Here is a 57,500-nt window from a genome sequence, read left to right as displayed (position 1 = left end):
GAGCCTGAGGCGGCCATGCATAATGTGTGTGTGTGTGTGTGTGTGTGTGTGTGTGTGTGTGTGTGTGTGTGTGTGTGTGTGTGTGTGTGTGTGTGTGTGTGTGTTAACTGTGTTGACTTGGTGATGGTGGCCCTAAATAAAGTGAGGCTGAAAAGCAAAGAGAGACAGAAGAGAGGCCACAACCGGTAAACTCTCCACAACTTAATTGCCTTTTCTTTTTCACATGTTAATGCAGCGCCTTGTGTGTGTGTGTGTGTGTGTGTGTGTGTGTGTGTGTGTGTGCATGTGTGCGTGTGTGTGTGTGATTATTTGTGTCCCTGCCAGGTTCACACAGCAAAGCCTACCAGGCCATGTGTGTGTGGTGTGTCCCCTGTCATACAGACCGACACCCAGAACTTCATTGTACACATTGTACACACACACACACACACACACACACACACACACACACACACACACACACACACACACCTATCCTCACAGGATTTATATAAGTCTGTTATATTTGAACAAACTGTGTTTACGCTCCTGCTGGGTCAGACCTGAGATGCTCTTATTTTGAAAGCGACTGCACCGCAAGCAATGCTTTTTTTAAACAGTTGTACTATTTTTGCAATAAAAAAAAAACCAAACAACAAAAAAACGATTGAGTTGTTTTAAAAATACTTCATACACACATCAAATATTTACGTCTGCGTTGGATCCCTGCGGGTCCTGCGGTTTCCTGCCAGGCTCCAAAAACACACTGCACAGGTGAAACCGGTGACGCTGTGATCCTGACCAGTTAGTCCCGCCCACAATCTAATGCCAGATAGGATAGGCTCCACCCCTTGCATGCCATTAACCATTAACCAATTATGAAACACATGCTTGAAGAGTGGTCACAGAAAAATAGTCAAGAGTCTGAGTTACCATAACACTCCAGGTCCAAATACTGGATCCTACATTTCCCACAATGCAACACTAGTAGACTCTATCTTTAGAATTTTTGTACCTCATGTCCTCAGGTTTCAAATCTGGCTGATAAAACTAATTTCCTGCTAAATATTTGACTCCTTCAGCTACATTTCTCTAACTCCACACGCGTGAACTTCCTGAAAAGGCAAAAAATCAGAAGCACAAAAAATAAAAAAGCAGAGAAAGACAAGCTGATAAATGTGCAAACGGTTGCCGTCACCCCGGTGTGTGTTTGTGAAGCTTTGGCGTAAATGCGGGCCACGTGCGGAGCGGTGCTAAGCCGCCCTGCTGGGAAAAGTTCACGCCCGTGGAGGCCGGGGGTCACGACGCGTCACGGAGGAGATGATGGTGATCAGAGAATAATCTTCTCTCCGGTTGACCCCTGAATACACCGCCCCCTCCCACACACACGAACACACAGACACACTTCATACCCACACATCGGGTGGGTTGACAGCTGCTGCTGTGACCACACGAATACCTGTCGCCCCACCTCAGATTATTTTAACGTCTGACCCCCGGGAGCTGCTGGAGAACCGAGGGAGAGGAAGGGGAGCGCAAACAAACTCTCCCCAGGACCGAGGCTCCGGTTTCAGCCTTCCGTCTGCCCTGGCTGGGGGGCCATGGGAACACGGAGCGCCAGGGGCCCTGTGTCAATAAGGAGCAGCGGTTCAACACAATGAGGGCCTGCCTGCAGACAACACTGCTGACAGACACCCACACAAAAGGGTCTGTGAATGGGAAGGAGGCTCGTGCACTGACACGTGCACGTGCACACACACACACACACACAGAACAGTATACAGCAGTGTGTGGTTGCCCACAAGGCTGATGTTTGACGACTGCCTCTGTGTTTGTACACTCAGACAGGCAGCGGCGCTCTGGCCTGAGGAAATAAACATGCTGCTGTGAACAGAGGCCTGTTTGCAGTTTGGACTCGGTACATCCTGTACCGCCCAGGATCCAGGTTCTGGATCACACACACACACACACACACACACACACACACACACACACACACACACACACACACACACACACACACACACACACACACACAAAAACACACACACACACATCTGTGCTCTCAATGCATTCTTTGCATTTGTTTCAGCCTGTTTTCAATTGGAGAGCGACGCTGCTCAACCTGCTCGGATCCAATCGGGTCAGAGTTAACGGAATCATATTTCAGCAATTAATCGATCCGTGACGTCACTGCTGTAAGCGGGACATGGTAGAAATGCTGTTCTCTGAACGGAATGGAGGAAATGCAGACCAGTGCTGCCACCTAGTGGCAATTAGGATGTACAACCACGAGATACAAGTCTAAACTTTAACAGCAGGGGGCAGCACATTGGGTTTGAGGTGAAGGTGCGTTCACGGTTCTCTTCAGACCCAATCCCGTGATGTAAAATCAGATTTAACACGATGAGTTAGTCAGATGGTGTTGAATTTATAACTAAAAACTAGAGTCACTTTTCCTGGAAGTGAATTTGGAGAAGTATTGATTTTATTTCCTTTGAGGACGATCTGTTAAATAAAAATCCAGAGCTGTAACTCCTGGTAATTTACCTGAACAGAAATTAATGTGATGGCAGCGAAAAAAAAAAAAGACACAATAAGTTTAAAGCAATATCAAATTTTTATTCTTAAAATGTAGTTATAGAGAGGAACAGTAGTACAATTCAGAAAAAAAGGAGAATGTAGTTCCATCTTTGAAAACCTTTGATAAAAACGTAAAAAGAGTAACCTGAATTTGCCTTGTGTTCGGAGGGCACTGAGGTGCGGCCCAAGTTTTGCATCACTGTTAAAGTTCGAGAGAAATTGAAAAATACCTTTTGCAATAGCGTAAAAAAATACAGCTGGGGGAAAAAAAACCTCTGCTTTCCATCTGTAGTGTTTTTGCTTTGTTTTTTCGTGTTGTTTTTTTTATCCATATAACAAATACAGCATAAAATCTAAAATGATACATCATAGTTTTGAGTTTCATTCATTACAGTAAAATCAGTAGAATGGTAAATAGTATCAAAAGAACAAACAAGAAGGTGTGGTGAACAAGCACGCAGCGTGAACAAAGAAAACGGAAGGTTAAAGGTCACGGAAATAAACCTCCACATCTGGAGGTCTGTAGCTGACTGTCAATGTGTTCAATTACACAAATCCACTATTTAAATAATATATTCTTATATATATATATATGTTCATCATATATTCTCATACATATATCTGTAATATAACCCCTTGCACAGTGATTTGAAGGTAAAAGTGACACAAAGAGGCTGATATTTCTATGACTTAAACTATATCTTCTTCCACTGACACTAAAGGGAAGCTACACATCTTTTGTATCACGACCGCTTCAGTAGATACTGAATATTCCACTGCATATTAACAGATACTGCTCCGAGGTCTCAACCCGCAAACAATCCCGTGTTTCTTGAGAAAGTATGTGCTTAATGAAATAAAAAGAGGAAAGAAACATATGCGGAAAAGAGAAACAAAATTAAACAAAATATGTATCTAGAATAAAGTGAATGATTCTGTAGCATTAAAAACATTTTAAAAAAAATCTCAATTACAGACACAAGCAAGGATTTTCTACACTAAGCAAGTTTTCACCTGGCTTTTCTCATACATTATATCTCAACAATAATTAAAACAACAATTTTGGTTGGACAAATAGAAATTAACAGTCTTGATTGCATTTTGGAGTCAATATATATATAATATTAAATAACAAAAATGTCTAATAAAAAAAAAGTTCATTGGAAGAAAAGACACAACAGTTGTTTTTTTTTTTATAGAGTTCCATTCAGACCCGCTTTTGGGGAAGCCAAGAAACATAAAAGCAAAATTATTTAAATGAACAAAAACATAAGTGCATGTCTATGAGGCGCCATAGAGCTTCACTTTCTTATGGAACAAAGTGTTTTTCTACCTGGCAGACCTAGAAAATACAAACCTATATCAAATTAAACTGGTGACATTTTTGGATACCTTTCACAGACAGGAAAAAAATGGAGTTTTTTCAGACTGAAAATATCAGACATCATGACTTTCTGCACGCTTCCTCCCCCTAACAACCAAGGTTCAAGTGATTCAAAATATATATATATACTGTATTTACTATATAACTCAGTACCAAATATAAACAAATGCATACAGGTATTGGTGTCCGCTTAGGTCCGCAAAATGTCAATTTCATGTACTGTAGTTCTACAAAATGGTACGTGTGTGTGTGTGTGCATTAAATAAAAGCTTAAAAACAATGGCAAAGCATACCTGATAGTCGCCATAGCACAACAGTGTTCTATAGTTTGAGCTGATTATATACGTATAACTGAGTCAGTTTAAGCTTTATGATTATAAACATCATAGATAGCCTGTAGGTCCAGTATTCTGCGACAAGCATTACAGCACCAAACGTTTCATCATTTGGCAAAAATTCAAGCTTTAAGTGAAAGTCAAATGCTTTTTTTTTCTTTTAATGAATAATAAAGTGTTACTGTGACGCCATGATTTGTATAAAGCTAGCAATAACATTTCCCCTTGTACTTTCACTTTTTTTAAATTTGTCTATTTTCTCACTTAACAAAAAAAAACACCTCATTGTTGTTTTTTTTCTTTCTTCTTCTTTCTTTTAAAGCGTATTCAGTAGTTTTTGTTTCCCGCTAAACCTTGGTGTGCTGTCTGTTTGGCACAATATCGCAGCCCTCTTAAATTACTCATAAATATGGCTGAGATACATTAGAGTCACAAAACAGATTTTTTGGTTCCAAGATTTGTGCAGGGAAGAAAAAAAAAATTAGAAAAAGAATAAGATAATATTTAGCGCATCTAAAAAGATCTACAGAGCAAGTCAAGAACTTCCTGTGGACAATAATGCTCTTCTTCCGTGCACTTCTACAAGCACCAAGCAATATACTTTCAGATTGTGCAGAAAGCAACAGCTATTACTGCGCCTCTGCCTGCAGACGAAAGCAGAAATAAAAATTATAGCATTTGATAAGACCATAATAACCTCTCTTCATAAATTAAATAATTAACATTTCACTTTTTAGATGATTGGCCTACCCAAACTCTACATCACCACTGAGCCCCTACAATCCCCCAGAAAAACAGGAAATAAAAATACATCACCAAACAAACCTGATTCATCATGTTATTTGTTGTTTTTTAATCTTTCTCCAGGGGGCGCTGGACCCAGAGTTGAACACATCTGAATAATAATAAATCTGTACATCTCGGAGTTCCCATTCTACCAAAGCCTTTTAATTTTAAATCCATCTTTGTCATTTAACTTACACAATTAAGTAACCTCGAGGTTTCATAGCACTTTGGAGTTGATTGTTTACCAGCTAGGTTTTTTTTTTTGTATACATATATATTAAACATCAACTTTTAAGCTTGTTAAAATTCTTAGTCCTCTTTCGGGGCAGCGCCGCCGTTGCCTTCGCCCCAATTTGATTGGTCGTTATCGGTGGGTTCCTCCCCCTCCAGGTCCTCTCCGTCCTCACCTTCGAAGTCTTCATCGCGAGGGAACTCCATGCCCTCCATCACCTCCAGGCCCTCCTGAGTGGCCTGGTGCGAGTCGGCGCAGTCGGCGCATACGCCGTAGCGCCGCGAGCCGTGACGGATGCCCACGCTCGCCGCCAGCATGAAGATCTTCTTGCACACCATGCACTTGTACTTTTTGTCCTTCTTGTGCACCTGTAAGAAGGGGGGGGGGGATGAAGAAGAGAGGAAGGGGAGGCGATTGAGGAGATGAAGTGAGTCATTCGGCTAAATTGTGGTTATGACTGCATATGGTGAGTCTATTTTTATGTGTACCTGTATAATACACATATGAGCATTAGAAGCTAGTTAGTTTAGCATCCAGTCAACTTAGCATAAAGATGGAAAGCAGGAGGTCACATGACACTGTCTTTGTGTCATTTATCTACTAATTTAACTCAGTGGCAGGCTGATGGTGTAATAAGTCAGTGTTGGACCAACAATGTTATCCTCCATGTTTAGCTAAGCTAATTGCTAACTGTTCAAATTTGGCAAAGAGTTAATTTGATTTTCTCTAATTACGCAAAGCAAGAAAGTGAATCACACACACAAATTATTTATATATATATACAAAATCAAAGTTGTGAGTTTCACTACATAATTTGGTCATAAAAAAACAACAACATTACAATAGCTTTAGCTAATAAAGTATTTATTATATTAATTTATCTTCCTGTTTTCCATTGCTGTCAGTACACTCTTGATTTCTAAACACTAGATTCCCTCACAACACACTTCCTTAATTATAACACAGAAATGACCACACATGTTGACACGCGTGTCTTTCTCTCCCGTGTCCATAAAGCTGTCGGGCACACACCAACCAGGAAGTGTGACGGAGAAACGCGAGGACGAACAGGACGCTACACCGTTTAGCAGGTGTGAGTCGCCTGGTGGTGATAGACGGCGGCGGATCCTGAGCGTGGGCGGACTCACCAGGGAATGTCTCTTTACGTGCTCGCGGCGGGTGAACAGCTTGCCACAGATGTCGCAGCTGAAGGAGCGCACGCCTGAGTGGATGATCAGGTGCCTCTTCAGCGTGCGCCGGTGCTTGGCAATGTAGTTACAGTGGGGACACTTGAGCTTATTGATGGCTAGGTGTGAAGACTCGCCTGGATAGAGACAAAAATAGACAAAAAAACAGAAGCATAACTTCAGATTTGATGTCATCTTTTGGTGCAAGATTACATTTACTTTATAAAAAGATTTTTTTAAAAATACAAGTTTTGTTCTCTGAGGCTTTAAAGCTGCCTGGAAAGGAGTAACCGCAATAAAGCCTCCATAGATGCTCTAATGAGAGGGAGGCGAGTCAGGAACCAATATCATGTTCGTTCAATCAATGAGCTGGATGTGGTTACTATTAGAGAGCAGAAGAAACCGCACATCGATGCATCACAAGGAAATATTCATTACTTTAAAAAAATAAAAGTGTATTAATCTAATCGCAGCTTTTGTCCTGTTCCTTCATTATCGCTAAGCAACCGGCGCGTATCCGGCTACGACGTCGAAATTTACAAAAGGATTAGGACGTAAATGCAAAGCGGCAAAAAAAAGATCCGTGAAAAACAGGAAGTAAAACACGGATACCGATTATTTTGATCAATTCATGAACAGGATGAACTAGAAACCCTTCAGAATGACATCGTTTTGGATCATCTGGACGTTATACCGTGTGTTTTCACGTCCTCACCAACCTTTCCTGAGATGTTTATGGTAAACAAGTCATCGAGAACAGCTGCGCTTACAAATAAACACGCCGTCTATTGATCGTGAAGAGGCTGCAAACACACAGCGAGGCGTCGCCGCCGAGAGAGTGGGGTGACGGGGCCGAGCCCTTTGTTTGAGCCAAGCTGCGCACAACAGCGGCGTCGTCAGGGCAGGTTGCTAGGGGGGGTGGGGTGAAGGTGGAGAGTGGGGGAGGGTTGATGAGAAGCAGGTCACCTGTGTATTCTCGGTGTGCGTGTGTGTATGTGTGTGTGTGTGTGTGTCGCAGGAGGTTTAAAGGATGAAATGTTCTCTGTATTTTAAGACCTCCTGGCCTGGGGCTGCAACGTACTGACCTTTGACCCCCTCCCCCCATACGTGACAGTTAAACCGTACCTCAAACCTGAAATACTTTAATTCCCCCAAAGATGATTGGTTAATAGTTTAACTGGCAGCCAAGACACATTTTATTCTTCCAGCTGACTCTGTTTGCACAACGCTTAGTGGGAATGAGCCGTCCGTCAACGGCAGACTTTAAAAGACAATCAAAAAAAAAAAAAAAGACCTGTTTTTTTTTAAATGTCTGCTGATATTTCCAGTTTTTTATTTATTTTTTACTTTTACAAACACTCATGCTTACACTTCTTGCGTAACGACGGATGTGGGACGCAGCCCGATCGACAGACACAGAGTTCTCCTCCGTCCATTTAAGGTCAAATCTGTTAGGCTTACATAAATAAAGCTGGTTTTAGTAATTTATTAATTAAAAAAGTCACATATTTCAATTATATATTTTAATAGTGGTTGAACAGGACGCTGATGTGTAGCGTATCGACTACCCCCCCCACACACACACACGCACGCTCGCGTCAGAAGGTGTATTTTTAAATCCTGTTCTTACCATTCTCCCAGGACTCCCCTTGCTGTATGTCCTGGATGATGCTATACTGGATCTGATTGGCCAGCTCTGGGAAGGGGGTGGGGGGGTGGGGTGGGGGGCGAGAGAGAGAGAGAGAGAGGTGAGAGGGAGAAAGAAGAGATGAGAGGTGGTTGAGAGCCCGGGGGGGAGGTGGGGTGCGCCCACAGAGCATGCACACACACACACCTCACAACACTTCAGTTTGCGCAACTAACCTGCCCAACCCCCACACCTGCACGGAACAATGAGCGTCTCGGTTAACAACGTAGGCAAACACACACACACACACACACGCACACGCACACACCCCCATTATGTAAAGCAGTTAGCTCCCCAAGACACAGCAACAAACTAATGTTGTAACCAGGGCTCCAGCGGGGAGGGGGTTAATTAGAGAGTCAAGCCCTCACAAACACACACACACACACACACACACACACACACACACACACACACACACACACACACACACACACACACACACACACACACACACACACACACACACACACACACACACACACACACACACACACAGGCTCAGCTTACTCTGCTTTTGTAAGCACTTGTGTGTGAGCACCTGTGTGTGTGTGTGTGTGTGTGTGTGTGTGTGTCCGGTTCCTCTGGCATCAGCGCTTAAAGCCCATTAAAGACACACCCCTGTGTGTGTGTGTGTGTGTGTGTGTGTGTGTGTGTGTGTGTGTGTGTGTGTGTGTGTGTGTGTCCATTCTCCCTGGGTCAATATTTGGAATGGTGAGGACAGCCCCAGTGCATTAGAGTGGATTAAGGAGGGAGGGGACGGCCTCTGATGGCTTTGCACCTCACATGGACTGAGGTAGTTGTTGTGTGTAAGAGTGTGTGTGTGTGTGTGTCTGTGTGTGTTGTGCACACTCCCACAAAGACCAGTTTCTATGCAAATGTGTTTCCACCTGCTCTGCGTGCGTTCGATTCGTTCGCACACACACACACACACACACACACACACACACCGTTTAAACAATCCGTCTGGCCCGTCTGGAGCAGCAGCAGGAATTTACTGGCTGTGGGGCTCGAGAGCAGCCAGAACCTTCAACTGGATTTTCCACCAGACCTCAGACTCTGAACTGAACGCAAACAGCCTCCAATTTTAATTTGTCACCACTCGGTCTTAAAGGGAACCCTTAGAAATAATTCTAAAAGTGATTCCCACCGCTTGGAGAAAGCAGAAATGTGCCATTTCAGGTTTTTGCATGTCAATCAAGAAAAAAAACGGCACAAACATCGCTTTGAATTCCCTTCTAGTATTTTAAAACCTGTAATTGTTGAGAAAACTAGACGTTAATGAATCCATCCATAATATTTCACACTTGTAGGTGTTGACATTGTATGAGAAGAAAAACCAAAAGCCTAGAGAAGAACATTCTTTGAAAAAAAGCACATTTGTGCTACTTAAGCTTCACGTATGACATCACAGCTCCACCTGAATGAAACCCAGAGAGTGCCGTTGCCGAGGGAAACGACAATGGGTGAACGACTTGTTCAGAAGTAAACAAAACGTGCGAGGGAACGACCGACGGAGCGAAGGACGTTATCGTGTGACAAACTTATCGAGAGCGCGTCGCGACCAATGAGAGCTGCGTGTGTCACCAGATAAATCGAGCGTGTCCTGTATGACTAAACACTCCGATGTTCACATGTATTAACGCCGTGTCATGACTGAACCTTGCCAGTACATCTAGTTCATGACGCAGCAGTTTTCTACCCACAACGACTTGAATAAATGCAAAAATCTCTCGTACGCGCCGCAGGATTTTCCTGTCACGTTTAAGCTTTTTAGCAAAACTGAAGGCCCTCTTGGCCCCCCCAGACATCAAACGGCATCTGGAGAACATGTTGCACATTTTTGCGGACGGCGCCTCTCACACTTGTTGAATAATAGGGAATCCATCAGTTGCAGGCGTTCACCAAAGCGACGCTTCTTTAGATCTTCACTAAATAATCCCAGATCTATATTTAAACTGTAAATATTCAGTTCACTGTATGAATAAATTCCAGTTTGAAGGTAAAGGAACTGTTTAACATAAAACTATAATTTAAGGGGGTAAACTGTCACCTTGAAACCTTTTTACCGTGATGAACAGCCTACTTTAAAGTCTTCATTTGGAAATTAAAAAAAAAAAAAAAAAAAAAAAGACATGGAGCTAAACGACAGAAATACTAAAGAGACAAGAGGACAAGTCTGCAGCCTCTCCAGCCTCCTGAAACACTCCGGATCACTCTGCACACATTAAAGAGAGCCCAGAGTTGGAGGTACTAAGAGCATTCAAGTGCATTTAGGGAGGCCTGGGGGCAGGGGTATGAGGGGGGGGGTGTGTTTCCCCTGCTTACGCCATTTTCCTGCATTAAGCCTCTCTCTCGCTCTTTCTCCACTCTGTTCTCCTCACATAAGCATCCTTCTCCTCTATAATATGTGATATCATTATGTTTGCAGGGAGCTGGATGCTTAATAGTTGCCAACAGAAGGAGGAGATTACCGCACACACACACACACACACAGAGAGAGATGATGTGTGTGAGGGGAGGATGGACGGAGTGATTGATAGATTAAGAGACAAGAGGAATTTGAGCGTAAAAATAAACCCCGATCGAGAGTTTAAAAGATCTGTTTTTACATAATCTTACATTTTCATCAACAATCAGGCTTTAGAATCCGTTCTGGAAATCAATCAATCGTATTAATAAGTCATGTTGGCATCGTGTCTCTGCTTTGAGGAGTCAGCTATTAGTGACTGTAATGATGCGAGCTGACAAAACTGGTTGCTTGGAGTCAGACGTCCCAACAGCTTTAGGCGAAGTATGCAGACATAATTATTATGGTATGTCAAAACGGTACTATTATGCAAAGTCACACACAAGAGGGCACATTGGGTAAACCGCCTGGTTAAAGTGTCACAAATATAGTGAGAACACTCATCGTTCTTTAAAGGGAGGGTGTGTGTGTGTCTGTGTGTGTGTGAGTGAGTTCAGAGCTACAAATGTGTGTCGTACCTGCGTTCTCGGAGAGCGACGAGAAGTCCTCTCGGGGGTAGGAGGCCGACGGCTGGAGGAACATCCCCTCGTCGAACCCCTCTTCCGGCTCCGGTGGGAAGTTGTACACAAACCGCCGGGTGGTGGTTTGTTTTTTCCGCCTCCCGCTCCCGGCTGCGGGATCTGGTGCCTCTCGCTTGATGGCGGCGGCGGGGGCCGCGGCGGCGCCCCCTGTGGTCGGCTCGTTCCAGACGAACACCTGCACCCGGCCGCTGGCCGCTCGCGTCTCGTTGGTCTCTGTTGAATCGGACGAGTTGTCGTTGTGGTGGGCCCAGCTCCCGGAGGACCCGGGGGTGACGAGGGCACAGCCCTCTCCGCCCCCCGCCGCCACCACCATCACGTCTACGTCGCTGTTCTCCTCCTTCACCTTGCCACCTTCGTCATCGTCGTCGTCTTCCGCGGCGTCCTTGCCCTGGTGGCTGCTGGCCTTGATGGACAGCTTGGAGAGGATGCTCGTGGCCCAGAAGGTGCTGGGCTTCTGGTCGGGTCTCCTCTGGCCGTCTTTGGCCACCATCTGCCTCTTGTTATAGTCCACCACCACCGAATCGGGCGCCTCCTGCTTGATGCTGATATTGAGGGCGTCCTTTATGAAAGCCCGGCACGAGTGGACGACTTCCGTCATCTGGAGGTAACTCGCCACGGACATCACCTCGATGGCGTTTTGGCTTGTGAGCAGCAGATTCCCGGAGTAGAGGAAGTCGAGGATGACCGAGAAGCCCTGCACAGCGGCGACGTCGAGGTGCGTGACGGTGGCCTGGTCCTGGGCTTCGGCCTTGGTCAGACAGTAGAGAGTTTTGAAGTAGCGGCTGCCCGCTACCAGGATGTTCTTGTGTGCGCGGAACACCTGGCCTGAGACGACGATGTTGACGTCGCAGAGGATGCCACTTTTGCGTTGCTTGTCCAGCTCTTGCAGGAGCTGGTAACAGTAGGAGTTCTCATTGGGTTTGTTGCGGTAGTCGTCCCCTGAGCAGTTAGTGGAGGGGCTGGTGTTGTCGGTGGGCCTTGACATCTCCTTTTAAATGTGAAAGAGAGCAAGAAAGAGAAATTATTGACCAGTTTTGAGGGAGTTGCACATAATTCCCGTCTCCCCTTCCGGAAACTTTTTTTTTACACACACACACATCTACACCCTGAGGGTTCGTGGTGTGACGCTGACGCACCTCCCCTAGGGGCAGAACAGGTTTGACTCGCTTCTGGTATGGTGGAGGTGATGCAGATGCAATGAATGGGGCCTTACCTTTAGGCTGGGCGTGATTATCCACTCCCAAAATAGACTGACTTTGCTAGTGAGGCGAACTAATTTATATACAAACTGATCTACATTTCTAAGAAAGCGTTTTTAACAAGCCTCCAGGACAAAAAAACTTTAATGTGTGTTTGCATTTTTAACGGGTTGGAGTCATTTGCGTAACTGCTTGTTCTGACTGAATGGTCTTCGATATTTTTCAGCAAACAAGAACCAAACTAAAAAGGAGCTCTAGCATTGGCTCGCGTACTTAGAGAAAATTATTACCACCAAATGAAAGAAAAACAAATCCCAAATGAGCCGTCCATTTCCATCGATTTTGTGTGACCGCATCAAGATTCCCCCAATTTCACCCAAGTTTTCCAAATTTCCTTGAAAGCAGAAGCAGCGAGGAATCGATTAACAAGGAACACAACACTCTTGTTTGTTTCAATAATTCTACAGAATGGAAATTTTGGTTTTTAATTATCACCTTCAGAGAAGGCAGGCTAACACAGTTTGATGAAAACTGAAATCTTTTTCTTTGCACGCAGGATGTGAAGCAGAACATAATTAAACCTGGAAGCGTGTTTGGAGGAGCGTCCGAAGCCGGACACACACACACACACACACACACACAAACACGCACAAACGTGGCTGCAGAATGGGGAGGGAGCTGGTAGGAGCATAGAACTACCCTGTAACAGCCACCCCCACCTTCCCCCCTCGTAACAGGGCAAAGGGCCAGCCTGGTACGAAGCAGAGGAAAGAAAAAAGGGAGTTACACACGCCTGATTACAAATTACATGGCTGGACTTGCATGCCCACCTGCACATGGAAGAATACATTAAGGCCCATTACAAAAGAAACACGCTTACACACAAACACACACACACACACACACGCATGCACGCAGCAGCATACATCTCTGGCTCATTTTAGAATTGCACAGCAGATGTCCTAATCCAGAATAATTCACATTGCTCCAGCTCTGTATTTTTGCCCCCACATCTTCTGTGCGCACACACACACACACACACACACACACACACAGCTGGGGTTTCAGCTCGAGTAATTCAGATTAAATCCATTTCTCTGGAGGTCCCCACCCGGCCCCCGCCCCCAACTCCACTCCCTCTACACTGCAGCTCTTGTCCAGGGCAGCCTGGGCACACAGGATAGTATAGGGGGCTTATCATCCTCTGCCACAGCTGGAGGGGGGGTTAGGGGGGGGGGTGGGAGATGAAGAGAGATAGGATGGGATAAAATGAGGGCGCGACACACAGTGGGGAAAGTCTGTGGACGTTCCAGTCTGAAAGAAACAAACGGTGGGACAGAAAATGTTTTTTAAAAAAATCTGATGGAATTGAGCATGAAAAAAGAAATGGTACTAGCATAAAATAGAAAAGCGTGATAGCACATGCACATATAAAAAAAGGAGCGCATGAGGCGCAGAGAGAAAGCACAAGACCTTGAGTCGCAACAAAAAGGGCGGAGGAGAAAATGTGGAGCAACGGGAGCCGGAAAGCCGGCGGGATTGTGAGAAGGAGTTGGGTCACCCCATTTTAGCATTCACAATAGCCCGTGTTCTCCCTCAGGCTCATTGTCCACTCACTGTGGGCCTTTGTGAAAGGGCTCGGCACTCACTCTCTTATTACATCGCATCTCCCACTCACCAGTTCAGAAAAGGAGCCGGGGTGTATGTGGGCGAGTGGAAAGAGGATGGAGGAGAGAAATTATGCCGTGATATACACATCAAAGCCTCGGGAGGCTGGTCATCATGTCGAGTGCTGTGGAGGAATACGTCGGTACGATGAAAAGCAGGAGCGCCGCCGCGACGGGAGGAGCTGGATGATGCTTCGGAGTTAGATCGTCTTTTGTTTGCATCTGCTTTTCTCCGTTTGATACGATTTCAACTTGATAAACTAAAAGTGAATCATGTTCTGTCCACTCCTTTTATTAAAAAGTTTGAACAGGAGGGAAAAAAAAAAAAAAAAAAAGGCATACCAGAATGAAACAAACATTCCGAGATCAGTGGTACGTGGGATTTCTCAGATATTTTATCATTTCAACCAGCTAGAAATCAACCCCTGAACTTCACGACTCCCCAAACCTTTAATCCATTAAGCAGAGCAAGGCAAAGGGCCAAAGATGTGTGTGTGTGTGTGTGTGTGTGCTTATTGGACTCAGACTAGCGCAGACTGGTACTGGTAAAGTTGCTCCATACTGGCCTCATCAGCAGCATCATCCTTTCTCCAGATGTGCCACGTGTGAGCTGAAAGGTTGGAGAACCAGCAGACAGACCGACCCTGCGGAGCAGCTGCTGGAGGCCGAGCCGAGCCCGAGTCTGAGCCTCCAGCAAATACGAGTGCGACATCCATGACGTGGCACGGAATTGATTTTACCCAGAGAGGTTTGAGAAATGGCGTGTGTAAGATGGAGAGAGGATATTTGGGTCGCTCTTGTTTGGAGTCAAGCAAATGTGTGGAAATATTTTACAGTTGGGAGAATAGACGGATCAACAGAGATGTGTTAAGTTTGAACAAGGACGCTATGTGAGAAAATAATTTAGAATTCATGAGTAATTTCTGCTCATTATGGAAATTTGTTGGCCCGTCTCCACAAAATGTTCGTTTTGATTGGGTTCAGAACAGACGAGCGCAATATGTTCAGCACGGTTATTCTTGTCTAGGATAAGAAAACTGGTTGGTGGAACAAGTGGAAGTTTGCAGTGAGCACAGGCAGGCGAGGAAAGACAACGGAGAGGGGGGGGGGGCATTGCAATTATTAGCTGAACGGTTGTTTGACATTAAACAAATTATTTTGAATTTATTGGTTTTTAATTTCTTTGCTCCGAGGCCAGGCAAGCACATTAATCATTTAACTTCTTTAATGAAAATAAAAATCTACAAACATTGCTGCTGCTGTAGAAGGGCTGCTTTCCTTTATTGTCAATAACATCCAATATATATGTACATTTAATTAAGATTAGTTCAAGGATTACTTTTTGGTTCTAAGTGCAACAGTCTTTTGTCCATTTAAAAATGAAGGATGTAGAATTTCAATGAAAACAGAATGTAACCTAAAAACAGTTGAATACATTACAAAGACGATGTCTAATGTCTGTAAAGGCATCAGTATCTTTTTTAAAATACACAATCGTTCATATGTTAATTTAAAACCGATCAGCAGTTGTGAGCAAAGCACACTACTAACTGTTGAAGATTTCAAAGAGGGATTCTTACCCATTCTAGCTTGATATACGACTTCAGTTGCTCAACAGTCCGAAGTCCCCGCAGTTGTATATTGTACTTCATATGACTGTACACCTCACATTGTTAGTGGGCGGGGGGGGGGTGTAAGTCTGGACTGCAAACCAGCCATTCTAGTACCTGGACTCTTACTCTTGAAGTCACGCTGCTGAAATAAGGAATGTGGTTTGACACCGATTCAATTGGTTAAGCAAGAACCTCCCTGAAAACGATGGCATATAAATGACAGCATGTTGTTCCAAAACCTGCGTCTACATTTCAGATCCCCTCCTCCAGATGCTGCTTTAGCGTTATGCACAGGTAACAGTTCGGATGGTCATTAGCCTTCCAAATATACTACATATGAACACGTTCAGTCTGATGCTGTTGATATGAGGCTTTTGTTTTATATGTTAGACTTTAAATCGCATTTGCAGACGTGACGACTAACAGTGTTTGGTTTGTGAAGCGCTGCAGCTGCCATCTACAACTACAGATGATAAAGTCAAAGGACCAACACTTAGATTGCTGACTGGCCCTTATGTCCAGACGTGGGTGACAGGTTCAAAAACTGCAAAACACTTCACCGTTTCTGTCTTGATTTATCAAAAACACAGTGAGGATTGGTAAGAAACTGTTAACAGGTTAGCAGCTGGGATGAGCTACATTAACAACTGTAAATGCTCAGTCTGAGTAGTTAGCCTAGTTATCATGGTGACAAGAAGTGGGATGTTTCTGCAATTCAAAAGACACAATTTTGGTATACTTTAGTGCAATCTGCTTCTTTTATATTTGAGAGAAAACAATCCAAATTTACAACAATACAATCTAGATTAAGTAGGATAAGTATTTTTAATTTGCATGTGACAATTTAAATAGACATTCTGCTATACATTTGCTTTGCTATGCCTCTGTCCAGATGTATTTCTGAGGCAAAGACCATCAATTTTGAAGGGAACCGTTCCCTCAAGCAATCACTGCGTTTCACGGCATATTTCACTCTGAATTGGAAGATTTACAATAGATATCATTCTGTATAGAACAGGGTGTGACATGAGTGATTGCGATCGTGAACTCACAAGGACACTGTTTAGAGCCTCGACAAATCCGGTGTGTAATAGGGGCAGTCGCCCCCTCTGGTCAGCTAAAGGCGTGCAGGTTTTAAAACACTTGTGCATTGGCTTCGCTTTCAGACCCAGAGGCAACACCCACACTTCTTTTCCACAGTCCATGAGCCGGTCCCATGACCAACCCAACCCTGAGGCCATCTCCGCCGGTGCCTCACCAACTCCCCTACATCTACTGTATCCTCCCCTCGATCCCCCCCCTCCTCACCCAACCAGTCTGTCCCCAGATGCTAGAACAATACTGCAGTGTGTGTTTGGCCCAAGGTGTGGGAGGGCTGGACTGCGTGTCTTGCAGCCTCCTAACAATGCTCTGACAGAAGACATGGGGGTGGGAAGGGGACGAGGGGAGACTCGAGTCAATGACGAATTCAATGAGAAGAATTCTCCCTCTGGCTCCGGCCCACCCCATTCCCCTGACCTGTGGCCCCCAATAAACATCTCATCTATCTGGCAGACACCGAATTGCAACGGGTGGGTCCCCTTACTCGTTTGTGGGGTCTTACTCTCAACAATGAATGTGGTATTTGTCTTGGCTAGAAAAAAACCTCTGTGTCCCCCATGTCCGGGTTCCACTCAGATCATTCCACTATTGACTTATCTTATCTGATCTTAAGCCCAATTTAAGCCAACAGCGGGATACAGTCAAAAGATTTGTCCTGACATCAAATGCTACGTTAAGTGTGGATCATAATAATTTGAATTAGGCTTCAGAAGTCTCAACCTGGTGTGGTTTTTTTGTTGCAGTTAAGGTTTTGCGAGGGTGTGGCCAACAGGTGTTTGCATTACGGAAAGAAATAAAAATGTGCCATTGAAGTTCAAACAAAGAATGAAATACTGAGACACGAAAAGTCAGACAGAGTCTATAGGGGGAATTAAAGCTAACGCAGTGTAATGACTATGCAACGCACCAACTCGTCTTACAACGTATTGTTGTAGACAACAGATTCAAAACATGGTGACAATGTGTTACTGCTGTAACAATGATTTAGCTTTGATGCATACGTTTTTTATCAACATGTAAACAGAAAAAATGTGGTGCTAGAAAAAAAACTAACATATGGCTACAATATACAATCTCATGATTGATTTAAGGAAACCGATGATGTACTTTTGCCTGGTCGTAACCTTTTTTTTCTCCCAGCGAGCACATGGTACAAACCGAGCACGAGACAGCATCTACAGAATTACGGACAACGGCCCCCTTCTCCAAGGAGACCCACATTCACCACAGCTGCCCTGGTGTGCTAGGGCTAATTGAGTTTGCTATAACGAATGCAGCAGAGGCCTGACTAACGTCAGGAATGAGTGAATAGAACAAGACGTGGCCTCCTAACACTATAATACCCTTTAATGTACTGGGTCACAATTTTTCCTTGCTCAACTTACAATGTCGTAAGCGACGTCATATATATAAAGCTGACATTTATCGACAAAATGCAGGGTTAATCTAATCAGAGATGCATCAAAATATATAAAAAATATACTTTTCATTTACAACAATCAAGAAAATGGTCAACACTCCATGAATAGATGGTGTAGATACCTCTCACCACAGTGTCTGGGGTCCTTGTTGCTAAGGAAAAGCCCCACCAAAGACCCTAATCCAATCCCGCTGCTCTCCTTAACAATTAGAGATGTACACAAGTTGGTGGATCACTTTAAGTCATTCTGATTAGTGTTTGCGTGTGCAGAGGAAGGAACTAAATGTAGTAATGCAATCCTCTTCACTCACAAATTAGAGCCAAATAGCACCCCACTCTTAATTCCCCTGACAGCTCGAACCGCGTACTCAGGATAGGAACATAGGATGCGGTAATGTACAAGCAACATTAAGCAGCAGCAAGGCTTTATTATTTTCAAAAGGAGATTAATGGGAGAAATATCCTTTGACATCATACGGTTTGGAGGAATATGCACTCCCCATTTTTTGTGAGCGCTTTGGAAGAGCATTGAAAAATGACTAAAAAACAAACAAAAACAAAACGCAATAAAGACAGAGTCCACTAAAACGTGGTTTGCCTGTTTTGATGGAAACACATTCGGAACATAGACTCTGTTAGTAACTGTAAACCTTCCTCTAACTCAGGGTAACCACACGGTATTGATATGGCAACAGAAGCCAGAGTAGTAAAGTAATACTCAAAAGCTACCGCGGTTTATTTCTAAGGATCGGTCACAAGACATTCCCCCAAACTCTGACGCGAAAAGGCCATTAACCCAAAAATGTGTGGATGATCCAGTCAGGTGATGCCATGTCATTGTATTTACTTCCCTCTATTTCACTCATTTGTGTATACAAACCACACAAACTCACACTCTGAGCAAAAATGATTTACTCTACTCATCCAGCCCGGCCAGTGACACCATGTATGGATTTTAAGGGGGTGGGGGGGTCATTCTAGCACAATGCCTCTAATTTAGCTCCCCAAAGGGAGAAGGAGGTGGAGGAGGAAGACATTCACCAGAGGTCACCGGGGACTGCGAGCCGGCAGAGCCGCAGGAGAGGTCGAGCGGCTGGGGGTTGGGTAGGGGTGCGGTTCCCCAAAGGCTCATAGGGTCGAAGCCCTTGCCATTGTGTGACCTCTAGCAAGCTAGCGATCAAGAAAGACAGCAGCTGATGCAACGAAATAGACCCCCAATTCAAAAACACATTTTAGATCACTACTAACTTTATACACGTTTCACAAATTCTTCAGTCATTTTTAAAGATAATTACGTCATAATTATAGGTGACGGTAGTTAGCAGGTGTCACACCGGAGCAGGTTTTAGAAAAAGGTAACTTTGAATAACTAGAAAAAAAATTTTTTTTTAAAATACATTATTTTAAATCTGATATAAATGCGTCATTAATGCTTTTAAAAACATGTTTCATGTGTTTTGCTTTTGCGGTAACTCGCTCGACATTAGCCCGGCTGAGAGCTCCCCCTCCGCCGCCTCTTCCTCCGCTACCCGCGGCTAGCATGCTAAGCTAGTCGCTAGCTTAGGTTAGCATAGTGATGCTAGCTAATCAGCCAGGAGGAGGGATTGTGAAGCTTAACTAACGGCCTATTTTAGCCTTCGTTGTGCCTTTAAAACACACCTGAGCTGAATATATTAGCCACAAACGTCACGGATAAGACGTATATATTTTTGTCCAGCGTGTGTCGCGTTATAACGCGACGTAAAACACCTACGACAGCCCGTCAGAGCGGAGCTAACGTTACCTGCTTGGTGGGGTCATTTCTCCCGTGTTCTGAAGACAGGTGATGTCTCAGTAGCAAGGCCCGCTTGTAGTTTCGACTCCCTTTAACCAGCTCGTCGCTGTTTTTAGTGGCAATGTTGTGACACCAGGAGCAGGACATGAGTCCCGTCTCTTGGCAGAATTTCAGCCAAGGGAATTCCTGCAACCACGAACCGTGGAAGAGAGAATGTTTCTGGAGCAACGTCTGTGGTCTCATCTCCACCCCGGACTTCCTACACACCGACTCGCTTCCCGACTCTTGGTTGTCTTCGTTGTTGGGACCATTCCCCGCTATGATTAAGCCGTTCCCCTCCCTGGGACCGTCCTCCCCTTCCACCACTAAGCCGACACGATCGACGCCGTCCCCGGCAGCCCAGCTGCCCCCTTCCGGGTCCTCTTCCTCCTCCGCCTCGGGTTCCGTGCTATCGCTGACAGACCCAGCGCCCTCCACTCGCTTCTGCGATGATCTGTTCGCCCCAAGATCCCTGTCCTCCTCTTGATCCGGCCTGTTCCCGTTAAATTGTCGGTCTTGACAGGCCGGGGCCTCCCAGCTGTTACAGTTCCCCCCACCGATACCGCTGGAACCCGTTAACCCAGCTAATCCACCTCCTCGGAAAGCCAGCGACCTGCGGTTTCTCTCACCGGACATTTTCCTTTTAATATATATTACAATCTTCACTTTCTCAACAGTATTCCTCTCCGATAAAAATAAAAAGTGTTCGTTCAGGATGTCTTTTTCCGAAGAGATGGACCGTCGTCGTTGCTTTTCTCCGCTTTTGGCCCTCCCGGTGAGAGTATGTAGGTTATGCGGAAATAAATAAAGGTTTTAAACGCATAATGAATTTCAGGGTTCTCGCTGCGTCCGCGCAGGCCCCGCAGAGGTCGAATGGCAACGACTTTCCTCCCCACAATGCACCTCGACTAGAGTCGGGGGGGGGGGGTTGGAGAGGGAGGGGGCGGCTTTTAAAGGAAAATGGGGGTGCTGCCGATCAGCTAGGGGTCTTTTTTTTGTTTTTGTTTTAAGGGCTGCACCCATTTTCGGCATGTTTTCAACTTTTTGACTTTGTTCGTCTCCTCAGCTCATAAATGTTGTCATGTTCGTATTTAGCGAAGCGGGGTTAATATTATATTTATAAGATGATATTATTGTTGGAATTATTTTAAAAAAAAAAACATCAGATATTAATTAATATTAATATTTCCATGCCTTAATATTTTTATTTATAAAAGGCAATTATTTAAATGTAAATATAATATTTGTATTGTTCGTATAAAGTGAAGGTAAAGACCTCAGCAGATATGCAATATATGTATGTATTAGTATATATATATACACACCGTATAAGTGTATCTATATATTTATTTTTATTACTTAATTCAATCAATTTAGTATAAACCGTTCTACATCAACATTTTTGTCCAATAGTAAATAGTGGCATGGAAATAGAGGCATGGAAATAGAGATAGACATATATGTATGTAATTATAGGTATAGATACTGACTGAAAAAGCCCAGAGTCGAGTTGTTTTTTTTTACATACTGTACTTTCATTGAGCGTCTCAAGTTTGTTTGTCTGTTTGTTGTCGTAAAGATTACGTCCAGCAGGTGGAACTCTTTCATGACAGCTATCACGGTGACGCCTGCCATACTTCGGGTGTCTGGTTTCGGTTCTGACCAATTAAAGGCTTTACACATAGGTGTGAACATGAGTGGTATTTAACCCAGGTTGTGATTACAACAGGGATGCCAATTTCGTATCTCACTCTGACAGTTAAATTTCCAAGTTTTTAAAGGATGACATTGACAGTGTTACTATTTATTGCTCCAGCTCATGTAGGCACTGGCGAACATCTTGACATAACCTCCACGACGTATTGGACAAATAAAACCTTCAGGCGATTAGAAGAATATATGCCTTCCTATTATGCCATATCGGAAACTAGCAAGAAAGACTTAAGTATGTGGAAGAGTTTGCATTAAATTTTTTAAAATGACCATTGGTTCAAAATCAGTCCCACATATAATAGAGTCTAAACTCTAATAAAAAGTTGTTCTCTTTTGATTACATCATTCGTTTTGATTCAGTCCAGAGTTATTTAACATATTTGATACATGTATTATTTAAGAAGAAAATTTTTATCAAATATTCTAATGTTTCCCTGTTCCTCACTCTCAAAGGGATCAGAAGTAGCAGCTTTGTTAATTGTATTTTACGTCATAATGTGTGTTTATCACTCAATTAGCATTGTCTAAAAATGTCCAGAATTATGATAAATCCTTACGTTTGCGTTGCATTAAAAAAACAACACTGAAATAACGACGTGTCGGTGTGACACAGCTTGGACTTTCTAATGGTGTAAATCTTGATCCACGTGCTCGTCTGTGTTTACACTCCTGCGTGATGACGTCATGACGCACCCCCCCCCTCCCTCCCTCCCCGCACCGCGATCTGCTCGCTTGACAACATGAAAGAGTGAGCAGGAAGATCTGCTGCAAACATCTGAACAACCTGCACAGCCTCTGGAAATAAACTCTCAGGAAGAATATCCACTCTGACAATGGAGGACACAGAAAAAGGTAACGGATTTACTGAAAATAAGAAGTAGTCACTTATTTTTAATCTTATTTTTTACTTTTTTCTCAAGTGAAGGTTAGCAAACAAGCTAACTTTGCACGGCGACTATAGTTAACTTTCGTCTGTGGGAAACATATGCTGGGTTAGTTATCAAAATAAAATAAAAAAAAGTATTTATTAAACCGTAATAATGCATATGAAGCTTGGAAAGAAAATAAACCAGGACATATCATCATTAGAGTGCTAAAAGTTTTTAAACAGCACGGAAGTTAAGTGTTAAATAGTGTTTGTAATGTAAAACAGCTAGCTTACTTAAACAAGGAAGTCATTTGTATTTAAGGACAATGCTCGGGAGGGTGCACTTGGAAAACTGATTAATGTCTTTAATGGATTGATTTATTAAATATTTTCAGAAAGGTTTTTTTCTAATCGATTTATTTAAATAAATCGATTTAAACCCACTTTTGGATGCAGTAAAAACTTGTTAACAGTATGTACACTCGGTGCATATGCGTTTCCTCATAAATAGCTTAATCTACTCTTATAAAAGCTATTAGACTATTAAGTGAGGCATCCAAACACACACACACACACACACACACACACACACACACACACACACACACACACACACACACACACACACACACACACACACACACACACATAAATAAATACACAGACATACATTTGCACTGCTTGACTTGTGTCAATCCATCTTTCAGCCACCTCTCAGTCAAGTGTATTTGTCTGTTATGCAATACCAATGCAATCCCATAACATGTGTAACAAAAAGACTTCTCTGTGTGTCACAATGTAGTTGACACAAACACTGATTTTTTTTAAAAGTGTAAGTACAAGTAATATGCACATGTAAAGAGCCGTGAAGTTGCATTTATTTTCTCCTCTCAAAAGGTTGGCACAATATTGACCTCGTTTCCCTTCAGCAAAAAGTCTTCAACCCACCCCCACCCCCAAACGTCTGTAGAGATGTTATTAAATTTGATTCCTGCAAGAATTTTTGCCTCAAGAAGAAAAATATTGTAAAAAGTGAACCAGTAAAAACAGCATGTATGTTTGGATTTGGATAGATGTGGCCAGTGACTTGTCTAAAAGTCATGCTTATTGACACCAAACGAAATAGGGTCTGTGTTGCTCAGATAAAACTAACGCAGCACAGCTGGTCTGGACTAAATGATAAGTCAGGAATGCTCATGATGTTTGTTTCATGTCGATGATATTTATAAGAACTTGTCTGTATTCGTTGGTCTTGACTGGGGGCCAATCATCTTGTGACTTGGCTTTCCTGTGCGTTGCATTTAGATTTTACCACATTACATTACTTTCTTCCATTTGGCCATGAATGATGCATTGTTTGGGATTACATTACACTCCTTGGTGTAAAGGGTAACCTCTTGCCATAATACTTTTCAAAACTATTACTTTATTGAGCAGGGGTGAAGTATGACTGTGGTCTTCAGGTCAAAAATCCAAACCATGGATAGGCAGAAAATCTGGGGCCAGGGACCAGTTGAGGGAAACAGACAGAATGCATCAATGCAATTTCAGACATGTTGCCTAAACATCTGTTTTCTGCACAACAAGAAAGAAAAGCTAACCCATAATGAAACACTGCACACAGGCAATGTGTGTCTGTTAAGTCTAATCATAGGAAGTAATGAGTTCTCCTTTTTGATATATGATACATTTGTCAATAAAAGCTGACTATGCTATTCCATAGTTATAGCCTAATGGTAATGTACAATAAAGTCCATTTTATTATCACCTTTTCGTGGTGGTAACTATGGCGACTGTATCCTGGCACCATCTATACCTGGATTCTTGTTGTAATTTTCCTGTCACTGTCACCTCTGAATTTTGCTTGAAGTATCTTATTTTGGACCTCTCCTTTTATTATAATACTGTATAGCACTTTATCGGACATCAGTTTTTACCTGCCTACCTTCCCCTTAACTTGATCAGTGATCAGATCAATATTGATTATAGTAATGCACAAGTGGGAATATCTTTGCTTCAGTAGTTCTCAGTTTTTGTTACAGTGGCTGGAATTCAAGGTCTCCTTTTGGAAATTGTGTGAGTTATCCATGATTCATATCATTACACATCTAATTTATTTTTTGATATTAGTGGTAAATGTGCGGAAGTTTGCTTCTCTGTTAGAGCCTCAAACTCCACTTGTATTGTCGTTGCTTCTTTCATGCAAGCCTAATTATTTCATGCTGACAGGTGCGTGATTGTTTTTGGAATTCCTTGGTATTTTATTCCTTTCAAATACTTAAAATGATCTTCTGTCCAAAGTTTATACAAGAACATCATGAAACAAACATGGTTTTCATTTTACGGTAGAAGTTTTCTAGAATTTGCTGCTGATTTGATAGAAGATGATGTCCTGAACTCAAGTCAGATGTAGGAAATTGAGACAGGCGGGTCGCTGATCCGTGTTGTTTTTCACTGTCCAAAGACATTGATCATCAGCTGAGGCAAACATGTTTGCTTTATTAGATTGCACTGAAGCACAACTGGATGCTTTCAGCAGTCAGAGGAAGTAAGTTTCAGAAAACATTCCAAACCATGTACAGCAGAACATTTTTAGTCACAAACAAAATTTTTATGCTATGAACAAAATACGACGTATCTGTCCTTGTATGTTTGCTATTCTCAACAGAATAAGAATTGGGTAATTACTTCAAATACAAAACAGTCACCTAAAAATACTTGATAAGAATTTTATTCACTATGTCGTCACTTTTTTCAGAGATGCAAACTTGATTGTTTCCAGTGCTGGAGCTGTAGTTCAGTCTTTCTGTTTCTAAATTAAAAATGTTAATAGAAAATTAGATAAAGCACAGATTGTGAATTTTAAGACATGTTTGGGAAAATGTGCCCCTTTATATTCTTGACTCTATACCAGTAACGGTTGCTGGACGTGACTTGACATTGATCCGAACCCTTCTCTCTTCTCCCTAACATGCATTGATGGAAACCCGGTGGCCACTCCCGCTGCATCCCCAGTCATTCATATCTCATGACTCTCATTTTAAGTTCATCATGTGACAGGGTGTGCCATGAATAGGAAGGTAATTGATCTCGTGTTTTGCGTCATTAACAGCTTGAAGATGGTTCTTTGTTAGGGGATACAGTCTGAATGGGATGGGGGCCAGGGTCATGGGTGTTAGAAACACTGAACATGTTGTTGCGGTCTAGAGCTCCTCCACTTCAAAAGTCCGAAAAGAGGATTTATTTCTTAACAGGTGTTTTTATATTTTTATCCAACATGACAGGGGCTTTGGAGGATTTTTTAATTTAATCAGAGTGTGTGTGTGTGTGTGTGTGTGTGTGTGTGTGTGTGTGTGTGCGTGCGTGCGTGTCTGATAGTCTGCTCTGGATGCGAGGTAAAAATCCCACAATGCCAGGATTAAATTTGAGACTACAAGTGATCCAGTCTAAAATGCAAACTGATTCCGAATTTTATCATGAGATTTATTAGTGTTTTAAAGTTTTCTGGGAAAGTTGTGTCTTTAAATTGATTTTTTTGTGCGTAGTCTTTAGTAATTTGTCCATCTCCCTCTTTTTTTCTTTTTTTTTCATTTTAACACGTGTCACATGAATCCAGTTTCATGAATCTGTGGCGACGCTGCAGAAGGGAAATGTTGGATTCTAGTATGAAAAGGCACTAATTTCAGTCATCTCACTCATAATTAACATTTCACCGTTACAGAATAATAGTCTCATGTGTTTCACTGGGACTTCAGCAGTGTCACACTATGATTTAGTTTTTAAACTCATACACAGCTTCAGCTGAAAGTTTATCGCTGTGTTCTCGTCACGGTGACGTTCGTCACTGGTGGATCTACGCCCCATTACATCAGTGCCTCCAGGACAGACCCTCCCACCCCCACACCCACCCACACACCCCCATCCATTAATGCAAAGAATTTCCGAAGTCATGAATGCTGCTGTCTTTGGTAATCATCTCCGTCTGGAGTTGTTAGTCAGAATGCAGAGTTTTTCTAGTGGGCTGTGGTTTGTTTGTCCTGAATAACTTAATGGGTGTTGATTTTGTGCTTGCTTACTTTCTGCTGTTTCCATCCTCCATCGCTCCTCTCAGGGATCCGTCTTCAAACTGTTGATTCTTGCACCGAATTCTTGCTCTAACTCACAGATTCTTCTACGTTTGGATGTCAGTCGTTCTTTCTGTGAAGGGTAGACGAGGAGATGAGACCATTTAGATTGTGACTGATTCAGTAGGCTTACAGGTAGTTCTCAGGTAAATCAGAGATAGACATCCTACATCCTGTTTTTTTCTGTATCCATAGTTACATAACCGGACTGACTGCTGCATCAAACCACATGACAGCCAGAGCTAGCTGGCTATGCTGATTGGTTGCGTTTTAATGGCGGGAATAAAGAGATTATGGCTATTTGTTTTGATTAATTACATCATGATATGCTTTGTCATGTCGTCTTCTGTTCACTCCTGAACTGGATTCACGTCGGAGTGAATTTCTGCGTCATTCTTTGTCATAAAGGCAGAGCTAGAATGTTGCCAGGCAGCTTTTTCTACGTCACTGCAGCTTTAGATTTTCGTCAAGTGTGTTTCAGAACACAGACACACACACACACACACACACACACACACACACACCGCTCACTGAGACACTATCAGTTTCTGTGAATGAAGTGGAACCGGACCGGTATGTTCTCATTCAGCCTTTTCAGTGACCATCATCATTTGGCTTAAACTAAAATAAGATGGGATTGGTTCTTTGAGAAATAATCTGATCGTCAATGATCAGCGATGATCGATGCAGCCATTGTGTTTCGTGCACACACACACACACACACACACACACACACACACACACACACACACACACACACACACACACACACACACACACACACACACACACACACACACACACACACACACACACACACACACTCGCTGAAGGAACCAGCAATGCCTCGGGCCTCCTTCCCCTCTCACGATCTGACCAGCATTACTGCTCCTCCAAGCCGGACTACCCATCCCATCCCGGATAAGCGCTTCTCTGTAATCTGGGACGCTGCAGATTAAACCTTTTACCACCCCCCTACTCCAATCTCTCTCTCTCACACACACACACACACACACACACACACACACACACACACACACACACACACACACACACATACCATGTGACCAGCCAGTGCAAGTGGGCCCGCTTTCATTTCCTCGTTGGATTAATGTCAGGGAGGGAGGGGACTGACAGACACCTGAGATTGAGATTAGAGTATCGCTGCAGCTCTGACACTGAAAGCGGTGCCGATTCCTGTAAATGGATGTTAAAGGACAGACTGAGAGCCGAGCTTCGGAGTCACCTTTGTGAGAAAGAGAGAAGAGGTGTGTGTCAGTAGTGTGTGTGTGTGTGTGTTTGCTGCAACACCTGCCTGAAGCGACAGGTAACAAACTGACAGTCAGGACGGAGTGGAGGGCTCGCCGCGCCTCGGGCCCGCTGCACAGACGGAAGGAATTACCTGAAAACTCATTACACAACCTCCTCCCACTTTCACTGGGACATTGTATCTCTGACACACACACACACACACACACACACACACACACACACACACACACACACACACATACATACACCGCAAGACTCCAGGACGACATACACAAAGAGCCACAGACCCAGGATCACATGTAGACAATCAGCGCTGGGCTGTTTTTGCTTAGATAGCAGCGGCGGTCGCTCCGACCAGCAGCACGCCGGCAGCCGTTACCATGGAGCCCCTGGAGGAATACCACTCTCCCTTCGACTTTGAACAGGGAGTGAACGCCAGCTATCTGTACCTCTCCCCGTCCTGCAGCGACTCGCCGCCCAGCTCCCCAGCTGTCAAAACCAGAGGTAAACGCAAGGAGGACAGGGAGAGGCCTGGGCTGTGTGTGTGTGTGTGTGTGTGTGTGTGTGTGTGTGTGTGTGTGTGTGTGTGTGTGTGTGTGTGTGTGTGTGTGCACTGAGACAGACAGACAACCGGTTTGGCTCATTGAATCAGCTGGTTTTATATTGTCCTGCTCAGTTTCAGTTTCTGGTCTACTTTTTTAAATTTTGCTTCTCAAAAAGGGAGCATTTCAGAAAAACACACACCGAACCTCCACCGACACACAACAAGCCCCTGTTAACAAACACAACCTCCATCTAAAGGCTAGCAGGACCGCTCACATGCGTTCATGAGAATCCATAGAGCAGTTAACGGTGCGTGTTCCTGAAATCCGGTGTCGATCCAGAGTTTATTCGCGTCTGTTCTTCATCCCTAAACGTCATTCGGTCTCATCGTTTCCGTGTGATGACATTTATTCAGCTTTGTTTCTAACTTCTTCTCCCAAAACATGTTTTTTATTCCTCAAACATTTGGTATTATTAGATTAGATCTGATTGGATTATGTTCAGATTTATTCGTTGCCTTCTTCGATGTGTTTTCTACTCGTTCTGCTCTATCTCTATCAAGAGGGGGTCAAGTTTTCGGCATTACTGATATAAGAAATCTTCAACAGAGATTAAGATATGGATTAAAGAATGACCGGTTGGAATTATCACTCTCTGATCTGTTGAATTAATCCAGATTATATGGTGCAGATTGTCAGACATACTTCAGGTCAGCTGACGCCATGCGTCTTCCCTCTTCCAATTATCTCACAGAACAAATTTAATAATCTTACATTTAGGGGACACTCTGTCAGAGATAATTTAATATCAGATGGATTTAAATCAGCCTGAATTTTTCTTCATAATAAATTCAGTATGACTTTATTCATGCGCTGATTGTTGTGTGACTTTTTACAAACACGTTTACTTCACGAGTCTTGACAAACTTTAGAACGCTTCAGCCTCCTAACGTTGCTTATTTAGGTCGTTATTATTTATTTAAAAGATGCAGAATCACACGATCCCATTGGTCGGAGAGGAAATGAGCTGAAGCTGAGGGACCGGGCGGCGGGTGGTTGTGCTCACACCCACACACAAACTTCTCACAAACTCTGTCTTTCTCCCCTTCGTTCTCTCTTTCTTTTCTCTCTCTCTTTCTCAGCCTCTGGTCCATTCTGGTGAAAACACACCTCCGAGGCGAACATCGGAGCTACCACACACACACACACACACACACACACACACACACACACACACACACACCAGACGACACATTTCGTCTTGCTGCACGCGGGAATGCATTCAAAACTTTTCCATAGCAAGGCATCAGCCTGCAGACGGTTATGAACTTTAACCACTACATTCTTACAAAACTGTGTTTAAAGCAGATCAGAGGTCTGTGGCGGCTTAAAGTTGATGATAGGAAGAGAAACACAATTTCTAATATAACAGGAGAGAGGAGGAGGCCTCGTGTTAAACAGGAAGCGTCCGTTACAGCAACGGTTCTTCTTACTTAATCACTTTAACATTTCCTCATATTATTCTCATTAGATCTACTTATTTATTTAATTTGATGAAATCCTCTGCATATATATTTCAGCCACAGTATACAGACAAGTTCTGAACTGGAGCTTAAGTGATTGGAAACCTGAGGAATGCATTCACAGACAGTCGTGAGGATATTAGTCTGAATGTCGTGGCATTTCCTGATTCTTGTCAGTTTGGTATCTGGTCCTCCACAAAGATTCTGCTTGGCTTCAGATATTTTTGAAAATATGGGGAGTATGGAGGCAGGAGGAAGCTGGAGAACCCATATTTTTTCCCTAAAGGGAGATCGATGCGGCGCGTGGTCCAAAACATCTTAGGAAATCTTTAAATATTAATTCCTTTTTAAATTCCTGCTTCATCTTTGACAGCATCTGCGTGTGTGTGTGTGTGTGTGTGTGTGTTTTTTTTTTCTGTCCATCTGTATTTGTATGACAAACTTGCATCAGGTGGTTTTTAGAAAGATGAAGGCTTCCATTAAAATCGACTGTCATGGCTGTTCCGTCTTAAGATCTGCTCTCCCCCTGCTGAGTTAATGGTGCAGTATATTTATTTCTCTACACCATTAAATGTATATCTTTGCGTCTATATTTTTTTCTTTTACTCTCAGTCCTTGAAACCCCAGATAAAAGGAGAACCGACCCGCCGTCTCTTTGTTCCATCGCGGTCAGACGGATCCTAACAACCTCTCTGCGCCGATGTTTTCTCACGCTGTCTCAACCCAGGACGTCTCCATCTAGGAGCTTCTTTGTATTATTGATGCTGCTGCTGCTCCTGCTGGGAGCATCTCTGTCAGAGATGCCAGCATCAAAGGAACCGCATGCTGGAAGCGTGTGGAGTCAAAACACGACCGTGTGTGTGTGTGTGTGTGTGTGTGTGTGTGTGTGTGTGTGTGAGAAAGAGAGGGAGCTGGTTGGTGTGGCCGTACAGAAGCAATGAAAGCTTGTGTTTCTGATCTCGATCAAACGGCATGTTTAGCATCCTTTAATTTCTCCTGGCTTTATTGACAAATAGAGGAAACATGTGACTCACAAAGGAATCAAAGTTTTTTGAAATAATAATCATAAATTTATTTTTTTTAACCTAGATTCCCAGCAGCATCCGGACCCGGCTGCAGAGATGGGCGAAGATGCGATGGTGTCCACCGGTCACTATTCCTCTCCTCTCCCTGCCATGACGGAGGAGGAGCGGCAGGAGCTGCAGGAAGAGCTCGCCAAGGTAGGGCGGGGCCTGAGGGGTCAAAGGGGTCATGGTTAAGGTAGCCAATTGGACATCAGACCTTATTTTTGTGTGTGTGTGTGTGTGTCTGCAGGTTGAGGATGAGATCCAGACGTTGTCCCAGGTTCTGTCGGCCAAAGAGAAGCAGGTGGCGGACATTAAGAGGAAGCTGGGCATCACACCCCTCAACGAACTGAAGCAGAACATCACAAAGACCTGGCAGGAGGTCACCACCTCCAACGCGTTAGTACCCACCCCCCTCATTCACGCCAACCCCCCCATACAATTCACCACCGCCACAACGTCTGCCCTCGACAGGCCCGACCAGTTTCACGTGACTGGAAACGAGGAGCGTTCTGATGCTTTCAGGGAACTTAAACTGGCTTTGAATGGTTGAGTTCTCTCTGATCATCGCTCTCCTTTTCTTTCACGGTTCATCACCCCTCCCTCTCTTTGCTCCCCCCCCAGCTACAGGAGGACTTCTGAAACGCTTTCTTCAGCGGGTCTGAAGGCGTCAACGGCGATCTCCAACGTGAGCTCAGCCATCAGCAAGAAGCTGGTGGATGTCAGGTGAGCCCTCCTTTATGTAAAGGGTATATTCTGGTGCATATGTATTTTACATATGGCAAATCCTAATCCCCCCCCCCTCTGGATTACTTTACTGAGCTGCAAACAAGATTATACGGCCCCTGAAGCACCATTGTGCTGAGAAAGGCCACCTCCTTGATGAGCCTCTTCACAAAGCTGCTTTAGGGGTGTGGTAGTGAGCAGGGGGTCGCACACGGGTCAACAGGGGTGTGTGTGCGTCAGTGTGTGTGTGTTTGAGGAGATACTTCCCCCCCCGTGTCATACAGGATTAGCGTGTTGACACACGATCAGTCTTCATAGGGTGAAATGGGATTTATAGGATTCACGCATTTAGAGCAGCGATGGTTAGAATGCAGGAGATTTTTTATCGTGTGTGTGTGTGTGTGTGTGTGTGTCTAAAACTGTGTGTTCTGTGCTAAGATAGCCGCTAACCGCTAACCTTTTCTCCTCCATCATGCTGACGGACAGCATGCGCTCATTGCAACACTCAGCTAGCATGCCTGTCATGAGGTAAGGGACCCCCAGCTGGTGTGTGTGTGTGTGTGTGTGTTCATTCATTCATTATTTGATCCTAGAATCCAGATTTTGCATGTTTTGCTAGAAAATTGAGTAAAATCTGTTTTTATTTGTATGTTTTTGTCGAGAACCACAAAAAAAAAACCTATTCTGAATGTCATGGTGATTTCTGATAGCTGATGCGTTCATAGGTGAACATTTAAAAACATAATTTGACTCAAAGGAGCGCCTGAACGACACGCTGTTCATTTCACATCCTCTCAACTACGCTTTCACCTTTCAAGAGCTTTTCAGAAAAGCAGGAATCATCGAGGTCATCGAGACAATCCTGCTTTGTGTGTGTGGAGTGTCAGATAACACGTCACCTGAAGGTGTGAGGACAGGCCCGTCCTCTTCCTCATATTTCGTCTTTTTCCTCTCTGACGTCTCGTGTGTCTGTCTCTTCCAGGAATGCACCGTCCTTCAAGTCCTTTGAGGAGAAAATGGAGAATTTGAAGGTAAATGAGTTTATTAAGTCAGACCTGAGCAGAGGAAACATGTGAAAGTATAATTTAGTATTTATTATTATTATAAAGATCCACCAGGAATAAAAACAGGAAGTGTCACTGACCCACTTCAAATTTGTTTTTTTGTTGGCTCTTTAGAATCCCAATAAAATCTATTGACCTGCTCAGGTCCTTCGTGTTGTGTCATATTCCTATCAATAGCTTTATTGATTATTCCTCAAGGTCATATTTAAAACACAAACACACCTTTAAACTTCTTTTTAATCAGTATTTAAATAAAGCTGTGCAGCTTTTCCAAAACCCGTCATCACGAGCAGCCGTTGATCTGCGGTTAAGTTAAACTCGTCGAACTTCTGTCACTGAAACTTTGTGTTTCAGTGACAGAAGTAGAGACAGTATACAGACATGTCTGCAATATCTAATGTTAATTAGAGTTAATTAGACTGTTAGCTTTAGCAGTGGAGCTCCCCGGGGGGGTCACATTTACTGTCCATTCACAGTGATGGAAAAGAACCACACTTGAATTTAAATGTAATGTGTATGTGTGTAAATTGTGACCACCCCCCCTCCCCACCCCACAGACCAAGATGAGTTCGCCAGCCGCCCCTCCTTCCAGCACCAGCGACGAGGACAACAACCCCGCCACCGAGTCTTTGCTCACCCAGCCTGAAGACTCACCCACCCAGGAGAGGCCGATGAACTGAGACCTGCCCGACAACTCCGAACTCCCCCCACCCCCCCCACACAAAAAAACCTGTTTCCTCACTTAACCCTCTCACTTCCTGACCACCAGCTCTCTCTTCCTAAACCTGTGTGTGCCAGCCTCCTTTCATTGTTAACAAAAAGTTCGTCACAGCTTTCCTTCTTTTTTGTGACGCGTCGCCGACCCGGCGACTGGAAGCTCGAGACAAACGGAGTCTCGACGTCGAGTCTGTTCCTGCCCAAGTGCCCTGCTTCAACCCTCCTCTTCTCTCTCTGCTCCCATGCTCCTTCTTTCTCAGCTTTGGTCTAACCAGTAAAGTTCTGTTGCCAAACATTCTCCTACTTTCCTTCATTCTTTTTTTTTTTTCCCCCCACACCTAAAATTTTGACTGTATGAAGTTGCACAAATATCTGAAAGGTTTAAACTTCTAAAGTTGACTTGTTTAGTGAAGAATTTACACGTTCTCTTTGTCGTCTGCCTGCTGCTGCGTTTCCCGTTTTCGATATTAAATAGATTCTTCTGATCGAGGTAAATGAAGAAAAGCAAAAAAGGAATCAAGTGGACTTTGGTTCTTTTTCAATTCCCATAAATCTCCAGTCCAGTTGCTCTCCTTGATTTCTATTCTTATGAATATTTGTTGGCCTTACTTTCAGGGCACTTATTCGTTCACTATTCAAATTTGGGACCAAAATGATATCAGTTTTCTTCATGACACCGACTCTGGATTAATATATGCTTATAAAATAGTCTAACACTGTTTGAAATACGACGTTATGCCCTTTATGTGTGACACATTGTTCCACCACTGTGTAATGTTTCACCCACAGAGCCAAGCGACTGGGTGTGTGTATGTGTGCGGTCGGTTGTGTGTGTGTGTCGCATCGGGAGTCACCGACTCCAAAACGGTGAGAGTGAAATAAAAATAAATAAAAATGTCTGGAGAGTCAATATTTTATCACATATCCATTAACTCCTGACACACACACCCATCACAAGTGAAAGCAACGCAACGGATTCTTCTACATGTGGGACCAGAAAGTAGTAAAAATAATTGTCCTTTAATGCATCGTTCTGTTTTAATATATTCGCACAAATGCTTCTTTAATAAAACCTAAATGACTGTAAACAACTGCTCTGGACATTCTCTGGTCATGTGCTGGATGTGAGTCTTCCCCTGCTGGTGGACACTTGTCAGCATCAATAGAATGGATTTTTTTTTTTAATCTCATGTCCTCGTGTAACATCATCCATGACCTGGTTGACTCTATGAATTCATTACAGCCGTTTATCTCAGACTTCACACTTACACCCACACAGAAGAGTTGTTTGTTCTTTAATTGGAGCCGTGGAGTGAATAAGATGCACTCCAATGAAAAGTACATCCTGGTTAGGATTATTTATTTAGTAGGATGGGTTGAGAATGAAAATCCTGCTGAGTTCCTCAAGTAGTAAACGCCACTGTGTTTGAGTGATGGGGAAGGTTTTTTTCTAAATGTCTACTGTGGGAAAAACCCATTTGAATTATTCAACAGAATGTTATAAATAAATGTGACTGTAGACAGATCTGGAATGGAACATGGCCAACATGATACCCCGTTTAGCTGCAGTACCTCTCTTGAACACAAGAGGGCAGCCACGAGCAGAAGCAACACTTGGTTTCACTTTTCTCAACCCAGACTGATAAAATAATGAGGAAGTAATCCTCAAAATGTTCCACATAGTCTAACAGGGGTTATAACAATAAAAGTAGGTAGATATTTCATGCATTGCTAGAAAGTAATAAGTTTATCACTCTTTTTATTTTGTAGGAAAGGATGGCATCCTTGTTTCTTTTGGATTTTACCAAGAGGGTTATTTCTTTTTTGACATCAGTCATTTTTGTTTTCCTCCAATAAAAGCAATAATACACATAATTACCAAAGAAAACCTTCTCTGAAAACTTTATGTATTATTCATAAAATGCACTCGCAGCCTGTCATCAGTAGCCATTATGCAGCAGAATGGCCTCTGTGATTTATCTTGTGTTCTGCATTATTTATGGTCTATTATTGTGAGGCTATTAAGTACGTGTTATACCTGTATTTTATGACACATAAGCATCTATTTTGCATTTAAAATACGAATCTGAAAATTAAGCAGCAGCTTTAACTTACAAGTAAATACAGAGAAGTAAAAGTCAGCAGGAAATACTGAAGCACATCATTAAGTGTTTTTATGGACTGAAGTGGATTGAAATGAGGAAAGACACGGCGACAGCGGCTAACAAACAGCTGCCAAAAAAACTTTATTTAGTTGGGACCAGATGCCTCCAGAGTCTTCCGGTCACACAGGTCGCCCTGGAGACGGTCCAACCGGAACAGAGTCAAACAACAGCACCAGAACGCAATTTGTCAGGAAACACAATTTACAACAAGAACGAAGGCAGTTCCTACACAAAGGGGTTCAGAAAGAAAAAAATAGGTACAGGAGATAACAGTCAGCGTGTGTTTGATTCTTCTCTGAGAAAAATCATCGTATATTCATAGAATTCATTTGATTATATAGTGGAAAACAATATAAGAAAACATCATTGGTGCAACAAGACTACTTGTGACAGATCATACGTATTGCAATGGCTTTGTGTGCTGACAATAAAGAATCCCACGTGTGACGCAGTCGACTGTCTCTGTAATACAACGTTCATATCAAACATGGCTTGATAGCTTACGTGAGTTTTAAGAAATAAAAATAAAAATTTTTTTAATGACTTTTCATCAACCCGTACAACGCACTTCAAAATATAGTCTAAAGTAAGTAGCTGATTATTCCTTCTATTGTCAAGAAATAAATATAAAGCAACCAGTGAGCTTAGCAAAGCCAAAAAACAGGCGACACTGCTCAACTGTCCAACCAGCGTCTGTAAAATTAACTGGGTAAAGGTGTGATTGATCGTTGTATTCATTTATTCTTGCTTGTATTTGTTTCTTATTCTAACAGTTACCAATAAATTAATGATTTTGATAAACAAAGACAAAAAAAACCCAACCGTATTTCTAGGTGTTACGGCAATGACTTAGCCAATCCAATCGCTTCATCCGGGCTACATCAAATGATTGGACGGCCTTCATTCCTGTCTGTCAAGCTACATACCCGCCTACCTGCATGAAACTCCGCCCACCTCCTCCATGGGAATAGAAGCTATATCGCTAAAGCTAACACCAAGATGGTTTTTTGCAAAATGACCTGAAAAGTGTGACGTATATTTCTGCACCTTTGTAAAAAAAAAAAAACCAACAACCCGCAAATATATCGTAAAAAGCCGATATATTAAACTAGCCGTGTCCTAGCTGTTGCTTCTTGCGTCATCCATTAGCATTAGTGTTAGCCACCCATCATCTCACCTAACTCGCGAGTAATAAAACACATTTCCCAAAATGTTGAACTTTTACATAAAGACTGAACTTTGCAAAGGGCAGGAAGTGAGTTGTGACTTCATGTGAGATATTTACACAAAACGAGCGTCATGCTATGGTGCATTGTTGTTGTTTTTAACACAACCATCATCAGTCTGCTTCCGCTGGTCAGACCAGGACCCTGATCACCTATGGCTTGGAGACATTTTCTGCAACAAGCAGAATCTGAATATCCTGTAATTTTGGCTCTCTCAAAGCCAGATCATCTGTTGCAACTTTTCAGATGCACAAAGCAACATGGCTTTTAGAAAACTGATCCATATGTGGCTGTTTCCTCCTTCCCACCCCCCACCCCCACCCCATCCCCAGTCACCCTCACTCCCCCCAGCTTTGAACCTCATGAACTTCACGGAGGAAGCTACCGATTTCATGGACGGCAGCGATTCCCATCAGCTAAGGTCACAGAAGGAGAAGGAGCCCGCGCTCTTCCCTCGTCGCCCTCATCAATTATTCAAGCAGTTGGACACACATGTTCACGTAAACGATTTCCTGTAATACATTTAGGGCCCCCCACCCCCACCCCCGAAACGTTTTTGACTCACTCCTGCCTTCATTCTCTACACAACGGTCCAGCGAGGAGAAGCACCACTGCGGCCCGTTAATGTCAGTGAGCTTTAAGCAGATCTAATGTCACCTTGTGTTCGGCGTCGTAAACATGGAGGATCTCTTCTCTTACGCTTCGTATTTGTCCTCCAGCGGAGAGGAGATGAAAAATGAAGCGGCCTCGCTTCAGCTGGTGGGCGAAGCAGCAGGGGGGAGGTTTATTATGCTATGTCACCGCACTGATTGAAAATGCATGAGGTATGACAGCTTGCACATTGAAACATGTGCATTAATGGCTGCAGGAATGACTTGATCGGGGAGCACAGGTGTGCGCGCACACACACACACACACACACTCACAGTCTGCTTTGTGTTCACACGCTCCTCACAGACACACACACGGGAGGAAGTTGGGATGCTACATCGAGCAGATGGGACATACTTGGGGTGGTCATCTGAAACTCACACTCCATCATCTCATGCTGCACACACACACACACACACACACACACACACACACACACACACACACGATGCTAACCGCTCTTTGGCGGGGGCCCTGCCTTCGCACCGGCGACCCGGTGACTTTGCGTCATCGCAGGATGAGGCCTGAAGCCACGGGGACATATGCTGAGCAGCGTGGGCCCCTATCGCCACGACGACATGATCCCATACCAGTTGGCTTTCACACCTCTTTCACTCATTAGATCTGCGTGAAAGCGAGTGTGTGTGTGTGTGTGTGTGTGTTGTGTGTCTGGAGGCTTGTGATTTGTGTAACATCAGTTTACACATGAGTGAACCTCCTCTCTCACAACGCCGCTGAAATGAAGGTGAGGGGTGTTTCGCTGAGATACGTAGTCGTATTTTCTTTTAAACGCTTTAATCATAAATTCTGCTTCATTATTGAAATATATGGTTAAAAAAAAGAAGGAGCAGTCTTGCTGATCCTTGCAAAATTAAAAAGCATGCACCATTTATAACGTTAAACAAAAAAAACAAAAAACAACCTTCGGCAAAGTGAAGTTTCCATGTAATGTTGTTTCAAAATGAAGTTTGAAGTAAAAAAAAAAGGTAAATGCATGATAATATCATCATATCATCATCATCATTAATGGTCAAAAGGCTTTAAAATGAAATACCGCTAAAGACACACACATTCCACTCTTCCTCCTGTATAATAAAATGGACATTTTTGGAAATGCATCTTTCCTGAACTGAGCGGAAACGGCTGGCTGCTTCCGCTAGTTGATGAAATTCACTTAATAGAACGTCTTAAAACATCTTGTTTAATCCATGTAGAAAAAAGCTGCACGTATGTATATTTATACTTTATAAATGTTAAACAATATATTTGTTTTTTGGGGGGGGTTAAAGGAACAGGTAGGTGGATTTCATCAACTTTTCCCTCCAATATTTAAGCTAAGCTAAGCTAACTATCCCTTGAGATTTCCTCAATACAACACAGAACCAAAACCTGACTGTGAATTAGCATTCCGAGCGCCAAAATAAGAAAAACCAAAACCAGATTCCTTATTTATGCTAGCATTCTAGCTTAGCATCCCGTTACGCGGCGTTAGCATATGCGGAGACGGACGACGAGTCGACAAAATAGTTTACAGTTTGAAAACACGTAAGAAATATTTACATCAAGAGGCTTCAAGAGGGTATAAAACGCGACACGCTGTGACGACCGCGCCGGGGTTTGAAAGCAGCCGCTGCCAAACGAAGTCTTTAGGATTCACGGAACGTTACGGCGCAACTTAGCGACCTGAACGTGACTTCGAGGCTACATGCGGCCTCCTCCGCTAGCTGGATGGTTCCTTTTGGTTCTCCTGCACGCATCTGAACACGTATTTGTTCTTCATTACCAACACGTTTCTTTTCTGACAGTTTGAACCGATAAAAATACACCGGCACAAACTCCCGGCTGCTCCCAACCCCCCCGCCAACGGACGCCGCAGTCCAAAACGGAGAACATCTGTATAAAGTCACACATCTCGCAAGTTTCTTCTTGGCATGCACATGCATTATTAAAAATACAGTTAGACAAGAGCATATAGTATATATACTGTTTGAAAAAAGTGTGTAAAAATCCAGTGCGACAGTCTTGAGTTCTTGAGGTCCATGTGATTGTAGGTAACAGCCAATGAGATGATCCGGTTTAAAGAGAGGGCGGGTCAGCAGCCTCTCCGTTGCATATCAAAGATAAAGCTGAAATAATTAGCTTTTAATATTTAGTTTAGGATTATTCTGGATAATCAGATCCAGTAGTAGAATTTGAACTCACAAGAGCTTTTTCTACAAGAGGTCAATTATTCATTACCTTCATGATTAACGCGAGCGTCGCCTTTTTCAGCTTCCTGTGGGAATCGCAGCGGCGCCACGCTACCGATGGATCATCTCGCCGGACTGTTCCAGGTGCTGTTGGCTGAATGAAGCTACTTTGATTTCCCAAACATTTTTTAGATTTCACCACAAATAGAGGTTTAACACCGACAAACTTCTTTAAAAAAAAAAAAAAAAAAACGGGAGTGGGAATCATGTTTGGGAAAACAAAGAGATGGAAAAGACAGACGAATCAAGACACCGAAACACAGCATCATCATCATCATCATCATCAAAAAGAAAAAGTTCACGAGTTACACCAAGAGTAGAAAAATCGCTCTCAAAACCTCACGTCTTTCTGGAACCGAGATCGGGCCAAAAGGGCCACGGGGACTCAACTCTTAGGACATTTCTTTGTACCACAAAGTGAACTACAGGTATAGAAATCAGAACCCGGACTCGCCAGCACCAGAGACATTCCATGATTCGTTGCTGTACGCCGTCCAAGTCGGAGCAACACGCCTCGGCATGAAGCTACCAGACATGAGACGGCAAACAGCTGAGGTCCACTCTAGAAACTTTATCATCAAGGCACATTCAGGACTCCTCTCTCCCTCCTCAACACAACTCTTCTTCTCCCTCATTTGTGTTCAAGCCCCAGAACCATGGCTTCACAGTACTTGCAGAAACCACTCTGACCCTCCTCTACCTCGTCCGCATTCCTGAACGAAGATTGGACCTGCCTTTCCTCTTTCTATCGACAACAACGCCAACCCAACGCTGCTGCAGGGTCACGCGAGGCAAACGGCGAGACGGCACAGGTGCAATCAGCCGCGGTCCATTTCTGCGCCTCACAATCACCAGTTCCTCTAAGTCTAATTACGGTTCCAGTTATTTCACATTGTCAAGACGACTGGCGGGACCGGCGAGAGGAGCGTCCAGCAGGAAATGAAGCTGCAGGCCCGCGGGCGTCTCCTCAAGAGGCTTCGTCACCCGCTAAGAAATCGGTGAGCAGCTACTCGAGCCGTCTGACACACAACTTCATCTTCGGGAGCCAAGAGTGCAAATGAAAAATGGAAATAAGAATGGATTCTGAATATTAAAGTCATCTCATAAATATACTCATACACAATGATACTGCATCTTAGATATACTGCACTGGCTTGCAGGAGCTTAATCTGGATATATAGCTCATATATTGACCTGTACTTGGATAATATAAGGTGTAAAGCAGCCTCATAAGTGTCAACATCTCGTCACAAATAAGTCTTGTCACGTATGAAATATTGATCTGAGTCGGGATCAGATACATAAACAGGGAATGCTAATAAAAGTGTCAACTGCTGTTACAGCCGTCACTGCTTAGCAACACAACTGGACATCCGTGCACGGACATAACAAGTGTGTGTGTGTGTGTGTGAAGACATATGCATTGAGGTCCCTCGTAACTCACAGGAGTTGATTTTTATACCATCCGTAAGCAGAATCATGCCATCTCGTTTTTATTCGGCCTATAAATCACAGCTAATAGGCAGCAGTGCAGGGAGTAAACGCGCCAGAGAACAAAAGCCAGAACAGCTGCCGCCGCTTCATCTGATGGAAAACAAGGTCCTCATAAGTATTCATATCACTCTCAGCGGAGCAACAAGACCGCCTATTGTGGCTCTTTGATTCCGGTTTTAATTCTGCTGTGCAAACACATGTTTATGCCGGCGGTCCGTTCCTGAGCCGGCGTTTAGAGGCTCTTAGCTCTTCAACTTCTGCTCCGACATGAACGCGTGAAATGAGCACGTATTTGGCATCATTGCATTGATATTTCAAGGGGGGGTTGGGGTGGAGAATGGGGTTTTTCTAGGGAAGAACTTAACCGTAAACTTCCTTTGGGCTTGTCCTGCTAGGGGTCGCCGCTGCGCGTCATCCCGTTTCCACTTCTAGATGAACGCTCATTCGTTTGGCAACGTTTTTTGTGCTGGATGCCCTTCCTGCTGCAAACTAAGCATTTATCCAGGCTCGTGTCCCCATAGAGCTGCAGATGCTGGGGGGGATTGAACCCGGGGGCAGCATACGTTCTACCACTACACCCATAAAAATCTGAAAATTCGATCTACGACAATCGTCTGGTTTAAGAGAGAGAGCGTCAGAAAAGCATCGCAGCTGAAGAGGAAGCAGGAGAGAGGACAGAGCGTTTGGCAGCGACCCACTCACTGACTGGCGTCCGGACACTTGGTAGACTTGAGGCAGGGTGTCTTTTATTTTCATGTTCTACAGCATCACATTGTGTACAAAATGGAGTGGATTGACCAGAGGACACATGGGGAGAAACAGCACGGCATGGGAATATAGCACCTCTATTTCTCCCCCCCCCCCCCCCACACTACACCGCTGAGGCCACACCACTGGTTCAGAGAGTGTGTAAAGACGGACCTGGGCCGAGTGTCTTTGAAAGCACCATAAAGGGAAACCCATGTTTGTGCTGTTTGAGACCACGAGGCCCCCCCAACGGATCCCAGAGTGATGCTGGTAGAATGGCAGCACCTCTCCTTTTTTTTTTTTTTTGGTGGGGGTGTGTGTGTGTGTCTGTTTTTAGCTTAAATGAAAGTTTGTGTTTAGCTTATGTCGGCCAGATCTTCCTGTTTTGAGCGACACACAAGAGAACTTCTTGTAGAATTAGCTGCCTGGAGACGCCTGGACCTCTGGGTCCCACAGGAAGTTATTCCTGGACAGAACCTCTCAGAATCGGCTTGGATGATGGATCGCCCCCCCACCCCCACCCCATCATTGCACCAGTGGAGGCAACACAACCATGAAGCACCACAATGATGGAGAACGGTCAGTGGGACGTGCATGGAGTAAAAAAAACACACACATCAGAAACATCTAAAGCCTGGAGCAAAAAAATAAAAAACATCCTTGAACCCCCCTATCCTCACCCCCCCCCCCCAAAGAGAGTCTGTCATGACCACGCTGTGGACCCGACCTGCACACACACTGACGGGGAAGCGCCACGGGCCATTTGATGAAGGTGTTTCTCCCAGGGAGGAGTTGGAGTCATGCCTCAGGGAGGTGGGGGTAGGTGGATGGGGGAGCTGAGCACCATGCTCCAGTGGCGACCCCCCCCCCCACACATTTGGCCGGGGGGGGGGAGGGGGAGTCCTTCATGTTTGCAAATAAAAGTGCAGAAACGCACACGCGGGCGCAAACACACAGCGTTGTCAATCAAACTAATTGAAAGTGGGTTGGCGTGACAACGGGGGTGGGGATGGGGTGGGGGGGGGTTGGAAATAAGATAAAGGTTTTAATCAACTGTGGGTTTGTGACCGCTTAGCGGCGCCGGTAGCTTGAAGGAGCTCCAGGCGGGAAATGTCGGGGGGGTTGGGGTCACGATGGTGGAGAAGAGCACAACAAGCTGGGCTGGCAGTGGGGGCGACTCCTGGGCCCCCGCCTGCATGTACAGATATTTCCTTCAGCAGAACATGAAAACAAAATCCATAACCAAGATATATATTCATATATGTGTGGAAAAAAAATAGAAGCAGCCAAATTCAAAGTCTGTCTTGCTTTTCGTTCTAAAACTCCATGTTTTCTTTGTGTATATATAGATTTATCTTTAAACAAGAATAATACAATGGCAATTCAGTTTGGAGATAAGCAATTTCTTACAGAAACATAAATGTTATGGCATGAAAAACGCACAATGTTTTTTGTCTTTTTTTTTTTTAAAAACAGCGACTTTAAGGCTAGCCATATATTCAAAGTAAAAGAAGCCCGACGGGTGGATTACGAGATTTAATCCTCACACGACGTCACGCTTGAACCTGAACTGAGCTAAATGATCATAAACACTGAGATTAAAAAAAGATACAACCACATACGGCGCTGTGATGAAGGACTTCCTTCCTGATTTCTTCTCTTTTTTTCGGGGGACATTTGTTAAATAAAATCCTGAGGGGAAAACAACTTTTTACCTCATTTAAATGGAAGAATTCTTTCAAATCTGCGTATTTTTATTCTTTTTCCTAATTGAAAGTCATTTTAATGACCTGAAACATTTAAATGTGAGAAAGAAGTAAAAAAACAACAACAGGAGAATCCATTAGCAAATCCTTTTTCACAGCACCATACATACATGAACAGATTGGAGAAAAAAAATAGAACAGAAACAGCTGACCACATGTGTATGCTTTCAAAGTGTGGAAGTACTTTATATTTTATGGGGAGAGTTTATTAGCTGGTGTTGGTTCTGAATAATTTTGCCGCTAGTTGATCCTGCGCTTGACGGAAATGCCAATCAAGATTTCAGCATGCAGTCAAACACGTTTCATGTGATGCAGATCTAGAAACACAAAGTGCGTGTTGTTGAGAACATTTGTCTAAACTTGAACACTTCTATCGATTTGAGTCCATAAATGCGGCGTAATCAAGTAAAAAAAACCCTCAGGTGACAGACGAGTCCATCGGTTGAGCGCTTCAAAGTGAACATCTGTAAAATATTTGGCTTAGTGATTTTTGTTTCCTGCCTTGGAGCCAATGAAAAGGCCGGAATTCAAAACGAGAGCATTCCAATGACAAATCAGATAATGGTATTATTTCGAACCGATGACCTCCTTTTACCTCGTGGTAAAAAAAATTTACAAGCCAAATGTCAGAATTCTCTTGAGAATTCATGTTTTTTCTTTTGGCAAATAACCAAAGAGCGGCTTAATCAAGTGCTTAGAACGTATTTAGAACCTTCCTCAAATGATTTGGAGGAAATTATGCTTCCGAAAAGGGGAAGTGATCACATCTGTGGTTGAATATTGGCCATTTCTTGCTTTTATAATGAGATAAATTGGAAACAAAGAGGGCAAAATGAACATTTTTAACTCTATAAGGAACTACAAATGTACCAAGTGCTTTGTTTCACGCATCCAGTGCAAGTGCCTCGCTTTTGGTCTTCAGCCCTCTCCCTTTAACAGATCATAGAGATGCACCTCTGCTGTTTTGTTCCCTTTGGGACGGTGTAAAAGTTGAGTGGGGTGGGGGTGGGGGTGGGGGGCGATCTGGCTGAAGGTGGTGAATGGTTTTAGGACCGTAGATGTCCGGCGTGTGGAGGAAGGTTTTCCAACACACCTTCAGGAGCAAAGCAGTGAACAGTCTTGGTTTCACAGAAAAAACAAAATAAAGCAGAAAAGAAAAGAAAGAAAGAAATGGATCCACATCAACAAAATCATGGCACCTGAACCGAAAGCAAAAACGGAAATGTTGAGATAAAATAGTTTTTGGTTGCAAAGTTGTTGTAATAGAGATAGTGCTGTATACAGTATAAACCCAGGTACTTCTTTAGCTGCTGGTTTTTGCTTCCTTTAGAATCACATCCCTGATAAAACAAAGAAAATGAATCACGAGGATAAAAAAGTGACATAGAAAACCGTTTTTGTCTCCTGCTTCGATTTTGTATTTGTGGATTCTTTTATGCGTACTGAATCGGAAACGGTCCATCTGCTTTTCCTGACTGTAAGTAATATCTTTTTTTTTTTTTTTTTGCATTGATCGTTCACCTTGCGTGTCTTTATTCTTCCCCTTCTTTCTACCAGTCCATCTACTCCTCTCAGGTCGGTCTACATTCCCCTCAAGGCTGTCAGGAGTGAAGAACAGGCGAGGAACCGGATTACGCCGTGATGTCGGTGAGAAAAGATCACCGACTCCAAATGATCCGGGGAAAAAAAAAAATCATAAAACAAGAGGAAGGAAGAAGGAAAACAAGCTTTACCGCCACGCTTTTTCACAACGTTCTTGTGGCAGGAGGCCCGTTTTTCTTTGGGGGGGGGGAAATGTTTTTCTACCAACTAAAGAAGCTAAAACAAAAGGTTTTGGCCTTTGTTGCGCACCTTTTCTCTGACAGGACTTTCCTTTTAAAAACCAGAGCTTTACAAAACATAGAAAGATGCAACACCGACCCCCAACATAAAACAAACAAACAAACAAACAAAAACCAGGAGAGATAGATTTTTCTTTACGGTTTAGCTGCCTTGGGGTTTTCCAAACACTGGGAATGAGAAAGGTGAGGCAGTACTGGAAATTCTGGACGGCATTGTAAAAACGTGACTCTGTTGGTCCTTTGGTTCCTTCCACTGCTGGAATGGTTCAGTGGAGCTGGGGGTGTGTGTGTGTGTGTGTGTGTGTGGGGTGGGGTGGGGGGGTGGGTAAGGACAGTTGGGATTTTGAGCTAAAGAAAACCGAATGCATGCAAAACGACGCCCCCTCCCCGTGTTTTCTGGCGAACGGCAGCGATGCCGCGGCGTTCGGAGGGGAGACGTTTAGTCGGTGAATCTCTGGCAGGCCTTTTTCCAGCGGCAGGCGGTGCACCACATGTCACGGTTCTCCATCCCGTACACTTTACGGCACTTCTTCCCTTCGCCACGCACCTTTCGACTGCAAGGGGAGAGATGGAACCTTATTGAGAGTCAATCTTTCGCTTAATAAGATTGGAGTACAAGATCCTATTGGATGCTTTTGAGGTCAGATCTAATATTTGTTCAGTCTTAAATGAAAACTGAAGAGTAAATGTCAAAGTGAGATATGATACCTGAGGGCGGTGGCCGCTCTGGGAGGAGACGAGAGGGCGGCGAGCGCCGTCTGGGAGCGCTGGTCGCCGAAGCCCTGGCTCTTACTGGGGGACACCTGCAGGGGGCGCACTAGCGGTTAAGACAACCCTAAAAAGGAGCTGCGTCTGCTCGCTGTTTGAACGTTTCCTCACCGTGTTGCCGGTGAAGGTGACGGGCGGCGACTGCCAGGAGATGCTAAAGCTGGAGCTGTTGGTGGGCGTGAAGCTGGTGCAGGCCGACCCGGCCGAGTTGCTGCCGCTGGACGGGATGGACACCGGAGCTGTGGCCTGAGGGCAGAGGTCAAAGGTCAGAAAGGTCGTATTTGCTGAACAAATGGAGGTGGAATATCATCCATGGCCTCCAGTAACTGTTCCGTAAACCCAGCGAAGAAACGGTTCAAGATATCGACTCTAGTTTGGTTTTATTTAGAGCCCAACCAATAAAAACAGCCGCTTCACACGGGACGCGTTCAAAGAATCACTTCAGTCCCTCCAGCTCTGAATTCACAATTAAACTTTCATGACGTATGACGATGAGGTAAGCGGTCCATCTGCCCAAATATGGTCATCCTGTATGAGTTCAGCCCTGATTTAATACACAGCCTTCTTTGAATACACAAAAGAGACACTTAGGGATAGTTTGTGTTAATGGCAGCCTCTAAAACTCTCCAGTGGACGCCTCGTTTCGCTAATCACCGCCGCTCATCTCATCCTTCAAGAAACCAGTGACGTCTTCTTCTTTTTTTTTGCAGTAAATGTCCCTGATCGGTATTTCACATAATTATGTCGAAACCTGCCGCTGAGCGTCGATACGGAGGCGTTAGCGCTGCTGCTAATGGAACCGGGGACCACAAGTCACCGTGACATCATTGGATTTTTTGGTAAACAATGCGACACATAATCGGGATAATGAGGACGGTGGTGGCAGCAAGTGTGAGAAAAGACGTGCTTTTACTGTGTGACCTGTGCTTTGTGGTGTCGCTATTGATCCGGAGGGTGCATCGATCCTTTAATCTTCATGATGAGCCCGACTGTGTGTGTGTGTGTAGTACATTGATCTTAATCTGGTGTGTGTGCGTGTCTACCTGGTAGGCGTGGTCTGTGTGGATGAGGTAGAGTGCGCTGGGTGCAGAGCGGCTGAGAGGAGTGACGCCGCCGACGTGAGGCTCCTTAGTGTCAGCCGACTGCGGAGGTCTGTGGGAGTCGTGCAGCTGGGTGAGCGGAGGGAGAGGAGACGGGGGAGGCGGGGGCGCCGACAGGACGGAGGGGGACACGGGGGAGAGGCTGCTCAGGCCGTCGGCCACCGAGTCCGTGTTGAGCTTGATCTCCGTGTAGTAGAAGTCCTCCTCGCCGTCGCTGCAGTCCGAGTCACAGTTACGCCTGCGAACGGAGTCAGAAGAGAACTTTTTCATTATGAATACACAAATGTGTGTGTGTACTGTCAAACAACATCCTCTCACACACACACACACACACACATTACAACAACCGTAACAAACAGCGTTTATCAGCGCGGGGCAGAGGGCTACAGTTTAATCAAATGTCAACGAATGTGTGACATCATTGTTCTCCATCTAACTGGTTTTCCTTTCACCTGTCACCTCCGCCTGCACTCACGACAGGAAGGACGCGTTGCCGTGGCGATAATCCATCAATTGTTAATCTGTTTTGACAAGGAAGTCAGTTGGAGGGGTCACACAGGAAGTGAAAAACGCTGCTTTAGGAGGACTGTGGTCATGGCAGCGCGTGCAGTGTGTGTGTGTGTGTGTGTGTGTGTGTGTGTGTGTGTTACCCCAGATGGATGGTGCGGATGTGTCTCTGGATGCCGGCGGCGGTGCTCAGCACCTTCCCACAGTTCTTCCACAGGCACTTGAACATCACCTTCATGGAGTTCTGCAAGAGGAACCAGATGTTTTCCGTTTGATGAAGCCTCAGAAATGATCTTTCATTTATCATCTCATCAGCGAAGCCATCGCCATTATCGTCAGCTGATCATCTGAGGGGGGGCTGATGGTGGCATTTCCTCTGCTGTGGGGGGGGGGGGGCAGTCAAGCTCCTGTATCCTCTATCAGTCTCCTGTAATTAAGCCGCTGGCGTCCGACGGAGAGTGTACGCTGTTTTCACGGAGCCCTTCGAGATTTTTTTCCCCCCACGTCTGCGACCGGAGCCGTGAGAAAACGGTTTCACAGGCCTGTCTGTCACGTCATTGTTCAGGGGGTTGATTTAATTTTGACAGTGTGTTGGGGTTTTTTTTTCGTTTTTTTAAATCCACACTCAATCGTCAGGGGGGACCCCCTTGCGATGTTTTGTCTTTTGGCTAACAAAGGCCTGCTGTGTGTGTTGTGTGTTCCTCTCTTGAAAGGAAGCGTTTCACAGTTAATTAAACGGCAAGCTCCAAACCGCAGCGTCTTGCCAAGACAGACAGGGGGGGGGGGCTAACAGGAGGATGAAGATAATTTCAGGTGAAGCCTCAGCATCACACAGATGGACCCGAGTGTCGACTGCATCCTCACCGACGTTGTTAGAGGACCCGTTTTTTGTCTCCGGTCTGACCCTCTGGTCGACCTTCTTTTGTGGTGAATCCCCAAATAATGCGGCGCAGCGAGCCGACGCGGAGCTCGCCCGAGAACCTATTGATTTTAGAGGGGAATTGAAGCCGGCAGCATCTTTATGTCTGCTGCAGCTTGCATTAAAATCATTACCGCCGTTCCAAATGTCAGGGGATGACACGTACATACAGAGAGACGGGGGGGAGGAGAGGAGGGAGAGATGGATGGTTACGACGGCGAACGACAAACCGGCGAGCAGAGGTGCTGATCAGGAGGAGGCGATAAGAGACGGGAGAGCAGAGGATTATCCATCTGAAGAAATAATGAGTGACACCAGGATGTGGACGCCAGGAGCTGCCAGAGGTGGAGGAACCAGAAGGGGCGAAATGATGAGTGGGAAAGAAAAAAACGGTGCGTGTGTGTGTGTGTGTGTGTGTGTGTGTCGAGCTCATGATGTCTGGCCGGCGAGGATGAAACTACAGCCGGAGCGAAAAGTCTTCGTCTTCTTTCCCGTCGGATTTCGATCCGCCTGAAACGCATCCGTCTCCTCCTTCATCGAGCGACGGGCCTGTTTTCAGGAGAAACGTTGCCGTTGTCTCCATAAAACCCGTCCAGATGCGAGTCTGTGACAGCTCGCCAAATTAAAAAGACTTTAAGTACGGCTGTGACTCTCCCCAGAACCTCCGGGGGCAGATGAGGTCAGGACGATTTTAATTAGAAAACCCAACTAGAAGGGAAAATGACTTTTTACAAACAAACTGCAGCTTTATAGTTCCTGAATGGTACTCAATTCTCATCCGGAATAAAATGCTTTGATCTGAAAAAAAGTCTTTTTCTCTTCTGTTTGGCCTTCGCTGTCGCCATTACTGCATTCTTCACGTCACAAACCAAATATTTTACAGGAGTCAGAAAATCCATCTTGTAGAATAATGAGGACAACAGAATGTCGGAGGATGAAACCTTGAAGTTATTCTGCTGTGAAGGGAAACACAACTTCTTGCTGCCTTTAACTTTCTCTGTTGATGTCAATCCAAAACACAATGCAGGTATTGTAATTATTCGACATCGACTACATGCACACTTTTTGTTGCGAGCACAAAAGCGTTAAATCATACGACGGCGTTTACCTTGCGCTTGCGAGGAATGGGTTCGTCGAAGAGCAGGCTGCTGCCGTCCTGCTCCTCCAGGCTGGGGTCTTCGGGTCCGGCGGGCCCGGGTCCCACGCCGCCCAGGCTGGGGACGCGGAAGGGTTTGAAGCTGTCGGCAGAGAGCGGCGGCGACGGTGTGGAGGGGTTGGACTGGTCGCTGGGGGCGGACCAGCTCCAGTAGCCCCCTGAAGAGCTGTTGCTGGATGGAGTGAAGGGGCCAGCTGAGCCATTGTCCTTCCATGAACCACTCAGAACCTCTGAAAGGACCGAGGTGAGGGAAAGGGAGAGGCATCGAGGAAACGAGGGGAGGAAGGAAACGCCGTCAGAGAGAGGAAAAGGAAGCAAATAAAAGTGAGACGGGCGCTAAAGCGGGACGTGTTCGGTCCTATTCAAGAGACAAAAACCACCACGGGACATGAATAGAGCTCGTATGTCAGCAAGATCAAGACATTCAATTGAGTTCAGACAGCTTCAATTGCACTTCATGTAAAACAACCTCAGAACTCTACGTTTGGCTGTGACTCAAAAAAATATCTGTATTGTTCTGAGACACTTCCGAGGTCACGTTCCCCCGATAAAAGAAACGTTTCTTTTGAATGTCCCTGACAAAAGTGAGCACAAAACAGAAAATGACAAGTTTTATACCTGTTTCGGTGTGTGTGTGTGTGTGTGTGTGTGTGTGTGAGGGAGTGAGTCAGATATTTAAGCGAAGACTCATTTTATTTGGTTTCAAGCTGCTCTCTGAGCAGGAATCTCTGCTCCATCTTTACGTTAGACAATAAAAAAAGAACCCCACATATCCATCAGGTTTTATTGGTGCAGAAAAATCAATGAAAGGAGGGCAAATAATACCGAGATAAGAAAAATCTTTTCATGTGCTTTGAACTAATTTCATCACATCTGGCGGGTTGTGAGAGTGGAGGTAATGGAATCTCCGACTGATGTTAAAGCACCTTTTCTGATCTCCAACATGGACTCACGAGTGTTGCGCCTGCATGAGTTCATTATGACAGAAGTGCGTGCGTAAGCACGCGCTTCACTTCCGACTGCTCGCCAGGAAGACGTGCGCGGCGGTTGGAGGGTCGGCGGCGTGCTGGCTTGGTCGAACGAGCTGTTCTTCGGTTTTACGCTGACGATCTAAGTGTTTGCACGTGATTGCAGTTGCAAGGGAGCTCCTTTGGATTCCTGCCACCGTGACGGGTGCCAGCGAACCGGACTCATTGTGCCTTTCTTTGGATTTCGCAGAAGTCGTTGATGAGAGAGTCCCCAAAGCACAGCAGGTGGCGGTAATTTATCAAAACCGGGCTTCCACATGCATTCACCAGACAACAGCTGCGAGGGAAAGGGGACGCTATCGCGCGGTCGAACATGCAAATTACCAGCGATTTGTCAAAAGGAGTTATGATGTTGTCGGGGAACTGACCGTTGACTTTGACGGGCGGACTCCTGACCAGAGGGCTGGTGGAGAGGCTTGTTAGCACCATGGCGGCCGTCACCTTGTCCATGTCTACTTCCTCCTCCGACCGTCTGCGGAAACACAAAGAAACACTGAGTGAGAGTCTTCAGCATTGAGCTGCTAATTACATACTTGTCTAAGCTGTTGTTGTTTTTTTTAATTCTTCGTGGCGCGACTGACGCAATCACCCAGCCACCGTTAGAAATATCAACAGCTAACAGCTAAAATGGAAATGCACAAGATAAAAAATAAAAAAAACTAAGCCAGACATGAATCCCTTTGTACCCGGTCTACATTATAAATGTAGAAGTACACAGATCACCGATCCATAAGGCCGACTGTTACCAAACCAAACACACATATTTGTCTCTTCTAATTAGCACTGAGCAAACGTGCGCTAGAAGGCAGGAGTCTTAATCCTCTCGCCTGTATTCCCCAAAGACGGGACATCCCAGTGATCAGAGACGTCGATGGAAGTATTACCATCAGTGTGCCTGACGCTCACGCTCGATATTAATAAAACGAGTTACCCCTATGTTTTATTCCAGGTTTTAATGTGTGTGTGGGGAAGGCAATCAATCAAAGTCACTTCCAATGAAATGATGTCTTGGACAAACGTGACATTATGCTGCACCTGAACTAGTATGTGGAAGAAATCTCTGCTGGAATAAATGAACCGTCTTTTGTTTTCTGAATACTCTGTGTTCAAAAGAAGACTCTTAAAGACAGAAATATAAGAGTTGGAGTGAGACATGTTGTTAGCTCGAATAAAAAGTTTACCAATAAGATTTCGGTGGTGATGCGGCTCATCATCTAGATCATAGGGTCACTTACAAGGTTTGTTTTCTACACAAATATGTAATGGAGCTCACCTTCACAGGCGTCTGGCACCACCTACTGCACATGCAGTTCCTCTTTGCACAGTAATGACCATCTTAATTGAACTGATTGTTCCTCAGGCCACGCCCTGACGTCTAATTTAATCAAAATACCTTTTTTGTCAGTGATTCTGCAAACAATAAAAAAAGGGCCGACAAAAAAAAGAAAACAAAAAAAACGCACAACAAATATATCTTTAAAAAGGCGAATCACCATGCAAACATTAAGATAAGATAAAATAGAACTTTATTAATCCCAAGGGGAAATTCTGTTTTCATGTCATTCCAGAAAAAGCAGAATAAAATGACAACACAATGAAATTACAACAGAACCAAAAAACGAAAACATAAATACTGAGTGTCAAGTTCTGGTCAGTAGGTATTGCACACGTTAATGTCAGCGAGCTGCTGCAACAGATCAGTCCCACTGCTACCCCCCCCCCCCCCCAGTGCAAAGCAAACCACAGCAGCAGAGTAACCCAGTTTCCAGAGTTGATTTGGATGTGTGGCTTTGGAGGGAGGCCCGAAGTGGGGATTTTCTTTCTATAGATATTTTGAAAATCTGGCACACTATTTCTGGTTTCTTCATTTTTACCAACCCCCTGCTTCACCTTGAGCATCAAATCCACATTTATCCTAAGCTGGGGGGGGGGGGGCGCTCCACTTCATCACCAGTAAGCACTGCACTTTTTAAATGTACCATTAAGAATAAATTTGAGGGAATGAATTTAGACGCTCTGTGTTTTCCAGTTGATTTATATACAGTACATGCAATCAGGAGGAAGGTTACGCAGAGGTCTTAAGCTGTGATGAGGCCACAGGTTATAAGGCAGAGAAAACAATCTGAGGCAGAACTTTCACCTCCTCTTAAACTGAAGCAACCGGACCCGGAGAACACGACCAAAACCAACAGTGGAGCGGTTTAAAAACAACAGCGTTAAACGTCTTGAGTGGCCCCGTCCAGGCCCAGACGTGACTCCCCGTGTTTATTTTTAGAACCACTTTGAGGCGCAGACGCTCTCCATCCGAGTCAACCGAGCTCAAAAAAAGAAAAGAAAGGAAGTCCAGATGGAGTACAGTAACAAACACGTTAGAGCTCACACATCTCTAAGAGGAAGGACCACATGGACACAATAACATGGAATGAAATGTGTTTACGCTGGAGAAAGGAAACCTTGGTTTGAGTCTTTATTATTGGTCGTAAACATCTTCCAATGGTCATAAAACTACAAAGTAATTAAAAATAAATTCATTAAATGTCAATAAAATCAAATTAAATGGCAACAAACAGAGTTAACAGGGTGATATGAAGCAACAGATCTAGAACAGTAATCTAGATTCATTCATATGATCACAGCCGTAATGTAATGACTACCATAGTAAAGACGTACTGTAACGTTGCAATACAGTAAAAAATAATTGCCAGGCTTAGAAGGTGGAATTAATTCACAAAATCGAGACAAAAAGAGAAGAAAGGAGCGTGTTGGCTAACAAAGGGAAATCCTTAGCCTCCATTAGTCGGTATCTAATTTATTAACCCTTCCGCTGTTGAATATGATGTCATTACAGCCTCCACATAAATCACCAAATGAAGCTGCGTGCAGGCCTGACACTTTTACTCGTAACCCCCCCCCCACCTTATGTCGCCATAAAAGCACTTCCTGGTCACCTTGGGAGGCCATAGCGCAACTGAAGCTATCATCTCCACGGAAACGAGGCCGGAAAATAATTAGCGGGTGCTTTGTCTGTCCAGAAACATGAAAGGGGAAATCTGAGAAAAACACATTAGGAAGACTAATAATTAAGAAGTGATGTATGAGAGGGAGGGAGGGAGGGGGAATTTACTAAATCGCATTTTCCATTAAGGCTGTGATCAAACTGAATCTGCGTCCAACTGTCTATTACGTCTATAATTAACACACGGGGAGAGTGTGTGTGTTAAAATGAATGATACATGTGACACATTGGGACGGCTAATGGAGGCATAAGTAAATTCTGATGATGGTGACGCTGGCATGTTTGTGTTATGCAGAGTGTGTGTGTGTGTGTCTGAGTGTTTTAATATTCTGACTTAGCGAACTTGCAATAAAACATCCTCCTATATCTGATCCCTGAGGCATTCCAGAAAGAAACAATAAGCGTGGATGCACAGCGGGAAAAGTTTAAGAGCTTGTTTACGAATGCAGATTACATGAAATGGAAGCGTGTAGCGTTATCTTACTGCTGGCTATATTCATGAATAGAAAATGAGTTTATCTTTAGGGGACAAACAAACGTCACTATAGATATAGCTAACGTTAAAAGACCACCAATGTCTTTTAAAGTACCTCCAAAAAAAAAAAAAAAAGCATACTGACTTGAATTGATATGTATATTTAACTGAAGTAACAACATATAATATTCATGTCCACGATATAATACTCATAAGAGAGATTCATGCGTAAATAAAGAGCTCCGTTTTATTCTAAAAGTCATTATTAAGTAAGATGTTTGCTTCCTAAAAGCTCTGACTGCATCTGCTTATACTTTTTATCATTTGGGAAACAGGATTTTAATGGCAAACTGCGAGAAAAATACAAATAAAAAAAACAGCCAAGTATTTGCGTATGCTGATTAAACTGCCAATTATATTCCCAATTATATTCCCAATTTATTCCGTTAATTGTTTCGGTATGTAAGCCAGCGTAAACAAACATTTCTCAGAACCCAACATAACATCTTCAGATATCAATATATCTATCAAGTTGTGTTGACAACTGTTGGAAGTCACGTGGTCTATGTTTGCGCGTTGTTTGCGCGAAACTTCCGCGGCAGATGTGCCGACTCCTTTTGTTGGCCGCTGTGAGTAGATTTAACAAAACTACACAAAGGGCCGACCCGCATGGGAACAAGCGACGCAGGAGGAGGCGAGGGGGGGGGGGGTTTAAAGTGTGGGAGGCCGAGTCTCCCCCCACTAAATGGAGAAAGGCCGTGTCCAGTTTCAAACCAAACACTGGGCCGGGAGAGAGACAATAACAGAAGATCCAGTTACTCACTTTGACAGGTAGATGTAGAGAAACCAGGACCTGTTTTCTTTGTCGTGTTTAAGTTTAGTTTGATGTCCAGGATGAACAAAACCTGAAAGGACCAATGATGTAAACCGTGTTTTTGGAACAGCATTGAAGAATCACTGTGGGTTTGATGGAAAATTAGTATTCCTCCATTTTAAAAAACACACATTTACTGGTGTTTACTTGTACTCATACGCAGCCCTGTACCAGTGAGAACGGCTTACGGAACATTTAGGATTCAAATACCTTGATAAAGAGTGATTAAGAAGGCAGTACTTCAACACACCCATGAAAGATTAGAGAAATAAATAGTTCCTTGAATAAATCTGATGGAACATGCCCCAACAATTCCTCACTGGACAAACTCTTGGAAGCGGAAACAGCTCAACATCCATGGATTTAAAGTTAATGAGGGAAAATTCCGGTCCAGAGTCAACAAAACGATCTCAGGTCACATTCTCAACAAGTTCAGATTGGACACGGCCCGATACGCTTAACATTTTTTTTAAAAATCTTTCTGTCTTTATTTTTAACAAACTCCCTCTCAAAACAAATTCTGGCTAAATGGGCCAAGGTCATTCTTCAAACACACACACACACGCTCCTTGTACTTTGGTTTGGTATGTTACCCAAAAAAATCCCATCAATCAGTTCTAATGAAGGCGGCTGAAAGGTGTGTTGGTTTGCTGGAATTCCCCTGGAACGACGGCTGGTGCTTCCACGCACATCCTTCACTCCTACATTCTGCTGCAGACGCCGTCCTCTCTCTCCTCTTCCTCCCTTCACCCCTGCTGGACAGACTTTCCTCCTCCGTGCCTTCCCTCCTCCCACACGTCCAGCGTCTTTGATTTCATTTGTTGTGAGTCAAGCTGTGAGCCGACGACAAAAAAAACGGCGATGAGGCCCGTGTGTGTGTGTGTGTGCGATCCAGAGCGACGCAGGGGAGTTTATTACAGCCACAGGAGGATGAGGTCTATTTCCTTGTCAATAAGCACCAGTAAATCAGAGAGCGCCTCCTTTAGAATGTGCTTATCAGATCCCTAACTCTCCCTCCCACACACACACACACACACATACACAATATCACAAAAGGAATCTGCATATGACACGGGGCAAACATGCATGAAGGGCGCAGCTTTTGATTGGCAGATGTGTATGAAGGAGGACACGAGGTCTTTCCTTCACATGAGGACCATGCAGGAGATGTTACAGATAAAAAAGTCCATTGTTACAAAATATACACACACAAACATTTTAATAAAACCTATGTAAATGTACAGAAGAATATATTACAGCATTGTGTTGAATCTTCAATTTCCTGCCAAAACATGCTCATGTGTGCGTCTTTGGCTGCTGGTTAGCTGCAGGCTAATGGGGGTTTTGTGAGGAATCCATGTTTGTGCACACATGAGGAGTCTAACAAGAAATAGTCTTGCTTTGGTTTTAACGGCTGAGTATCGGATGCAAAATCTGATGCTTCCTGTTTTGCTCGAATGCTCAAAGTATCAGCCTCAGCTGTACTAAAGGTACCATAAATGTTAGCATGCTATTATTTGTGCTAAAGGATGCTTTGTGAGCTTAGTGACATACTGATGTTAGCAATAAAGAGCCACTGTACAAATACAGAGGTATTTGAATGTAAATCTGTTCTACACACACACACACACACACACACACACACACACACACACACACACACACACACAAAGGACCTAGTCATGTTCCTAGCCATAACAACATATGCAGCCAGTTCCTTTAAAGCGATGAAATAGGAGCCATGGGCATCTTTCCTTCACGCAAACCTCCATCTGATTCACTGAAACTCGATCCGCGCTGTGAACTGTTGACGGGCCTGCGCTCCTCCACTCCCGAAAGATCGCCTCCTTTTCTTCAACATGTCAAGA

The 57,500-nt window shown here is 44.1% G+C and overlaps 3 protein-coding genes across 6 annotated transcripts in view; 1 reads left to right on the top strand and 2 right to left on the bottom strand.

Moving 5' to 3' along the window:
- Positions 1–4,566: 4,566 nt before the first annotated feature.
- Positions 4,567–20,913, bottom strand: zbtb10 (zinc finger and BTB domain containing 10). Of its 2 annotated transcripts, XM_068333420.1 has the most exons (5): positions 20,008–20,913; positions 11,162–12,212; positions 8,117–8,182; positions 6,448–6,623; positions 4,567–5,667 (listed from the first exon to the last, which is right to left on the bottom strand). In XM_068333420.1, exons 1-5 carry the CDS (start codon positions 20,671–20,673, stop codon positions 5,377–5,379), a joined length of 2,250 nt encoding a protein of 749 aa, XP_068189521.1. In that variant the 5' UTR covers positions 20,674–20,913; the 3' UTR covers positions 4,567–5,376. The 2 variants fall into 2 exon arrangements, with proteins under 2 accessions (XP_068189521.1, XP_068189523.1); XM_068333422.1 differs by lacking the exon at positions 8,117–8,182.
- Positions 20,914–22,461: 1,548 nt separating this feature from the next.
- tpd52 (tumor protein D52) lies at positions 22,462–34,547 on the top strand. Of its 2 annotated transcripts, XM_068332962.1 has the most exons (7): positions 22,484–22,602; positions 28,347–28,518; positions 31,169–31,299; positions 31,394–31,542; positions 31,768–31,869; positions 32,852–32,900; positions 33,491–34,547. In XM_068332962.1, exons 2-7 carry the CDS (start codon positions 28,395–28,397, stop codon positions 33,611–33,613), a joined length of 678 nt encoding a protein of 225 aa, XP_068189063.1. In that variant the 5' UTR covers positions 22,484–22,602; positions 28,347–28,394; the 3' UTR covers positions 33,614–34,547. The 2 variants fall into 2 exon arrangements, with proteins under 2 accessions (XP_068189064.1, XP_068189063.1); XM_068332963.1 differs by lacking the exon at positions 28,347–28,518 and having other exon boundaries at positions 22,462–22,602.
- A 5,113-nt stretch (positions 34,548–39,660) lies between these two features.
- Positions 39,661–57,500, bottom strand: part of znf704 (zinc finger protein 704) — a 41,908-nt gene continuing 24,068 nt past the window's right edge. For both annotated transcript variants that reach the window (XM_068332882.1, XM_068332883.1), the window contains exons 3-9: positions 51,636–51,739; positions 50,192–50,469; positions 48,308–48,408; positions 47,601–47,895; positions 46,669–46,803; positions 46,498–46,592; positions 39,661–46,343 (exon numbers count right to left, since the gene is read on the bottom strand). In XM_068332882.1, coding sequence (XP_068188983.1) covers positions 46,229–46,343; positions 46,498–46,592; positions 46,669–46,803; positions 47,601–47,895; positions 48,308–48,408; positions 50,192–50,469; positions 51,636–51,739 — 1,123 coding nt within the window. In that variant the 3' untranslated portion in view covers positions 39,661–46,228. The remainder of the gene's footprint in view (positions 46,344–46,497; positions 46,593–46,668; positions 46,804–47,600; positions 47,896–48,307; positions 48,409–50,191; positions 50,470–51,635; positions 51,740–57,500) is intronic.

The sequence above is a fragment of the Antennarius striatus genome, chromosome 14, assembly GCF_040054535.1.
Source record: "Antennarius striatus isolate MH-2024 chromosome 14, ASM4005453v1, whole genome shotgun sequence".
NCBI classification, from domain to species: domain Eukaryota; kingdom Metazoa; phylum Chordata; class Actinopteri; order Lophiiformes; family Antennariidae; genus Antennarius; species Antennarius striatus.
The sequence above is the reverse complement of the archived record's forward strand: the minus strand, read 5'-3'. Positions and strand labels throughout refer to the sequence as shown.

Coding starts and splice junctions, on each gene's coding strand:
- tpd52 (XM_068332962.1), top strand. CDS start 28,395: ATGGAGCCCCTGGAGGAATACCACTCTCCCTTCGACTTTGAACAGGGA. Junction 28,519..31,168: donor CCCAGCTGTCAAAACCAGAG/GTAAACGCAAGG, acceptor TTTTTAACCTAG/ATTCCCAGCAGCATCCGGAC. Junction 32,901..33,490: donor AGAAAATGGAGAATTTGAAG/GTAAATGAGTTT, acceptor CCCACCCCACAG/ACCAAGATGAGTTCGCCAGC.
- zbtb10 (XM_068333420.1), bottom strand. CDS start 20,673: ATGTCCGGTGAGAGAAACCGCAGGTCGCTGGCTTTCCGAGGAGGTGGA. Junction 8,183..11,161: donor GTCGCTCTCCGAGAACGCAG/GTACGACACACA, acceptor CCCCCTTCCCAG/AGCTGGCCAATCAGATCCAG. Junction 5,668..6,447: donor ACGTAAAGAGACATTCCCTG/GTGAGTCCGCCC, acceptor CCCTTCTTACAG/GTGCACAAGAAGGACAAAAA.